This window comes from Quercus lobata, chromosome 8 (genome assembly GCF_001633185.2).
Source record: "Quercus lobata isolate SW786 chromosome 8, ValleyOak3.0 Primary Assembly, whole genome shotgun sequence".
In the NCBI taxonomy this organism is placed as follows: Eukaryota; Viridiplantae; Streptophyta; class Magnoliopsida; order Fagales; family Fagaceae; genus Quercus; species Quercus lobata.
In genome coordinates, this window is record NC_044911.1 from 38,888,647 (window position 1) to 38,960,735 (window position 72,089).

Here is a 72,089-nt window from a genome sequence, read left to right on the forward strand (position 1 = left end):
GAGGAAAAAAGGTTGTGGGCTAGTATAGTGATAGTCAGAAAAATATTTAGGCATGCCCAATAATTTGTTTGTGATATTTTGAAAAGAAATAAGTAGGTATTATTTAAATAATATTAGGTGTGAAGAAATGTACCCCAACAACCATTATAGAGCAAGACATATATTAAATAATAATGATCTTATTTTCGGAATATAGAAATATGTGTAATCAAAACTATATCCTAGCTGTGACTTGTCACTAAAATAAAATGATCCTATCCAATCAGGCAAAAATTAGTGGAACGCAAAATCTGACATCTAGAGAAGATGAGAGCAAAATTAAAATGTTGGTTTGAAACTTTTGATTTCAACTTGCCTAAATCCCAAACTAAAAGAATAAAACCCAAATATTTTGCTTCAGTAATAAAACTGAAGGATCTAAAATCAATGATATTCGAACACCAAAACCATATCCTTAGGGAGTTTAGGGTTCTTAAGTCATTCAAATCCAAGAAACAAAAAACCACATATGAAAAGAAAAAAAAGAAGAAAAACGTGATTCTAATCTTTGAAAATGAAAAAAATAAGAAGCAGTCTCAACTTGGAGTTTGCAGAAGCAGTCTCAACTCTCAAGAGCATCAACATCGTCTTCCCTGGATCGTCTCAGAAATCAGAATTGAAGGAACACAAATTTTTTTTGGTTGCTTTTATATGCTTACATGTTCTGCTGGTAACTCGTAACCATTAAATTTAATTAAACGATCGAGATTAAAGCTAATAGAATTGTGTGGTTTAGATTTTAGTGGGTACTGTATCCCCAAAAAAATAATGGTCATGCTAACTAGTGCCCTTAGAGCACTCGTTAAGAATCCATTTTAGGAAAGTTTTGACATCACTTTTATGGGAAATGAAAAAAACTGTCAAAACATTAATTACTTTTTTTCTTTTCTTATAAAAACTTTCTTTAACTGGATTCTTAACGAGTGCCCTTAGAGTACTTGTTAGCATTTCCCAAAAAATAAAGGGTACCATAGAATGACCCATAGGCAAGACATCCCACAATCACTAGCTGTTGCTTTTTAGCCTTGACATCCCTATAAGCGGGCAGGGAGCTTCAACAAGCTCCAGTGAACTACTCATCAGGAAACCTATTATAGAGAAAACTGAGAGGAAGCTTTCTGGTTGGAAACATTTAATATTTGTTGAAAACTGAGAGAAAATAATTAATGCTTTTTGACTTTTCTTTTTTGGACGCGTAATATACGTGGTCGAGGGCCGCGTTGGTTGTTCTGTCAAACTCAAATATATACAAACGGGCCTTGGTGCTTTAAATAGAAGGGAACGTCGTTGTGCCATGTGAAAAGGAAGCAGCTGGGCCCCCGGGGCCATCTTATTATATCAATTTTGAACAACCTAACAATATTTGTGGGCAAAATTTAATTCGAGGGTTACTGATAAAAAGGATATGATATTTTTTTTTTTTTGTTACTGTATAAATTTAACAAGAAAAAGTCGAGTTTTGTACTTCAACACTTTCTAGTATTTTTAATAGAGATATTTATAACTCAAAATTTCCCTTTCACTTGTAGCTATAATTATAATAATAGGAAAAATTTTAGTTCCAAACAAGTTTGGAGTTATTATAGTAATTTATGAGATTATCTATGATGATGCCGTAAAATCACCAGTGAGTTATACGATCCACGCTCGCTCAAACTAACAACCTGTAAGAATAAAAAAGTGATCTCGCCGAGGGCACCGGTGTAGTATTGGCCAAATACCCTTCAACGATCAAGTTAGAATTGTTCTCAACTCTAGGGTGTTAGAGAGGGTAAATCATGCGTACCTTAATTTGTGAGGGTATTGGGACTTTTATAGTAGTAGGTTGACCTCTTCTCCTTGATGTAGAAGTCTTTTCCTTATAGGAATCCTCTTGAGTAATCCCAAACGTGATGGACAAGACATTTCCTTGTAGAGTGGATTTTCCATTAACGCGCGTATCTTCCGGAATGCTCTTTGCCGGAATGCTCTTTGCGCTAGGTTTCCGATTTTCTTGGAGACTCTACGTGCGTAACAAGAATCTGGAATCACTCTAGGCCCTGGGCTCAACTGTTGCCGGCCCATGGGCTTGGATCCGTCAAGCCCAATGTGGTGAAAGCCCATCATGCTAAATTTTGCCCTTCAATCTATATTTAAAGAGTGATGCTATGAATGGGATAGGACATCCTTATTTTTCTTAAAACGAACTTTCTTATATATTAAAATTTAAAACTGAAAATGTTAATTCTAATTTATTTATTTTTTAACACAAGTAGCAAGAGGCTGTAATCCCAATAACACTTGGTAAATTCTAATTTTGTTTGTTATCTAGGAATTAAATTACTAAAAGAAAAGAAAAGTGTTTTGGAAAAAGCATAAGAAAGAATAATCTAAGCGTTAAAATTATAAAATTAGAAGTTAGAATAGACAGCATTTTTGACAAGAATCAATCAAAATTGATAGTATATAAAAAGAAAGGGGGAGCTCAATGTTAGGAATCCATTGGGTTAAATATTGCTTTTCTTTTATTTCTCTTTCCTTTTTCACGAAATGGTTAATTACTTAACTGCTTTCATTGATAGTAAACTAATCATAGCATGCAATTCTTGAATGCTTTCATCATTGATTATTATTATTCTTATTATTTTTAACATAGTAGTGTTACACAAGTATGTTTGGAGAAATTTCTTTGGTGGTCAAATGACCATTCATGAACACCACACGTGTGATTGTCATTTCACAATTATAAAATTCTTGTGGAGGTGTAGAGGGCAAGGGTCGAGATTCAAGTTTCCAAGAGGAAGCTTCACACGCATATAAATTTAAATTTGATTAAAGTAGAATTTCTATCTTATATAAAAAAGATGATCATTCATGACACATGATTAATGTGTCAAATTATATTTAGGTTTTTATGTTAAATAAATTTAGTGTAAGGCAACAAAAATAGAAATAATGTAACCTAATAATAGATTTATTAAAAAGATACCTAAACTCTTAGCTTCCACCTCCCAAAGCTTTGCTTTTTATCTCACTTTTCTTCTAAAAAAAGCAACAAAACTAATTTTTTTGAAAATAGGTTAAATTAAAATTTTTGTTTCACTTTTAACAAATAAGCTAGCAAAAACTAAGTGAAATTAAATGGATATTATCCACCAGAAACTTTTTTAACTAATTTCATTTATTTTTTATGTTAAAAATATGTAATTCAAGAGGTTAAGTAATTGTTTGGTACATTATTTTAAATATATATTTTTAATTTTTAAACAATATTACATATATTTTTATATAATTTTTCATTTACATATATTTCTAAAAAAAATGAAAAATATTATTTAAACAAACATATCAAACGGTCATTAAATATTAGTGCCCATTATCTCTACACACAACCGTACAGACACTTTGCAGCAAAATCATGGCTTCATATCACAATTCGAGCTCAATAAACATTGCCATTCAAAGAGAGTGACGAGGGGTAGCTCATGGGAACACGACTCAACGAGTCAACGTAATTACGTAACCCGACACAGAAGCCAAAGTTGAAAGTTGACACATTTGACATATGGGTTGTGTTAACGGCCCGCAAGCTCAAATTTTCCTTACTTTTTTTCTGACACAGTTTTTGTCTTTTTATTCAATCTATGTCAATTTTTAGTTTTGTAGTACTATTTTTTTACTTTTACTGATAATTATTTTTTTGTCTTTTCTGCACTTAACCAGCAGCAAGCTGTCTCACTACATCTCGGATCAAAACCTTTATTATCTTCACCACCTCTCTCTCTCTCTCTCTCTGTCTCGGTTTCTCTGCTTTTGTTGTTTTGAATTGAAACCAATTGTCATTTTGGTTTCAGTTTTCATTTCTCTTATAGATGGAGAACCCTCTGCTAAGCGGAGAAAGCAGTAGAGCTAGAGCGGCGGCTGGTCGCAAGAGAGAGCACCATAATCGTTCTGAGGCCATTGCTTACGGCTCGAATTTTGAAAAGGCTGCTGCTCTCGTTGATCTGGTTCGTTTCATTCTCTGTTTCACTTTTTTCACTTTTTTAATGTATCCAATAATTCATCTTCTTTCCCTTTTTAAGAAAGTGTTTATTTTTTGGGGTGTGTTAAGATTAGAGTTTTGGTGAATGTAGCTGTGTTTTAATGGTGAATTTAATAATGGGTTTTGCGTTTGGTAATTATGTAACAATGTAATGAATGATTGTAGTTATAGTTGTTTAGGCTTATTTTATTTGTTTTGGATGTGGAGTTTTGGAGGATTTAGATGTGATTTGGTGATGTTGAGGTGAATTTTCAAATGGGTTTGTGTTTGATAATATATGTAGTGGGATAAAACTTAGATGTAGTCCTGTACATTAGGTTCTCAATTGCATTCAAACACTTGGTTGCATTTGCCAATAAGACATAAATAGCATTATGCTTCTTGTTAATACTGATTTTTGAAGTCTATTTCATAATGGGCTTGTCTTTAGAATTTCAAAATAGGTTTCCATGAAGACAAGTTAATTTGAGCTTTTACCATAAAAGAAAATGAAAAAGAAGAGTCATACGAGAATTCAAATTGATTTTGAAAAAAATTAATATCTTGTAATGTGTGGTGATAGAATCATAGAAGGGGTGGCACATTAATCTGTTTGACATTTACAATACATTGGTAATATATGTTTTTTTGTTTTTTGTTTTGTTTTGTTTTTTTCTCAAATATTGTCCTTCCATTTTATGATTGCAATCTTTTGTGATTTTGTTGAAAGCCTTTAAAGTACATGATGAAATCAGGGATATATTTCTGAAGTTTCTTTTTAATAATTCTGTTAACGTGTGTAACTAACCAAAGAAGAAGTTCATTGATGTGCATCTCTTTTCTAATTTTTATTTTTTTTATCCTCATAAGGTGTCCTTTGTTTTACATTGGATTTTGTGATATTTGGAAGACTTACAAATTGTGTAACCAAGAAAGAAACAAATAGAAATTTTTAGCCTTGTCTACCATATCTCTCTCTGAACAACTATATAACATTATTTGAGATTTTCAGTCACTACTTCTTTATTATTCTTATTCTCAAAATTTTCCAACAAATGATTACTTTTTATTGGTTATTGGCTGAAAATGCTTTCTGCAGGCTGAAGATGGTATTGGTTTACCTGAGCAAATTCTTGATCAATCAAACTTCCAGACTGCTGCAAAATCCTACTTCGTTTTTATTCAATTTGATTTCATTTGGTCCCTCAATTATTTTGCAATGATAATCCTAAATTTCTTAGAGGTTGGGTTTTTTATTTTTTATTTTTTTGGTAAACCATGGTATTTATTTATTCTGAACTTTCTAAACTCTGTGCAGAAACCTTTGTGGTGTACCAACTATTCTACAGATTCTTGCAATGATAGGGATTACTACTTTCTTGGGCAATTGCCCTACTTAACTGGTGAGGAGTCTCTTATTTATGAGGTAAGAGTTAGATATTTAGAAGAATTGTATATGACCTCTAGACTGTTGATGACGTATGCTGCTATTTTATTATTCTTTTGAATACCATTGGAGTTGGTTGAACATGATTGGCATGGAAAAATTTGCAAAAAAAATATAATTTTAATAATAATTATTTAAAATGGAACTGTTTGAAAACTATTTAGGAATCTAGTTTATAGGACAAAGCCACTTCTGTTCAGCATCTGTTTGCTATCTTTGTGCCAAGTGGTTACCTTATATATTTGAAATGATTGGAGTTTCTTGTTGATGTAGGATCTTAAAAATTTTTGCACCAAATTAGGATTATTAATGATATTTTTAATGGTTCTTGAATAGGATTTGATGTTTAAAGGTGTAGGTAAAGTTAAGTAACAAAAATATTGGATCTTGAATGAATTTGAAGGCTTTTTGGTGTCAAAATAGTGAATAGAACATGAAACAAAATAAGGTAAAGCCTAAGCAACCACACCTAAGTTTCCTAAGAAATCACATCCTCAAGGCTTAAAAAAATTAGCTGATGGAATTTTATTAAAGTCAATCGCTTTATCTAAATTTTATTGACTACATAGTACATAGAAGCTATTACCAAACCCAATTGTAGAAAGGAGTACGAACTACTAATAACCTCTTCTCTAGAAGGACCAACAATCCTAATAACAAAGCAAAGTAATTAGGTACTTCAAAATCAAATAGAAAAAGACTCAACATATAATTAGACAAATGGGCCCGTAGTACAGCCCATTCCAGAAAATCTAGAAAAATACTAGATTCCCCTTATTCTAATAAATCTTAATTAAAACTGATCTAGCGACTTTCTAACCTAAATAAACTTAAGGGTATATTCCACAAACCACCATTCACCCTGAGGTCTGTAATAATACAAACTAAGTTTAAAACATTTTAAAACTTACTAATTTCAACCTAAAAAGACAATTTTGTCCCTGAAGACATTTTAATCCCTAACCCCGTTAGCTATTCCGTTAGTCATTTTACATTTTTTTTTCTTCACCTTTCTCAAACGTAACATGTCTGCTGTCTTTCTACCTTTCTCATTCTTCTTCCCTCTGACCTCTCTGCGTTGTTTTTGCGAATCCTAACCTCTCTGCACTCTGCTCTTCTTTTCCCTCAGGCCTCTCTCTCCAACCTGACCCAGTCTCCTCTCTCTGATTCACCCTTTTCATTTATCTCTTTCTTCTCTCTGCAACGGCAGTGGTGCATGGGTTTGGTGGTCTGGGTTGGTTGTGGATCGTGATTATGGTGGTTGTTGGTTGCCGGTGATGGGTTCTGGTTTGTTGTGGGTATTTTGGTGGTGGTGGATTCCGATCTGTGGTGGGTTGGAGTTTTTTTATTTGGGTTTTGTGGTCGGTGGTTGTTTAAGGTGGTGGGGGTGGTGGGTCTGATTTGGGGTGGATTTGAAATGGAGGTGGTTATGGGTTTTGATCTAGGGTGGATTTGCAGTGAGGTGGTTGTGGGTTACTAAGTGGTGATTGGAATTTTTGGATTTGGGTTTTATTGATGTGGGTTTGGTTGGGTTTTGTCGCCAGTGGTGGTCACTGGGTTTAGTGGCCAGAGGTGGTTGTTGGGTTTAGTGGCCGGTGATGGTGGTGGTGGGTTCCAATATGGAATGAATTTGCAACGGGGGTGGTTTTGGGTTTTGATGTGGTGGTGAGTTTTCTATTGTTGGAGCAGATTTGACTGGGTTTTGGTATGGGTAGTAAAAATTGTGTTGTGGCTCTTGTTGTAGTTAATCTGAGTGGTTGTGGCTAATCTGAGGAGTGGTTATGGCTGATCTGAGGAGAGAGAGTGAGGGAAGAGGGATGAGTAACAGAGAGGGACAGAGAAGAGAGAGAAACTAACGGAGGTTAACGTTGTTTAGTGGTGTTTAGGGACAAAATAGTCTTTACGGACCAAATTGGTCAATTTTGGAATGTCTTGGACCTAGTTGGTATTAACCCAAGAGTAAAGGGTGGTTCGTGGAATTCATCCTAAACTTAATACTCTATTACAGTCACTAATAACTAAAGTAGCCTATGAAAGGATCCAAGAGGCTGCACATCAAAACCAGATCATAATTCTAGAATATTTTGATATTTACTCTTGTTTTTTTCTTGAACCATTTGTTGGTTGCATCAGTGTGGTATCAAGGCAAAATTTGCCAAACAGTATAATTCTGGAAAATTATTAGGTGGATGGCATGCATTCAAAGTTATTTAGTTAGTTAGTTAGACTCTTTTTGGAAGTTGATTTTAAGAAACTTGACTTTTGGGCAAAATCAACTCGCCCTTACGGCAAATATATAAGTCTGGCGTGGATTAAAAAAAGATAAAAAGCCACATGGAAGTTGAGTTTACTGAACTCGACTTCTATTAAAAGTTGAGGATATTGAACTTGACTTCAAGCTTAGGTTAAAAAAAAATTCATGGGGGTTAAAAACGGGAATCCAAGTTTCATATAACTAGATCCGCAAACCTCCATTGGAGTTGGTGTCTCTTGACATGGTAGTGTATAATCCCCAATTGTGGTGCACGAGGTAAGAATCGGATGACTATCCGCATGTAATGATTGGAATTCTTCCTCGCCACCACCTTCCAAAGTTGTTTGTTGCACATCTTCACCGTCAACTTCTATACGAGACTCTACACTTATATATAACTCGGCAGTTTTTAACTGGGGCGTAGAGTTTATCTTGTCAAACATAATCTTAACATGCTTGTTTACTTTTATTTCAATAGGCGTGAAGACAATACAGTTACTGAACATTGCATGAGGAGCACGATATATAATTTTTATGTCATGCAACCGACGGTCCAAATCTAGCTCTTTCATAATTTTCTTTTTCAACTTCTTCAAATTGATCTCCCGCAGTTTTTTTAACTGAATAATCTCTAACTTTTTACTAGGCCCATCATATGTCACTTCATAAGTCACATCATTGCAGGGCTCCCCATCATAATATAGATATAAATCAATCGAACTCATTACAAGCTTATAAGTTAAATAAGTTTACTAAAATTTAGTGACGAATATAACACGTTTATTTGATATGAACTACAAAATATTGCCTCAAGGCAAATATAAAGATAACATTGTATAGTCCACCAAAAAATTATAAACAAATTTTTAAACTCAAACAAATTTATACATGGTCGCTAACCTTAAAAAATTAATTTTTGTTACATCTTACAACTAACAAATCATTACACATTATAACACATTGCAAATAAATAACATGTTATCAATTCATTCGCATCATACATAACAACACATTACAAAGAAAAACTTATTACATATTGAATAACAACCCATTGCAAAGCACAAATAACAAATACAAAAAACAATAATAATAATGATAATAAATTACTATTACAAACAATATAAAAGTGGCATGTATATATATATATCTACCGAATGAAAAAGTGAGTATATATATTAGTCAGGTCTAGCCCAAAAAAAAATTAAATGTTTTGAATATTTACCTACAAATTGAAGAAGAAGAAAAGCTTTTTAATTTGTAGAATGATCAATGTGTGTGAAAGGGAGAGTTTGGGCGTGGGAGAGAGCTGGGAGAAGTGAGAGTTGAGTGAGTTAGATGAAAAGTGTATTAGTGTATCAAAGAGTTTATATCTGAGACAGTAGAGGTTGGTGTAAAATTTATTGGAACTCGAGTTTGATAGACTCGAGTTCCATTTAAAATTTTTTTTTTACCGTGCTCACATAACTGAGATAGGTGGGGTAGGTGGTGTAATCACTAGCCTAGAAGTCGAGTATGCTATACTCAATTTTCTATGGTGTACGTGACTTTTGCTCGTTGGTAACCGAAGCTTGAAGTCGAGTTCACTATACTTGACTTTTAATAGAAGTCGAGTTCAGTAAACTTGACTTCCACGTGGCTTTTTTCCTTTTTTTATTCCACGTCAGACTTATGTATTTGCCAGAATGGGAGTTGATTTTGACCAGAAGTCGAGTTTCTTAAAATCTACTTCCAAAAAGAGTCCAATTAACTAAATAACTTTGAACGCATGCCATTCACCTAATAATTTTTCAGAATTATACTGTTTGACAAATTTTATCGTGGTATCAACATAAATTTATTATTCATGGGGTAATATTTATTATATAATTTAAATAAACCATGATGAACTCATGTTTAGGAAATTAATAGGCACATAGTAAGTTGGGGCCACATTTTAGAATACTGCATCCCTCACCTATCCCACCCGAAAGAAAATTCCTTTGAATTTTTTATTCAACCTTTTTGTAACTCTTACAGACAATGGGAATAAATATAAGAAATAAGTTGGATGGCTAGATAACGTACTTTTGATTAGAAAGTGTCTCCCCCCTTTTGATAAGTCCAATTTCTTCTGGCTAGTCAATCTCTTGTGCATTTTATCTATAATGAAATCACATATGTGCCTTAAAGTGAGATCCCAAAGGCAAAAGTATTTCATCAGAATGGATGAGACATGTAATCCAAAATTAATGCCAATTCCTTGATATTCATTACCACTCCAATGGGCACATTTTCAGATTTACTTAAATTGATCCTCAAGCTTGAAACCGCCTTGAAGCAAATGAGGATGCATCTTAAATAGCAAAGTTGGATTGAGTTTACATTGCAGAAGATAAGTGTATCGTTAATGAAAAGGAGATGGGATATCACCATTTATGTCTCATATTATTAATCGTAAAGCCATTCAAACATCCCCTTGACACAGCTTTTGCTAACATCCTTCTCATGCCTCAACCACCACAAACAATAATAGGAAAGGGGATCTCCTTGACATTAGCCACCATTGCTATTGAAAAACCACTAGGGGTTCCATTCACTAGGATAAGAAATTTGAATGTGGAAAAACAAAATGCTATACACTTTCTCTTTTTTCCCCCAAAGCCACATCTTTGTAACAAATAAATCAAAAAATCCCAATTGACGTGGTCATAATTCTTTTTTAGATCAATTTGCACAAAACCCACAGATTGTCAGATTTCAAATGACTATTTAAACATTCATTTGCTATCAGGGTAGTGTCAAGTATTTCCAATGGAGACATACAAGATTCAAATCCTCTCTCCCCTGTTGTAATTGTCGAATTAAAAAAAGAGAGAGGATATTGTAAAGTATTTATCTTCCTTGAATACATGCATTTTGAGTGTTAGACACCATATCTCCCATTACCCCCTTAAATCTGTTTGCCCAAACTTTGACCAGAATTTTATAAATACTACTCTCCAAATTAGTAGGCCTAAAATCCTTCACTTCAAGTGCACCCATTTATTTGTGATTGGAATGAGATTTAGATATTTAATTGACAAGATTTTAAGGATTTTGGTTGTCATAGAAATGGTTATATTTGGATGGCTACCCCCCATTGTTTTGATGTGGTGCCTTTGGAGGGACAGGAATAACTTTGAGGATTCTGAGAGAACTTTGCCGAATCTTAAATAATTTTTCTTTAAAACCTTGTTGGATTGGATGTTAGTAGTGTGTAGTTATTCTCTATGTTTGGTTTGTGATTTGATAGATCTTTGTAATTTGCATGCTTGATTGTATGGTCCCTAGTTTTATACACCTGTATACTTGGGTGACTCTATCAGTTTGATCTCAATAAAATTCATTATTTAAAAGTAAAAAAAAGATTTTGAGGAATTGCTGGATATTTATAAGTGATGCAAATTGTGTTGGATATTTGTAACTGATGCAAATTTAAGTATCTGTCCTACATAGCTACTATTTGGATAAGAAACTTCAATGTTTAATATGATTTTATAGTTTGTTCATGTTCCAAAAAGCATTGCAACTAAAATTTCATTTTTTTGATAAGATTTATTTTTTGATTGGTGAGTTAAATATGTTCAGTAGGTTTTGAATCCATGACATCACCGACCAACCACAACTCTCCAGCCAAACTTCTAAGAGAAGGAAGTTCCATTTGAGTTGATGGTCATTGGACTTGATAAGAAAATTACAAGTGAAATTTTGATCTTTTGAAAAAGATTATGATGAATTGTTGAAAGTTTCTTTGATAATGGCAGTAAGTAAGACCTGTTTAAAAATCTGTCTTAAAGGAACAAAATCCTCAGTTTGTCTTCTTTGATCAGAAGTCTCAGGTTTGACCCATTATGAGAAGGGTATGTAGTTTGGTTAAGCACAGAAAAGAAAAAATAAATAAAGAGCATGGCCATTTGTTGTATCTTTGTTAATGGATGTTGGATTGTGGGTAGGTGATCATTATCAAATTCTGATAACCTGTTAATGATGTTTTCTCGGTGGGCTTTTTTTGGTTATTCGATCATATTACGTCTAGTGTTAGAAGGTGTTGATTGAATACATAGCATGTCAAGGATTTATGCTATTTATAGTCTGGTTTGTAGGGAATTTAACCGAAATCCTAACCTGTGAGAAACAAAAAAAAATAGAGAAAACACACGTCAAAGAAAGCAATCAAACGCACAAGACAATATTTACGTGGTTCGGCAATTTGCTTACGTCCACGGAGTTACAAAGATTTCACTATTATCAGAGAAAAAGAAAATATAAGGTGCGGCTACAATTTTCTCTCACAAAAAACACGGCAACAACCCTATAAAAACGCTAATCACCAAAGTCGGTTCCACAATGGGCTAAGGCTTGGGCCGCCTCCGCTCCATGGACTAAGCCTCAGTAAATCTCCCAATAAAAACCATGTAATATTATTCGGGTCGGGTTGGGTTGTCAAACCGGATCAAACAAAACTAGACTCCACAAAGTCCAACATGGTTAGTCTTAGAAATGATACATGGTGTTGAGGTGGTACATAAATCTTGTACTCGAACTACAGAATGTTTAATTTTGGGCATGTTGCTAGATCCCTAAGGTTTATTTGAGCATCTTAGCTTAGTTTTTTTTGTACCACTAGTTTCCTTGGTTTGATGTATTATAGAGACAATCTTTTGCAAGTTTCATTAGTTTCTGCTTTCTTATGCAGGGCATATCTCTATTCATACTTGTGATACATACCTTCTTTCCAATTTCATATGAAGGGTGCTGTCTTTATTGGAAAAGTCTTCTTAATCGATTAAAGGTACTTCCTGATTCTTTCTCGTGTAGTTATTTTCAGACTTACCAAAAAGTGAAGAAAGTGATTTCCTGGTTTTTAGTTTTTACCAAGAAGCATTTTTTGATAATCAGAACCTTCTGTATATATCTTGTACTAGGTATTTAAATTTGTGACTCAAATAACTGATAAGTTCACCAAAGAAAGTAAATCTTTTGTGAGATTGACCTCTTTAGTTATTTAGCTGATTCTCTCTTAGTTGTATTATTAACCACTTATCTTTTCATGTTGCTTCAATGGATTTTCTCTTTGGTTGTCATTCTGATCTTCTTTCACCTTTAGTTTGTATTGAAATGCTTCTAGATGTTGTTGCATTTTGGTTCATTGAATATGTTCTTATTATTGAGATGACTTAACCTCATCCTTACTTGTATTCTCTATCATCCATGTTCATACTCTTATTTTGGTTGCATTTTTTTAAGTGCACATGTTGCTTCTTGAGTGACCATTTTGCACCTTATGCACTTTTATCATAACTTTGTTTGCATTTCTTTTGTATATTTCCAGTTCCAGTGTACTAGGTGTGCCCTGTTTTAGTAAAATCTTTACTTACTAAAAAGAATCTGATTTCTTCATATGATAGTTACTTGATGATAAATGCATATTAAATGCAGTTTGGAAAAAAAAAGGTTAGCAAGTGGATCTAATAGAAAGAGTTCCTAGCAGGAGTTGGTTTGATCAAGGTTAAAGTGTTGACCATGTAAGACAGCCTGAAATTGCCTTTGATATATAAAAAAAATTATATATTGTTTTTCTATGATTTGGATGGAGGCCCAAAACAATGGTCTATGATTTAAGCTGTGAATAGATCGAAATGCATATTTTGTTGATAATGAAAAGAAGTCTTAAGCAATGAAATATCCTTGATAGAAAGTAAAATGTAGCCTCTTAATTTCTAAATTTTCTTTCCATTAATTTTTGGATTAGTTTTGAGTAGTAGCAGCAACAAAAACATCAACAGCATCCACAATGATTGGACCAGAATATGAAATAGTGTATCTTTGAGATCATATGATCTTGCAGTTTATAATGCAATTCATATGTTGACCCTTTTATATGTAGGCCAGAGAAGAAAAAAGTCTGGTGCTGACGTATATCTGATTTATTTGTTGAAAGTTCAATATTGTGATATTTTGTTCCTTTAGTTTGATTGTGAAATTTCCATTTTTGTTTTTTACAGGTGGCTTTGCTGTTAATTTGGGTTGCTGATATACTGGTTTATGCTCTCTATTTGTCTCCAGTGGGCTTTGATTATCTTCCTTTTAGAATTGCACCATATATCAGAGTTGTGTTTTTCGTGCTGAACTTTAGGTATTGTGTGATAAAACCCTTTTTTTTTTTTAATTACCCATATCTTTGTGTGTGTGCATGCCTAGAATTTAGATGTAAGGAAACATGGTTTCATACACTGATTTTGCAGAGGTTAAGTCTTATGAACTTATACTTCCCAAGGTACATTTAAAACGTTATGCTTTGAAATGAAAAAATTGCAGTAGGGTCCTCTAAAACAAGAAATCAAGATAGTCCTTTTTTCATGGTAAGAAAAGAAAGAGAATGAGGACAATAAGAAAGAAAAGAATGAAGATGAGGTGACAGCACAATGTGACTCTTCTACTTATGATATATAAGAGAAGAGAGAGAAGAGGAGGAAGAGAGAGATGGGAGGAGAAAAGCTCTTTCAAAATGCCATTCAGCATTTAATTATCATTAAGGCTGATTCTGTGTTATACTAATACCGGAACTATTAATAGGCTTTAGAAGCCCTAGAAACAGATAGGAACCTTCTAGAACTTTCCCAAGAAATATTATAGTATGCTAAGACTCTAATTTCCTTGACAAAGACTTCCCAAAATTAATAATCATGTCAATCTTTAATAATATACATCCCTTGTCTAGGGATCATATATCCTGCATTTTACCATAGTGCAATTCTTCCAATATAGTCCAGTTGGCTTAATCAAATGTTGCCAAATCAATTAAATAGCTAACTTAGCTCCTCCTCACCTAGCTGCTAATGGACCTCAAATGTCTTTCGATGTCTCTCTCCCTCTAACATCTCCCTCTTCAAGGTGAATGGTGAATTTGTTGACCATCTCTTCATTCATTGCCCGGTGGCTAAGGATCTGTGGTCTATGGTTTTGGGCTTATTTGGAGTAATTTGTGTTATGCCAAAGTCTGTTGTTGAGCTCCTAGCTTCCTGGCAATATCGGTTTGGTCGTCATCGAAATGGACATATATGGATGGTCATTCCCCATTGTTTGATGTGGCGTCTTTGGAGGGAAAGAAATAGTAGATACTTTAAAGATAAAGAGAGATCCATGCCAGGCCTAATTATTCTTCTTTAGAGCATTATTGGACTGGTTGTTAGCTTTGGGAAACAAATCCTTATCTTATTTTCTTGATTTACTTGATCCATGTAATTTCTGTTCTTGATTTGTTTACCCCTGTATACTTCTTGTGTACTAGGTGTCTGTTTTATTTTATTTTATTATATTAATAAATCTTAATTAATTATCATAAAAAAAACCTCCCTCTTCATTCATTCTCTCTCCTATAGCTGGGATTGAGGAATTTTATGGTGGTGTCTCTTTTCTGGTGGTTTCTTTGATGGTGGGCGAGCATGAGACCATTATTGGGAATGTTATCATTTGACAAGCTTCCAGTTGTTCATGTGTCCGAAGATTTGTATCTCACTCTCTCCACGCCTTGGTGGATGGTACTGATTGCAATATTGATGGGTAGGTTGCTCACCATGAGATAGTGGTCATTAGCTTATCTCTTGTGGGACATTGGTAATGATCATTAGCTTTATCTCTATTCGAGATGCAATGGGTGGTCCCAATGAATATAGATGTTTGTGGGCTGGAAAGGGAGATCTCTTTGCCATTTGAGAAGTGTGGTTTGGGTGGTAGTTTCACTTTGTCTTATGAGGACAATTTGGTGGGAGAGAAATAACAGTACATTTCATGATTTCAAGTTTAATGGAACATCTTTAAAATTCATTTTGTATTATCCTTGTATGGCTGGATGCTGATCATAGGCATATACCATTGTGATTCTCTCTTTTTTATTTTTTTGGCTGTAATTTGTTGAGGAGGATTTAATGTTTTCCCCATTTTGTACTCGTTCTACCATTTCTACTAAGATTTTTATCACTTATTAAGAAAAAAATTCATCGCTAGTCTTCACGTGAATGGAGTTATAATCAAGAAGACCTAAGAGCAGTTAAATGAAAAATGAACTATGGAGTAAGGGTTATTCCTATATGGAGCAAGATTTGGAATTGTATAAAGCTGTTTTATTTGAAGACTGTCTTTGCTTAGGACATATATGCATGTGAGGTGATAATCAATAAAAGACTGCTAGGTGAAACCTGAAGGGCAGACACAACCATCCAAATACACAAGAAATTATTGATCATATCTTTAGAGCTGAGATGATAAAATTTTTGAAATTGTACTTTGAACATAAGACATTATTCTGTTGAACTGAAAAATCTGTGAAATGGAATTTGCTGATTGTTTTAGTTCTGTATCTTTGCTTTAAGGCAGGTTGTTTATTTGGTACTAATGAATAAAGTTTTCAGTTATAATCAATTCAGTGCAAAGCTCTACCCAAAAAAAAAAAAAAAATCTAGTGCAAATAAGTATCTTGTTAGGGTGAAATGAACTGGCAAATTTTCCCTGAATCATTATGGCAATATCATGCCCCATACTTGAACCTTACCAATAGGTCTAAGACTTTTTCAGTTTGAGATATGCACTCAATGCTGACAGTGAAGGGTAAAAAAAAACCTTTAATACAGAGAACTCCCTGATTAAAAGAAGTGGGACCTGTGATACATACTCAGAGGCCATAAATTAAGTCTTGATGGTCTGAAGGCCAGAATATTAATTAAATGCAGCTATAAACCATTGGCGACATCAAATTTTTTGGATCAGAACTTGCATAATCACTGTAGATAGCTATACATGTTACATGTCATGATGTGCATGCATATCTTTATACTTTACTTTAACTGTTTTTTTTTATTTTATTTTATAAGTAAGATAGATATATATATATATATATATATGTATATATTCAAAAATTTCTAAACAACTTATGTTATGTTAAATTAATTTGATGTTTTCTCGTTCTTTTTTTTCGTAGGGAATTACGAGCGACCATCTTCATCTTGGCTGGAATACTTGACACCTACTTAAATGTCTTGGTATCTTTACTATCTTATTGTTGTACATTATCTTTACTGTTGTTGAGTTTACAATTTTTTCTAGTTTATAAACAATTTGTAAAAATAAATAATCATAAATTCAATGGTGTCAAATTTGACTACATCAGTTTTACTGTATGAGTGGTCAATTAATATTGGTAGGACTCTGTTCCTTTTGTAGATTTTATAGATGTCGTTAGTCTTACAATGTAATTTTTTAGTGGAATCTTGTCTATTTCATCTGTACTTGAAGGTCTTCTCTCTCTAATAAAATTTCTTACAAGAAAATTTACTTTTTGCTTGTGACTCTGTGAGGATCGTTCACTTTCATTTGCATCTGTTCCATTTTAATCCATTGTTTAGTTATGAAAATACATACTGCTTAATGCTTTTAGTTTTCATGCTTATTGCTGACTGCTTTTCTTGAATTGCAGGCTTTAGGGCTTTTATTTCTTCTGTTTTCCAGTTGGTTAGCCTATGTCATGTTTGAAGATACCCAACAAGGGAAAATAGTATTTACTTCGTATGGCACCACACTGTATCAGATGTTTATTTTGTTCACCACGTCCAACAATCCAGATGTTTGGATTCCAGCGTACAAGTAAGTAGGAGTGATTTAGATACCTTTTTCCTTTTATATTTTTGTAGTGTTGTTCAATTTCTGGCTTGCTATTACTGAACTGGAACATGCCCAATTGTTGCTGTTCTTTGTATGAAAGTAATGCATCATTTTGAAGCTGTTAATCCCTTCTTTGATATGTCATTTAAGCAAAAAAATGTTGTCCAATCTAATTGTACATGGGTCTTCCACGTGGCACACTCTGTTCGTGATGGCACAACTGGTTGATTTATTACTGCAGGATTTGTTAGGACATATGTGGAACATGTTAAGAACATATGTCATATAGAATTGACTAATCCTTTGACAAAACGCACTTTACTTATAATTTGGTAGATTTAGGATGTGTTTAATACTTCAAGGAACAAAAGTTCAAGTCCAAGTATTGAAGCTATGCAAATCTGTCCAAGAATCAAGTGAAGAAGTGTTGTTCATTAAAGCTTGACAGATGTATCTATCGAGATTTAATATTTGAAGCTCGACAGCTGTATCTATCAAGAATTACGAAATTCAGATTTCCAGATTTGTTTTTCACACATATCCAAGCTATTTGTGTAGTGTTTCTTTTTTCACAACCCTAGACATATATAAGGATTAGGGGGTAATTATACTAAACCCACCTGTGGTTTGGGCGAAAATCACTTTGCCTACCCGTGGTTTGAAAAGTATCACTTAACCTACTTGTGATATGTTCCATTTGTTTTCTGTAACCCATCTCTGTTAAAATCAGGGGTAAATAGGTATTTTTGCTTAAATTTTATGTCTCTCTTCCCCCAAAACAAAAAATAGCACAAAAATGCAAGAGAAACAAGATCAAAAAGTGGTATTGGTCTCTCTCTCAATTCACATAAATCTTGAACATGAAGAACACACCCAGAATTTTTTTTTTCACATTCCCATGTTCTCTCAAATTTTCTTAGCAACCATATAACTATAAAAGAAATCAAACTCTTCAATCTTAGTCTTAAACACCCACTTTGCTCAACTTTCAGTAAGTCTCTCATCTTTATAAGAACCTCAATAACATAAATCACAAAACCCATAATTTCTTCCTCCTTCCTAATCGAAAACAAATCAAAAGTTTCAACCTTTACACAGCAATATAAAGCTCAAACAGCACAAACTACAATACCCAATTTTTTTTTTCTCTTTTATTTTCTTGGAAACCAAACAAAGAGAGAAAATTGAATAATGGGTATGTGTTAAACCTCAAAAAAAAAAAAAAAAAAAAAAAAAAAAAAAGCTTACCAACATACAAGGATGATTTGGAGAAGAATTTAGAGAAGCTAGGTGTTTGATATGGCTATGGTGAGATTGAGATTGTGAACCCATAACCAAATTCTCTAAAACCCAAAACCTCTATCTTTCTTTTCTCTCTATTGTGAACCCATAACCAAATCCCCCAATAACCACTGGCCACCGTGATTTCTGCAAAAAAAAAAATAAAGCAAATCCAAATGCAAAAACCAACAAAACCCACAAATGGTGACACAAAACCACCAAATGGAGAGCCACAACCCATTAATGGCGAGAAAATTTGTAACCACTTATCAAGAGCCAGAACCACCGTGATGAGATGAAACCACCGGGCCGGGACAGGCCGAAAAAGAGATATAAAAACCATGAAGAACACGTTGATCTCACCACAGGTCTCTCTCTCGAAAAGTTTCTAAGTTTTGGGTGTTTTGATTCGCGTTATGTTGTGTTTTGGGGTTAAGAGGTGTTTTTGTAATGGCTGGGCTTGAGGTGTGGGTTACGAAGATTGACAGAAACATACCATAGGTGGGTTAAGTGATACTTTTTAAACCACGGGTAGGCACAGTGATTTTCGCCCTAACCATAGGTGGGTTATGTGTAATTACCCCTAAATATTATTTAAGGGACGTCAAAGGTGATGCAACTTAATAGTGATTATTTACTCAAATTGTGACCGAAGACAATTTGCCCTAGTTCATCTTTATCTGAAAGAAGTTGCTGCGTTTGTGCGCCAAGGGTTTTGTAACCAAGGAGCTCCTGGATCTTTATCGTGTGGATTGATTGAAGAACTTTGTAGCCAACATCTTTCTCAAGTTGGTGTGTTAGTCACGTACTTGGATTCGTACATCAATTGGTTAGTCACGTACTGGGTGCCGTGCATTGAAATGAGAGATTGTCACTACATTACAAGTCCAATTGTGTATTGGGGTAAGGGTTAATTGTAGGTTGGTATAAGGAACTAGGATTCCTTTACTTGTAATTGCTTGTTTTGATAATAGTGGATTTTCGGGAGTGGTGACCTTAAATTCACCCGGTAGGATTTTGTCTCGGTGGTTTTCTCCATTCGTAAACAAATCACCTGTGTTAAATTTAATTTCTGCTATATTTAGTTATTTGGTGATTTGTTTGTTCTACCACGTGTATTGCATGTTAAATTGACTTAATTAATTCATTTGCCTAATTAATTGGTTAATTTACCTAAGGGGTCAATACATTCTTAGCCTATCAGGATCTTTCGCTATCAATAGTTGCCAGAATAGTTGACAGAGTATCAAATCTTTAGTATTGTCATCAATTCGTAAAATAATGACATTCCTAAATAATAAAGGGAAAAAACCTGTAAACTAAGCTGGAAACTGAACCAAACAGGAATCACAGTGTTAGAATAAGAATCATGGCCGCAGTTACAACCCATTCCAACAACTCTGGACCTAGTTTATAACCCTCAAGGAAACATAAGCTAAGATCCTTAGACACAATTACAAACTAGGAAATTCTAAAGATGGCCGTGTGTTGAATGTAAACCAACTTTCTGAATTTTTTTGGTCTTTGAACTTGGATTTTCCTGAATTTGTTGCTGCCTGTGTCATGTATTTTCCTTTTATCTGAATTCATGTGTGTATTTTCTTTAAGAATTTTCATTCGTTGTACTAATTAAATGTTGAGCATTTTCCAATTGAAGAAACTTACGCAGCCTTAGTACTACATGATTGTTTATCTTTTCATTTATTATGTTCTTTATGTGATTATCATTTGAGAATTAAATGATGTGCCTAGGCATCAACATGAATATTATGGTATAGAATCTAAAAAGCAACATAAGAGAAACCCATTAAGCTGCCAAAAGGTTATATTTTAGGATACCACTGGCAGTTTTTCCTTGAAGAATTTAGTCTTGTAAAGTTATCTAATCTTGAACTGGTTCGAATCTTGTAGGTGTTTATGGTTTTTTATTACTAATGTTACTGTAGTGGTTATCTTGAGGTTGTTCCACTAGTACGAAATTGAGTGATTTGGTAGGGAATCGTATTTTTAATATAGAATTCCAAATATTGGAGTGCTGAAACAAAATCAGAATATGACACTTGTTATGTGTAATATATATATTTTATATTTTATTTTTTGATAGGTAAATTGTTATGAGTAATATTGTTTAAGTTGGATTGGTGATTGAGTCATCTTCTATTGTGGAGTTAACCCTATAAATGATACATGTGTATTAGGGTTTATTAATTTTTAACCCGAAGCTTGACATCTTGGTTTTCATGGTATTACCCACAATCAACCATTGCCGACTACATGGTATCAGAGAAACTATGTAAATTGTAATAACTTCTCTCTTTTTTGGGGTCTTAGAATAAAATTTCCATCTTGAAGGTCAAATCTCCTTATGGATTGCATTTACTAATTTTTACATTAAGCTTTATTTGTTCTTGTAATAAAGGGTGTTTTAAAGTCCTACTCCTTGGAAAGCTATTTCCATATTGTTTGTAGGGTTTCTAGCAGGAAGGAAATAGCTGGACTTTTGAGAGTATCTAGCTATCTCAATATAAGCTCCCCGTCCCTGGTATAAACTTAAAATTTGTTTGATTGGCTGTTTGCCTTATGCAGTATCCTTTTTCTGCTTTTTTGGACTTTTTTAATTTAGGATTATACCCTTCTTAGGGGAAATTCCGTATACTTGCCTTGCACTGAAATTGTTTGTCCATTTTATGCCGTTTATAGTTTCATAATTCATTAAATATGACCAGGAGTAGAATGACTAGTACATATTTAAGATGAGAAAAGTCAGCAGTAGGGGTGGTCAGTGTAGGTCAACAACCTGGAGGGTATCAGAATTTGTTTCAAAACCTTGAGGGAAGTCCTGTCTTATTATGGTAAAATGTGCCATTGTTACTCTTCAAAACATCAGAAGGCATTCTGTAATTTGCCCACCCTTTTGCCCTTTTAAAAGCACTTATAGTTCCCTAGCATTTCCTGAAGTTTTATTATTGCTTTTACTTATTCGGTTTCCACATTTATGTAATTTCCTGGGGACTTGTTGGAACCATGTCACATCTCCATGGTATTTCTCTATTTTGAAGTCTTGAAATTTCTGTTGATGACATATAAACCTTGATCTAATGTATCATCAATTTATATTGTCTTGAAGGGCTTCGCGTTGGTTTTGTCTGTTTTTTGTTCTTTACGTCCTATTGGGGGTTTACTTCATCACCAACTTGATTCTTGCTGTTGTATATGACAGCTTTAAAGATCAGGTATGGTTTATTTCATCTTCTTAAGCTGCCTCTAAGCATGGACAATAAGACACAGCTATTGTATCTGTGTTCATCTATTCATTTCAGCTGCTGGTAAATTTTTTACTACTTAATGTTCAAGAAACAGCTATGTTTAGTTTCTTCTTGTTTCCTCAAGAAAGGATACAAATGCATACATTCACATCTCTTATTTGTTGTAGTTTGCAAAACAAGTTTCTGTGATGGACTCTACAAGGAGACAAATCCTGGAGAAAGCTTTTAATCTCATAGATAAAGATGTAAGAATGGTTGTCTCTATAGGCTAAATCTTCTCTAAGCATGCTTCGGCAACAAGCTTTTCCAATTTTCTTGATCTACTTCTTTTGAATGATATGTCTTGCTTATGTCTTTGATTAAAATTTTCATCTTTGTACTTTGTTTTTGACTTTGAGACAATCCTATTTAGATGGTATTCTTTATATCTTTTTGATAAGTAGTACTCTTTAAATCTTAAAAGGAATTTTTGCTTCTAGACTCGAGGGAGATACATTCTTACTTAAATACAAAAGAAAATAATGTTCGTCTTATGTCTTCTTTGAAATAACATCACTGGAATCATAATGTTCAAGGGCTTGGATTATATGTAATTTATATAATGTTAAGGAGTGTTGTGGAAAACAATTAGCTGCTATCAGGAAGCAAACCAACAATTTAATTTGAGCTCATGGATGGTCAGACACATTAACACTAACGCCCTTCTTTGCATGAATTACTGCCTGACTGTAGTGAAGGAGTGAGCAGGCCTTGCACATGTAGAACAAAAGTAATTAATCACAGGTGGAGATTAAGTGTTTCCAATCTATCAGTTTGATTACTAGGGTTTATAAGATCCTTGCTTGAATAGGTTGAAAATGGCCCTGGACAAGAGGGTGTTAGAACCCCAAAATGCCATTGTAAGAGGAAGACAGATTTTGGACTCTCTATTGCTTACCAATGAATATTTAGATAGTCACATAAGGTAAAGCACACCAGGGGTTTTGTCCATGATAGATTTGGAGAAAGCCTATCTATCAAAAAAAAAAAAAAAGATTTGGAGAAAGCCTACAGACATGTGCATTGGAATTTCCTCTTGTATATGCTTCAGCGACGTGAGTTTGATTCTAGGTGGAGGAAGTGGATTTTTCCACGATTTGTTTTTCAATGCTTGTGAATGGAATCTCAATTGGCTTTGTTCAAAGCTCACAGGCTGAGACAAGGAGTGCCTTTATTCCTTTTTTTGTTTATCATTGTGATGGAGGTGCTTAGGACGTTGTTGGAGAGAGCAGGGGGAAGCAACTACTTATTAGGGTTTTCAGTTGGTGACCTTTTTGCTAATCAATTAATGATCTCACATCTTCTGTTTCCGGATGATACTTTGATCTTTTTTAGGGCTCATTCAGAGCAATTGTGGCAATTGAAAGCAATTTTTGTGTAGTTTCAAGTTATATCTAAATTGAAGATAAATTTGGGGAAATTGGAATTGGTTCCAGTTGGAGATGTGTCAGATATTGAAGCTTTGACCAGTATTTTGAGATGCAAGGTAGCTTAAATTCCCATAACATATTTGGGTCTTCCTTAGGTTCCCCTTTCAAAGAAAAATTTGTGGAATAGCGTAATGGAGAGGTGTTTGGCTGGTTGGAAAAGAATGTAACTTTTTAAGGGTGGCTGACTTACTTTGATAAAGGGCACTTTATCCAACCTTCCTACTCTAAATCCTGTACGGATATGGTATATTCTGGATTATGGAGACGAGATGGAGTGGATGAGCTAATGCTAGAATCCTTTCACCGGAGGTTTTTTGATATTAGATCCTATAAGGTGTTATACTTTTCTTCTTTGTCTGATTTACATGATAGTTGTACTTTTCATGCATCTTTTTGATTGACTTTTTGCTGTGTCCGTAGTACACCGTCTATGTATGTGGGTTCATTGTACTCTTTCATTTTATTTTCAATGAAGTATTATTACTTATCAAAAAAGAAAAAGAAAATAATTGTGAGTGGGGAAGTTTGGATGACAGGTCCTTCTTGCCTAATGTGGTATATTTGGATGACAAGTCCCTTTTTTTTTTTTTTTTAATATTTTAAATGCTCTGTTTCTTCTTGTTTTTCTGCCATTCTTTTGTATACATCCCTGTAATAGGATAGTGCTTTTTTAATGAATTTCTATTACTTATATATATATATATATATATATATTTATAAATAAAATTTTTTGAAGAAATTTTATTTGAGCCCCCAATAGCCTTGTGTTATCCTTGGTGCTTATAGAAGTACCTCAATATTTGAGGTTAGGAGTTCAAAGTTCAAAGCACCCTGTGCTTCACTGGTATAACATTTAGATTTAAGGATAAGGTAACTCTTTCTGTCATGTGCAATGACAAATAATGAATGCCCTGGTATAGAGTGAGTTTCAAAATTGAAGGGAGCAAAAGGGCAAGAGGAAGGCCCAAGAGGAGATGGATAGATTCAAGGGGCCGTGCTAAAATACAATTTCCAAGAATGTGATAGAGGATGTGGCTCTAGTTAGAGCTGATGATTACCTCCGTAGTCTTTTTAGGTGAGTTGAGTTGAATGTAAGATCCTAAATGCTTATGAAAGCTAAATGAATGGTACAGAGTGCCCAGTCACTTGATGATGAAACTTTGGGATAGTGTTTCAGAAAACTTAGTTAAAATAGAAGGAAGAAAAAATTGGTGAGATTTCATGCCTTGGAACTGGATATTCTATTGACATTGTTTATCTAACAAGTTTGTGTATTGTATAAAAGACAATTGATAACACCTGTTGAATCCATTGACGTATCAATAGATATTAACATGATGGTGTTCTCTGAATTTATAGTATGTATGAGTTCATATTTATATCGAATGAATTATAACACCACCCCCCCCCCCCCCCCCGTTTTTATTTATTTTTCAAAATACAGCCCTTGTGCTGTCATCCTTGTTTTATGGCATCATGACTTCTTTTTTTATTATAATGATTTTGGTTAGTTTCTTTTACATTTAAATATAGTTGCATTTGTTATTGTTGACATACATATTTATTTATTTTTTGGCCCCTTTTTTGTGCTTTAACAGAATCATGGATTTCTTGATAAAGAGCAATGCATTAAACTGTTTGAGGAACTGAATAACTACAGGTATTAATGGCACCACTATCTTTAACATGCTTTCATAGTTATTTTCTTTTATCGTACATTGTTGAATGTTTTTTGAAATTCTGTTGGTTAATAGGAAGAAATGGAAGGCTCTTGTGTCACTGAACGTGGCCCTAAGCAAAATAGCCTCCTCTCTTAAATAAATAAATAAAAAAGTTTCAGGATACAATGACACCCTAAAAAGCATTGGGCAATGGAATTTTATACAGTCGTCTGGTTTTGACTTTTTGATTATATTTTTCCACTTTGTGTTGTATCTCTTCTGCTCGGAACTTCTTTCTTTCATCTTCTACTAGAGGGATGTGTGAACAGTGCATGCTAGTAGAAAGTAGATAACCCAAAAAGTCTGGCTGTGGGCAGGAAAATATATAGTATGTTAATTCAATGGTTTTTTAAAGTTCTGCAGGTAGGAACAATAAGTTCTTTGGAATCTACTATATTGTCCTTGGTAAGTTGCAAGAGAAAGGACAATAGGGTCATACTGGGGCATAGGAAGAATCTCGCATGATTGTGTAGATTTTCCAGTCTACAGTTTTTCAAATTAAATTGATAGGTTGTGGTTTTTTTATTGAGGGAAATGATCTTGAAAAATATTACTAACTCAAGAAGAGACTTTTCTGATTTTCCATAAATGAACTTGTAGGTGAACACAACTCATGCACACACATGGGATTGAATTTGTGATTCCACTCTCCACCCTTAGGGGAAGGAGATGCCATTTGAGATCTTTTATGAGTTGCTTTTTAGTGTTTTAATGGTGGGGGTGGGGGGTGGAACACAAGTTCATACACTTGTAGTTCAAAGTAACTTATCCAGGAGTGGGAAGTGCTCAGTTGTTGTTATTTTGAGAAACTCTCATCCAAATTCTTGTGCATATTGAGATTGGAGATTCTTGTGCAATTGTGCCTTTCTAACTACTCTTAGTTATCCAATTACAATTTCCTGATTCCTCTGAAAAGACGAAATTGAAATTAATGTCCTTGTCAATTTATATGATTGGTATTATCATTACCTTCATTATGTGTGTATTGCTGATTTTGAAAGTAAAAATGCACAAGGAAAATTGTGGTCAAAGCTTTAATTGTTTTCTTCAATCTTTATTCTACATCTACCTGTTCTCTCATCTAACATAGATCCAAAACCCTTATCAAAACTCTTAAATAAATAATATCTGAACAGCCTCTTGACCTTTTGTTGTCCCATTATGGAACTATTTTTTTAAGCCACTTAAAGTGTAAGGATAGTTTATGTTTGAACCATTTATTGAATCGTTTTTTGAACCTTTTATTCTAATAAATGAAGTTTAACCATAAAAATGGGACAGACAATGATATACCACCCTAGAATTGAGAAAGGATCTAGGAGGCAGCCTGAAGGCAAGACATCCCACAACCACTAGCTGTTGCTTTTTAGCCTTGACATCCCTATGAGCAGAAAGGGAGCTTCAAGAAGCTCCAGTGAACTACTCATCAGGAATCCTATTATAGAGAAAATTGAGAGGAAACTTTCTGGTTGGAAACATTTATATTTGTTGAAGGGTCATAGACTGACTTTGTTAAAAAGTACTTTTTCGAGCTTTCTGACCTATTATCTATCCTTGTTCACTGTTCCTAAATTTGTGGCTGATAGAATAGAGAGGATTTAGAGGGATTTCTTACGGGGGGCGTCAGAGGAAGAATTCAAACACCCATTAGTGGCTTGGAGCAAGATTTACTCTCCTATTGAGTTTAGGGATTCAGAGGATTGGGGTTTTTAATAAAGCGTTACTAGGAAAATGGTTATGGTGCGCAAATGAAGTCAAACATTTGTTGTGTCAGGAAATTGCATCCAAATATGGTTAAAGACAGAGGGGGTTGGTTTACTAGAGTTGATATAGAGACTGATGGTTGTGGGTTGTGGAGGAGTATTAGAGCAGGTGGGGAAGGCTTCTTCACACCTGCGGTTTATGAGGTGGGAGATGGCAATCATATTTGGTTTTGGTTTTGGTACGATCCTTGGGGAGTGGGCACTTCCTCCAAAAGATCTTTAGCCTGATCTGTTTGTGTGCTCTGTTTCTATGGAGGCTTTGATTTGTGATGTGCTGATTTCTTCTCCAAACGGGTAGAGTAGTAGCCTAGAAAGCACGGTCATGGCAATTTGCTTGCCGTGCCCATGTTGTATGCGTACGGGACACGGCGTACACTTGGGACTCAGCTGCATGCGTCCTTCCCTTTTATTTATTTATTTATTATTATTATTATTATTATTATTATTTTTAAATCGGACACGACCTGACACTTCCAAGACATGGCAAAGACACTGCTGGGACACACCTCATGCAAAAAATAAAAAATACTAAGAGTTTGTTCGGAAACAGCTTATTTAGCTAAAAGCTTGAAACTAAAAACTTTTTGTTTAAAATATTGTAAATAAAGCTAAAAGGTAGCTAAAATAGTATAGTGGGACTCATGAATAGTACCAAAAAGTGCAATGTCAAACGCAACGTCAAACGCAACCTAACTAACCCAAATCTTCTTCATTTGGTGATTTCCCCTTTTGCCCTTTAGTTTTGTCTGTGTGTGCATAGCTTAATGATTTCCCCCTTTTTCCCTTTTATTTTGTACGCGTGTGCTTAGGTTAGTCCCACTTCTTTTTAAAATTTTATTTTATGAGTTTTAACTTTTTATTATTCTTTTTTCATTATTTAGGTAGACAATAGATATATGTATATATACATTGGCTAGGCTTTAATATACTTACAATAGATTTTTTAACAATTATTTAAAAACAAATAATATTTTTGTTATAAAACTAATTTTGTAAACTTTTAAATTATATACATATATATAATTAATTATATACGTATCCTTGCCACACCCATATCCTAATTTTTTAAAAATTGCCATGTTGTCGTACTGCGTACCCATATCCGTGCAAGTGCATCCTTGGTAGTAGTTAGAGTTTACAGTTTTATAGAGCTTTTCACTATTGGGAATTGGAGGATGCGTTTTCCTTTTTTCAGCTTCTTTATTCTAAGTTTCCTAGGGGGGAAGAAGATGATAGGTTGATTTGGAGTTTGACTAGTAGTGGTTATTTTTATCTACGTTCCTATTATAACTATATTTTTGGCTGCCTTGCTGCTTCTTTCCCATGGAAGAGCATTTGGAGTGTAAAGGGCCCTAAAAGGGTGTTGTTCTTTTTTATGGGCAGCAGCTCCATATTCGTACAATCGATAACCTTGTTAAGAGGGGACTTCCCCTGGTTAATTGGTGCTGCATGTGTTGACTATCGGTGCTGTGGGGAAATTGTGGAGCATCTTTTGCTTCATTATGAGTTTTCTCATGCGTTGTGGAGTGAAGTTTTCCTAATGTTTGGGATTCAGTGGGTGATGCAAGAAAAGGTAGCATCTTTTCTGCTTAGGTGGCAGAATTGGTCGGGGAAGCATTCCTCAAATGTTTGGAATTTGGTACTAGCATGTTTGATGTGGTTAGTTTGATGGGAGAGTAACAGCCCCACTTTTGAGGTTGCTATGAGCTCTATAGATCATTTGTAGTCCTTGCTAATCCGGATTTTGTTTGATTGGTCTTGGGTTTGGAGTTTTACGCATTGTTCTGCCATTTTTGATTTCCAATATTTTGCTATAATTTCTATTTGATTTGCTTGTAATTGTTTTAAACACCATGTTCATCATCGTGAACACAAAGTGCCTTTTCTTTTTCTCTTTTTTGATAAGTAATGTACGAAATTTTATTAAAAAAACCAAGTACACTGGAAGTGTACTAGAGTGGCACAAATTAAGAGCCTAGATTACAACGACCTATAAGGTCGGAGAGAGAAAAACAAGTATAAAAAGGCAAAACTACACTCCAGTCAAGGAGAGTACGGAAAAAGAGAGATTTAATGTCAAGAATAGACTGTTTACAATCCTTAAAGCATCTAGCATTCCGCTCCCACCATAAGCACCAAAACAAGCAATGTGACTCAGACCTCCTTAAATCTATATTTCGTTGCCTACCAAACTTGCCCTGCCAAGAAGCTAGCAACTCACTAACTTTATATGGCATAACCCAATGAATACCAAACAAACAAAAAAACCATGAACCACAATTCATAAGCTATAGGACAATGAAGGAGAATGCGATCCATTGATTCCCCTCACCTTTTACACATAAAACACCACTCTATCACAGCAATATGCCTCTTCCAAAAATTATCTGTAGTTAAGATCTTACCTAAGGCAGCAGTCCAAGAAAAGTACGCTACTCTAGGAGGAACCTTCGATTTCCACACCATTTTCCAAGGGAAATCAATAACAAAAGAAGGAGATAATGAGTGATAGAAATCTCGAACCTCAAAACCTCTACTTAATGCTGGCTTCCAGTAAAGTCTGTCAACACAAGCACCCTGCACATTTATCGAATAAAGCACATCCCAAAACAAATAGACCAATGCTTCCTCCCAATCCTGTGGAAGACGATGAAACCGAGCGTCCCAATGCAGCTGCCCATTAGAGAACTGCATAACCTCCGACACTAAAGACTCCTTATTCCGACTAATACTATACAATTCTGGAAATGCTACCTTAAGGGTGTGTTTGTTTAGAGGTGAAACAGGGTGGATGAAAAATTTTGGAGGAAAGATAGGAGGGAAAACTTTTTTGGATTGTGTTTGGTTAGGTGGGGAGGAAGGAAAATAAATGGTGGGGCCCAGGTATTTTCTCCCCAAGCCCACCAAAATATTCTCTCCAAAATGGAGAGAAAACTGAGTGAGGATGAATTTTTTCTTGATTGACAAAAATGCCCATGTGCATTTTCAAGTTGCCTTTATTTTTTTTTTTCTTCTTAGTAACGTTGCCTTTGGCTTATATATATATTGGGCAACGTTGCCTCTTTTTTTTTTTTTTTTTTTTTTTTTTTTTTTTTTTTTTTTTTTTTTGATTTTCTAGGGCTTGGGCGTGATAGATGTTTTTTTTTTTTTTTACTGGGCGTGATTTTTTTTTTTTGGGACATGATCTTTTTTTTTTATAATAAATTTGGGTGATTGCTCTTTTTTTGTAGTTATTTGTCGCTTTTTTGTTTTAATTGGGCACAATTCTTTAACAAGGGTATATGGGTAAATTTATTCAAACCCATTTTTTTTATTTTTTCACTTTTTCACTCCCAACCAAACAAATAAGAGATAAAATAAAATATTTTTTATCCTCTCACTTTTCTATCCTCTCACCATTTTCTGTCCTTTCATTTTTCCACTCCTCCAACCAAACAGACTTTAAGAGAACAATCCCTGCACCATTCATCTTCCCAAAACTTTACTTTAGTACCATCACCCACATCAAACTGAAGGAATTTAGAAAAGTCCAGCTAGCCACTTCTAATGGATTTCCACAAACTAACACCATAAGTCCCTGTCACCAGTTTGGTGCACCATCCACCCCCTCCATCCCCATATTTTGCCACAATAACCTTCCTCCAAAGGATATCTCTCTCCGTTCCATATCTCCATAATCATTTGCCTAACAAAGCAGAATTAAATCGTCTCAGCCATCGAATCCCTAAACCTCCATTCTGTATCGGCATACAAACCTTAGCCCGTTCCACCAAAGAAATCTTAGGAGCATCAATACCACTCCGAAGAAAGTCTCTTTGTAGTTTCTCCATATGATTAGCCACCTTTACTGGAATAGGAAAGAGAGAAAGGAAATAAGTAGGTAAGCTGGATAGAGTACTCTTAATAAGAGTTACTTTGCCCCCTTTAGATAAATACATTCTCTTCGATCTAGCTAGATGCCTCTCCATCTTTTCCAAAATAGGGTTCCAAATTGTCTCCTCTTTATGTGTAGCACCCAATGGAAGGCCCAAGTATTTCAAGGAAGAGAAGTCTGCCTACAGCTCAAAATCTCCACTAAATCCTCCATATTAGGCATGATACCAATCGGTACCAATTCTGACTTGAACAAATTAATTTTTTGCCCTGAGACCACTTCAAATCTAGCAAGAATCCCATGCAAAGCAGCTAAATAATGTGAATCAGCATCATAAAAAATAAGTGTATCATCTACAAATAAAAGATGGGACATTGTAAGCAATGTACCAGCTGCATTACCTACTAAGAAACCCGAAAACTGTTCCAAAATAGCAGCTGTATCTAACATACGACTCAAAGCCTCTATGACAATATCAAAAAGGAGTGGAGATAGTGGGTCCCCTTGACAAACACCCCTAGTGCTTCCAAAGATATCAACTGGGGTATCATTTAGCAGAATAGAAAATTTGACAATTGATATACACCACAAAATCCACCTTCTCCATTTTTCTGAGAAGCCACACCGCCTAAGTAAGTACATAAGAAAATTCCAATTCACATAATCATAGGCTTTCTCAATATCCAACTTGCAAATACCCCCAGTGCCCCTGACTTCAACCTACTGTCTATACATTTAAAAGCAATTAAAACATAATCCAAAATCTGCCTACCTTTAACAAAGGCGTTCTGTGAATTTGAAATAAGACTATGCGCCACCCTATGCAAACAATTATCTAAATAAGAACTACTCATCATTTTAATCCTTTTTTCAACACTGGATCTATGATCTAATAAAGAAACTATTAACCTGTGCATTTCAAAATTCAAATGTTGTTGCATTGGTTCTTTCCTCAAGAGATCAACTTTTTGTATAAAATCAAGGTTCTTGTATTTATCATAGGTTTCATTAATTGTGCTGCTAGCTTGTTGATGTGGAAAGCACAAACAAAGATTTATTTTAATTTAGTTTTAATTCTTATTGGAGTCAATTGAATTTTATTTTAGGCCCTAGTATCCAATTAGGTTTGTTAGTATTTTTATTTAGTCTAGGGTATTTTTGTAATAAGTCAATCGAGGTTACCTATGTTAGTTAGATTTTAGTAGTCTATATAACAAGGTATTGGAATCTTTTTGAGGAGGATTATTTTGATGAACAAAATTTCAGTTGAAATCATCCCAATGGTCTAGTGTCGACTCTAGCCAACCCTAAGTGCTGACTCCTAGAAGTTTTCTCATGCTAGGTGCTGATTACTAGAAAGTCTAGGTGCTGACTCATAGTTTCTCTATCTTTATGTTTCTAGTTATTTACTTTTGTTGTTGCATCGTTCTGATTTGTGCCACGTCACTTGTGATGTTGATTTTGTGAATCTTGAAGGATGTCTTATATATATTTTTTGTAGGACTTTGCCAGAAATATCAAGAGAAGAATTTGAGTTGATATTTGATGAGCTGGATGATAGTCATGATTTCAAGGTATGTCCATTTACTTAAGCTCTTGGTTAGACTAAACTAAATTCTAGCGATATTTATTTTTATTTTTTATTAGTGTTCAAAACTTTTCTTTGTCATCTGTTTGAACAATCCATCATTGGTGTAAAAATTTTACATTTAGTCATTTTGCTAAATTTTTAATCATTTTTGTTTTTAGTGTCATGGATATGTTTGCTAGCAAATGTATACAGCACCGACTAATGCACATAAGACTTCGATATTTAGTTTGTAATGTTCATGAATATAAGGAAGAATACACTTTGGTTGTAGAGTGCTTCTTGTATTTCATAACAAGCAGATTTTGTTTCCTTTTTAGGCAAGATAACATCCTTGCCTCCCATATCTAGAAATACATATAAGGCATTTGGTTTGGGTCATCTTTCAAGATTCCTTATTGGAATGCAAATAGCTCAAGGGAATTTGGATCCCCATAAAACCCCACTTCTATTGGAATATGGATTTACTTGAAAAAAATGTGGGTATTCACATTCCCAAGACTAGGATCGTTATCTTTTTTATTTTATTTTTTTATTTTTTTATAAATTTTACAAAAGTGACAATGATACCCCATTTAATACTCTCTTACTATCCAAAGTATAACTTTTTCATCTTACACATTCGCCCTCCTATCTTTTCATTCTTTGTCTGATTTGTTGCTCTACCACTCTCTCTCTTTGCTTGGACACGATTGCTTGACCATTACCACTATGGTGAGTATTGCTCTTCCATGCCTAGGTTTTCTTTAATCCATTGCATTTTTTATGTTTTACATTTGTTATGATATCTCAATTTTGATAACCTTTTTGGGAAGTATGCATGGCCTAGACTTCAATTTTGAGAACTAGCTTCCATAACCCATTGTAGTCTTTCTTGCATTGTCTCCTTCTGGGACTAAGATATATTTTGCTCTAGTTTTTATTTTATTTATTTATTTTAGATCATTTTTATTTTATATAATATAATAGGGATAGACTGTGAGATTTACTTTTTTTGGTTTAATTTTGTATTCTGTTGTTTATACTATTGGTTCCTAGGCAATATTTTGCATCTAAATATTAATGCACCGCATGCTCAAAAACCTAAATGCTGGGGGGGCATATCCCACCCCACCCTCTTTCAGGAACTTTGTTTATTTTTAGTGCTTAGTAACCAGATCAAATTCTTTTATTAAAATTATTAGTTGCCTAGACATCCAAATAAGTAAAAAAAGGGTGATCCTTAAATATGATCTAGCCTTATTATAGAGTTTCATTATTGATTCTTGCCTAGACCCTAGACATCGGGAATCAACACTTTGCTATATGTTATTGATCTCTAGCCTTTACTGATTACTGATTAGTGGTGGGACCTAAATTTTTCTGTTTTGTAATAAGGATTAAAATGTGTAAGGACAAAGTTGGAGACAGAGATGTCACTTTCACTTGTCTGGTACTGGGGATGGAAGCTTGGAAGAAGGATGAAACTTGCCCTTGATTGTTAGAAGAGAATTATGATAAGGAAGAAAGAGAATTTTAATTATTATTATACCCTTGTATTAATTTTTTTGATATATGATGCAGATAAATTGGTGAAATTGCGAAGACCCTTTGTGTTCATCTCATTATTTGGCCTCCCCATAATAAATCCAAAAGGAATATTTAATTTTGAAGAATTATCCTTTTGTTTGAGTAAGGTAATTTGAGTCCTGTGTTAACGGAGATCAGATAGGATCCTGCTGTGATCCTCGATCTCTTCCTGAATTTTGGATCAATTGGATGATGCATAGTGGGGCTAGGTGAAACTTATTCATTCTTTTTTTCCCCTTCTACAAAACATGAAAACTGGTTATCTACTAATATTTCATCCTTTCTGTTTGCTTCATTCACTTTTCTTCCTTCCTAACATAGAGGCTTCAATAAAATAAAATTTTGACACCCTGATATTAAATTTTGATCTTCTAGTTGTGCTAGAAGGGTAAAGAACGTAGTGTGATAACTCAACTTGCTTCATCATTCACACAAGTCTACCATTTGCTTACCACTGCATGACTGTTTTTGCCTTTGCTTGGGATTCAGTGTTCTCACATCATTTATCTTTCAACAACGCCAATTCTAGAATGCAAATCATTACAAGTGGTAAACAGCTTATTTTTGGTCAACAGGATTACAAGTGGTGCAACCTAATAATTTGAAAGAACAATAAAATTTGGTTTTTCTTTTCCTTGTATTTTAAACTGTTTTTTACTAGAGATGGACATTGTAGAAGAAAAATGTTATTATTACTATCATTTATTGTATGTGTATTTCTCTGATTTGTTTGCTGAACTTCATCTTTTGACTTGTAGATCAACCTAAATGAATTTTATTACCTTTGCAATGCCATTGCTCTAAAATTCCCGAAGGAAGAGCGTGTAAGTCTGAAATGCCCTAGATCTAAAACATCAATAAGCTTCTTTTTGAGTGACAGAGCATTATATTGCATCTTTGATACTATGTATTTTGGTTGCAGGAATCTTGCTTTGAATATTTTCCATCAGTCTACAATTCACCCTGCTCTAAAAAGTTGATAGGCTTTGTGCGGAGTCCTATATTTGGATACATTATATCCTTCATTCTCATACTGAATCTGTTTGCTGTTATTGTGGAAACAACGGTATGACCTCTATTGTGATAGAATTGGTGCTTTTCATTTGCCACAATGGCTTGGTCAACATATAGGGTTCATCGCCTTGGATTTATTTGATATTTATGAATTAAAGTTCCGCTTTAATATTCTTGTTTGATGCCTTTAGTGGTATGATCTTATTGCTTATGAATAGACTTGCATTGACTCTTTAAGGATGTAATTTCTAGATGCTATTTGTTGTCAAAGTTCATCATTGTGGTGTAAAAATAATTTATTTTTCCATCACTGCATGTTTCAAATGAAATAGAATTCAAACGGTCATAGTTATTTTTCTGTGGTGTTTGTCATTTGGTTCTTGATTGGCTTTCCCAGCCCCCTTCCCCTATCTCATACCTGAGGGGACCCTTTTAATTATTCCATGCAAATGGAATTGAGAACATGTTCAACAGGCATCAGCTTTCGAGGATCTTTAACTGCCAAAATGAGAAAGAGGAATTTGCAATTTTTGGAGACAGATGCAACTATCAATTTTAATATGAGTGTTAACACGTCTATGTGAATTTATTATTTTTAGTATGTATATTATTCTTTGTTTTAGGGTTTTATACTGGCAGAATAACCGGAGATACTAAAGATACTGAGGATGATGATTGCTATGAGTAGTGTTTACATAGGGCACATTTGTTACACTAAATGGAGTTACAACAGTGATGATAATCTTTATTACTAGAAATAAAAGGTGTTGTAATGAAATAACTAAACATATTCATACATTTGATTGTAAGTTGTAACATTAGGAAATATCTTAGCTATTCAATGTTTCCTAAAAGGAATAATTTTTAAATTTGAGAGAGAGGTTATATTTTTATTATTTTTTTATTTTTGTAATTGTTATGTGTATATGGATAGTTTGTATATTTGTAAATATATTAATTTTAGAAATTATTATGACTTTTCTTTGTAATAAAACCATAACTAAACTATAGAATAAATAAACCATAGGAATAACTATTATATTACAGTGTCTATTACAGTCTACTAAACATACTCATAGTAAGGGGTAAATGTGTAATAATGTAGGTTGACAACAAGAAGTAAATGATGATGATGATAATAATAATAATAATAATAATAATAATAATAATAATAAAATTTGCAAGTTTCTTGGAAAAAATGTATTACATCCTCATAATTCTCCATATTCCTAGGATAGTGGGTGAATCTTTACTTGTTTCTACAAATTAATAAACAAGTTGTAAGCGTCATGACATCAAGTACTGATCATGCAATTTTCGGTTGAAGCGTCCTCTAAATTGTACTCCTTTTTTGGCCTAGATTGCAACGAGTTTGCAGCTTGAGTTGCTCATGAATACAGTGCTGGGTAATTCTTTTTCCCATATTTTGTCAGCTGTGGATGTGTCACTATTGAATAAGTAAATCCTAGACCCCAAAACAATCGAGTCTTAGAAGAGGAATGTGTTATGATCTTAATGTCCCACATGGATTAAGTATAAGCTTAACCATGTGTTTATAAGCTTTTGAGCACCCTCCCCTTGTAAGCCGGTTTTTAAGGATGAGTTCTACTCATGGGTTTGTAACATTTGGTATCAAAGCCAACCACCACTTCGAGTAATCGGACGTAGCTCATTGAGTATGGGATCAAATAAGTTGCGGTTTTGCGGTCGGATCTCGGAGGGGGTGACCTAGAGGCTAGATTAAAATTACTGATAGGTGAGTGGAGCCACCAAAAAGAGAAAAAGCTACCATTCGGTTAGTGTCACTAGAGTGAGCCGTTGTGGATGTTGGCTGCGGAGTGTGGTGATATGTTATGATTCTAATGTTTCACATGGATTAAGTATAAGCTTAACCATGTGTTTATAAGCTCTTGAGCACCCTCCCCTTGTAAGCCGGTTTTCAAGGGTGAGTTCTACCCATGAATTTGTAACAGAATGCTTTTACATGTTAACTAACAAAGACACCTAGTTAAGTTCTAATTGCACATATGATGTCAGAAACATTCTACCAGTCATTTTTGTCAATTGATTCTGGGTCAACATCCTGAATGATGTTAGTGGTCCAGATTTATTTACCTTAAGAACAGCCATTTCCACTACTCTTCACATGTCATCATTTTCAGTTAGGTTTTAGAATTAGAAAATTGATGATATGTCTACCATCCGATACCTGGTCTATTTGATTTCAAACGATAATACCGATGTCCATTCTTTAGGATGATGAAAGGCTCCAGCACACTTAATAAAGTGAGAGATGAGGCCATTAATAGGGATATTTTGGCATTAAAAGGAAAGTAATATTTCCCTCTAACATTCTTAGAAAGGAGTGAGGAAACCTTTCTAATCAATGTTGGGAGAGAGCCCATTAATATGAATCTTTTGGCATTAAATGAAAAGTAATATTTCCCTCATTCTCAGAAAATACTGAGGAAGCCTTTCTAATCAATGCTCCATTAACAGAGATACTCTTTGACCTTCTTGCAAGTCAAAACAAAAAATCTGACAAAACCAAGAATCAAATATTTAAATTCATTTCCTGAACACTTTGATACTCAATGGCACCCCAAACTATTAATAGAGTTGTTTTTGTAGTAGAGTTGTGCTTTTGGTTTCTTGATTACTGGATCTAGAACAATTAATTGGCAAGTGGCTCATGTATCTTTATCCTGACATGTATAAATCATGCTAATGTGGAATGCTTATTTTGTTGCAGCTTGATATAGAAAATGATTCTGCTCAAAAGGTGTGGCAAGAAGTAGAGTTTGTCTTTGGTAAGCGCTTGCTGAGGATCAACTTATCTTCATATGTACATGTGTGAATTATTGCTAAACTAACAATCTATAGTCTAAAGATGTTTATGGTGAGCTTCTGAGTTGATGCAAGTCTAGCATTCGCATATCTGTAGATTCAGAAAATTAAGTCAACATAGATTTTTCAGCTACTATTCATGGTTGGCTGCAAAAATTGTCCATTAAAGGATTTTCATTGTTACAATTAGCTTGTAGTGGATTAATATATTAAAATGGCAGTTAGTGACCTTGGTAGTTATGTCAGTGATGAGAGCTTGAAATGATCCATCATAACCATGTATATATTCAATGGTTGAGATGGTCAATTCTGTTCTAACCATCAGCATTGATGTTTGGAACCAATATTGATGGCCTTCCTGAATGTTGATACCTTTTCAAGCACAAGCCGGAAGCATAAGTGTATTATATTTGAACCAAGGCTATGCTTAGGGTCTTTTAGATCACATGTGAGGGAAAGTGCAACATATGAATGCTAGATGAGAAACACAATGAAGCATGACAAGCCAGAACTTTGGAACAATAAAATTAAAATAAAGGATAGGAACCTAGGAATCAGCTCCTAGGCTTGCTTGGAGTCAGCACCATGTGAGAAAAAAAAAACCACTAGGAGTCTACAACAGACAAAAAACGAAACGAAACTTTCATTCAACGAAATCACATCTCCTTCAAAGGAGTACAATAGTTTCCTTATATAGGATACTAAATCCTAATTCTAATTAGCATAGGAAACCCTACTTATTGAATGATAGAAATACACTAAGCTTTAAATAAAAATACTAATTGACCTAATTGAGTACTGGGGCCTAAATAAAATAAAATTTTTAATTAATGTCCAAAAAGAAATTAAACAAAAACAAAATAAATTGTTGCATATAGTTAAATAAAATATAAAATAGGAAAAATAAACAAATAGATAATTAGTCTATCTATATATAAGAGGAGATTATATGAAAAATCTAACCGATTCTTTCCTTTCCTTGGGTTTATGGTCATCCGCCGGGAGTTTCGGGTTTAATACCGATATTTTAGCAACAAATCTAATAAATCTAAGTGTAAATAAATTGTTGCTTGTGGTCCCCGCATCATCAACAACACACACACACGCACAGGCAAAGGAGCATTCTGAATAATAGCTAAACTTATTGATGGCAGTCTCTATTGCTGCTAGACTGACTTTTGGACTTATTGATGCATGCTTGCTTAACAGGAAATACTTGATAATCTTGGGTAATAGTCTTCGGTAGTGATGGCAAGTGAAAAAGTAACTACTATTTTTTACATGTTCTGACTTGGGCTAGAAGTCTGTTTTGGGCTAGAACTCTGTTTTATGCTTTGAGAGTTTTCAGTGTTGGTACTCCTTTAGAAATGTTGTACTGATTAACTTGCTCCTTATTACCTGTTTGGTCTCATTACTCCAAATTATGTGTGCTATATAGACTAATCTTATTTTCTGTTTCTGAAATTAATAGGTGGCTTTTTCTTCTTCTTTTTCTTATTTTGTCTTTTTATCCCACAGGATGGATATATGTGCTGGAAATGGCTTTAAAAATATATTCATTTGGATTTGAGAATTATTGGAGGGATGGTCAAAACCGCTTTGATTTTATGGTCACTTGGATAATAGGTAATCAGATTGGAAAATAACATCCCTTTGTAGTACTATTTATTTCAATTTCTTTACAAATCAGTCTTATAGGCATCATAACAATATTGCTAAATTTGATACATGGAATTGTCTATAGAAACAACTTTTTCTATTGCTAATTGGCCCTTTTGATTATTGTGTGGAATAAACATCATTTACTTCTTTGGTTTGTGTTATTCTCTGTTCCATTTATATCACTATTGATTGATGATTCTTATGTCTGCAGTTATCGGAGAAACCTTGACTTTTGTGGCCCCTCAAGGACTTACTTTCCTTTCCAATGGCGAATGGTAGGGAATGGTTTTCTTAAAAATATTTTTCTTCTTTACATGAGAGTTCGTCATTTTCCCTCACTGTATTTGTTCTAACGCTTTGCTATTGAGTTTTTACATAATATGAAAATCTTTGAAGAATATAAGTTTCTTAGTCTAGGCATGATGACAGTTTTTTGGATGATCTTTACATGACCTTCCCATTGACTTCGTCAAATTGCTCTCAATGTAGGATACTTCTTAATGATATTTACAAGTTTCTTATAGGAAAATACCAGTGATCATACCACAGACCTATGTTTCTTTTGATGTCCACAGAACATTAAGTTGATAAATTTGATACAGGAATTTTATGGTTTATAATAGCTTTTAAAGCACTTCCTTGTCTACAATTATTTCTCCTTTGTTAATGTTAACAGGATTCGCTACCTTCTCCTCACAAGAATGTTAAGATTGATAAGGCTGCTGATGTACATCAAGCGTTACCGTGCCTACATTGCCACTTTCATAACCCTTATACCAAGTTTGATGCCATACCTTGGAACCATATTTTGTGTCCTATGTATTTATTGCTCTCTTGGTGTACAGGTAAGTTTTTTTCTCCTGCCTGCTTTCAAAGAAAGTAATTGACTAATGTAAAGATGCTCTTCTTCTTCTTCACCAATCTGTGCTTCCCTATTATATTAAATGGAAGTGCATGAAAAATGTCTAACATGTACTTACACAATTTTTCTTCAGCATATGTTTGGAAATACTCAAGTTTCTGTTATGTGTCTTCACAGATTTAAAATTTAATATATAGTGTTGAGGGTCAATTTTATACCTAATTGATTTAGACCTAGTTTCGAAAGTTCCATCAGTAACATTTTGAAGGTTGACAATTCTAATCTATAGGTCCTTATTATTTGATATTTAGACATCTGATAGCTATATCCATGTGTAATATTGAATATTTCCCCATTTATGTTACTGTTAAAACATTCTCCAAAATTTTTTTCTTCTAATATTTAGATCTTTGGTGGGCTTGTCAATGCTGGAAATGCCAGTTTGGACGGTACTGATCTTTCAGATGATGAGTATCCTTTATTCATTAATAAACTCTTTTCTAAGGTTTCATTTTTTCCAGCCATGGCGTAACTATGATATCTTTCTGTTTTATGTTGTTAATAAAAGGCTATTATAGGAAAATTCTATTAGATATTTGTATTCAATTATTTTGTAAATTGTTTATTTCTTCTGCAAAGATTTAGTTGCAACAGTAAGTGTCAATTTCTTCAGTCATTTTTCTTAACAAAATCAGCTATTTACTTTTCAATTTCAATGATTATCCAAATGGGATGGTGACACTTTTCAATTTACTGGTCATGGGAAACTGGCAAGTATGGATGCAGGTATTACTGCTGTTTTATTTGTAATTTTTGTTGAATTATATTATCCTGAATGATCATCTCTCTACATAGTGAATGATACTGTCTGTTTGGCAATTCTTTTATGATTTATGTCCTCATGAATGCTTGCTGGGATTTTCCTTTTTTTTCCCCCCTTTTTTTTTTCTCTCTTTTTATTTTTATTGTGATTTTGAGAATCTAGGCTTTCTTGACTGTACCTCCATGGTGACAAAAGATTGGGGTTCTTTATGAGGGAGCTGTTAATGGGTTGGCTACTCTGTACCTACCTGAGTAAAAATTGGAAATCTGCAAACTACAACCACTAGATCTGAAATGCATCGCAAAGATTGCATGGATCTAGACAATCCATGCATTTTGATCCCACATGGGACCCATGGATTTTATTTAGGCTCCACCTAGTGGATGGTTTGTAGAATCTCCCACATAAGAGAACTGATCTTGTGGGAACCAGTCACAACCCAAACTCCATCGGACAATTGGTTCTTATGAGTCACAGAAATGCAACCATATTCTTGGGCACATTTCTGTTCATGCATGTCCTGCCATGATAGGAAAGTGTTGTGTCTGACATGAATTCCCTCTCCTTCAAAGTGTACAAGTTAATTGGTATGATCCACGTCATTGTGTCTGTCCCAGCATCAAGGCTTGAATCCTTTTTTGGTTCAATAGAGTTACTAGCTTAGCACTAAAGCATTTTTTTTCCACCTTACAGAATATCTGTACATCTAAAATGTCAGTAAACCGCATGTAGTGCATACAACTAATATTTGGACTATAGAAGAGGTTCAGGCATATTTAAGTTGTTATCAGCAGTTCTTCCTTAATCTTGTGCTATTACTTTTATGGTTCAATTAGTTAAAAATTGAACTGTAATCGTGACCTGCACTGAGTCATTCTTTTAATTGTCATTCATCATTTCAGAGCTACAAGGAATTAACAGGAACTGCATGGAGCCTCACTTATTTTGTCAGCTTCTACTTAATAACTGTGTTACTGCTTTTAAATTTGGTAAGTTTTATTTACTATTGCTCCATTTTTTTTCCAACAATGTTGCCTGTATGTTTTTTAAAATTAATAAGTTACACAAGCACTTAGTGTGGTCTGAACCCACTATAGGAGAAGGAGGTGCCATATGAGCTAAAGCTTATTGGCCCTTTCTCCATGTGTTGCAGAAGCAAAATGCCTGCCATTTGATTGTTTTGCAATTTATGAGGCAGAGCAACTTTGTTTCTTGAATAAGATGCTGAAGAAATAGATTTTCAGTAATTGACTAAAACCAAAGTTGAAATATGTCATTACAATTTTGTTTGCTAAAATTTAACATAGAGAGTGACAGTAATTACCTTTATGTATGAAGCATTCATACGTAGTAACTTCACAAGGGTCAGCCCATCACAAAGAACAGTTTTGGTTTGGCTAAGTTAGGGGCCCCGATTCCATCCTAAAATTTTTACATGTGACTCCAAACAGGGTTGTTGAGAATGACTTACTTTTAACATTTTAAAGATTTTCTTATTGGGAATTTGGAATATGAGAAGCCTTTGCTGCTGTGGCATTCTTGTCTTAATTTTAAATTTATTTGTGTAGTAAATGAAGAAGCTCTACTTGGAAAAAAATGCCCCTTTGCTTGATGTGGGTAATTTTGAGTGAAAGAAACAGTTATACATTTTAATGATATTGAGCTCTCAGTTATCAATATGATATCATTATTTTTTTAGGTAGTTGTAGTTTGAAATGGGCTCGAAAGTATGGTACTTTATAAGCATGTTCTAATGTAGAGTTTATTTATTCTACTTATTTTAGGTTGTAATTTTTGTGAATTGTATTGCTTTAGGTTTGCTTTATAATTTCCTGTTGACATTATGTGTTCCTCTTTTCAAAACAATTGTGTATTAATTACCCAAACAAATGAAGATTAACTTTAGAGTTTGTTTTTCATGTAATTTCAGATTGTAGCTTTTGTATTGGAGGCATTCTTTGCTGAAATGGATCTCGAGTCATCGGACAATTTTGAAGAACAGGATAAGGTTGGTAGTTGCCCTGCACTTATCATTTCAATATAAAATCAAAGCTATGCAGCCAGGTCCATCTCCTGAAAATGCGAGCATGATGCAGATATATAATTTCCCTTTCACTTAAGAAAATTACATAGATCCTCCTAGAATTTTAGGGTGATTTTCAAATTAACTCTTGAGTTTCTCAATCCATCAATATCCACCCTTTAGTTTCAAAATTATTGCAATCTAGATCTTCATTGAGGCCTATTAACTAGAGATATTGGAAATTCAAGCAAACTGCCCTTGAGAACTATTTGGAGGCTAAAGGCCTTTCACATGAGTGATAAAATGACAGTACAAACTTACAAAATGATGGCATCTTCATTAAATTGTGTTTATTGATTAGGTTTTACATATAAATAAACTGTTTTCTGAATTTTGTTTTGTGCCAAAATACCATCGGCAACTCTTGTGTTGAATTTTTATTGCTTAGATAAATTCTAAGTACAACTTATATGAATTTCCATTATTTTTAGTTAACAAATTCAAAGACTTACTAAGAGCACATTGTAACACTTTTAAGATTATAGGGTTGACATTAGTGCAATCAAATCTTTTAGGTTTAGTTTGATGCTAATACCAAGCTCTGGGGTTTATTTTGTAATTACTTATAAATATATTTTGAAAATTGTTTGATTATCATGTTATTGGTTGTTTTGCATGTTGCTTAAATCTTCAATGATGTTAATAGGGCCATGTTAGGTTATCTATTCAGGCTTCAGAAATGATTAAGATGGAAGTTCTGCCCACATTGCTCAGCATTGCCATATATATGTTCTGAAAGTTACTTGATATCTATATTTTTGCAAAAAAAAAATTGGCAAAGTAATGGTTTCTTTGCTTTTTATTAGCAATAGATAAATCATTATTGTTATCCTCAGAACTTATCACCTCCATTAGAATTAATTTCCTAAACTAATCATCCGTTGTTGTTAGTAAGAGCCTTTTTTTTTTTTTTTTACCATCATACATTTAAGCTGCACCAACCCCCAGTAGTTGAAATGAAATCTTATTGACCATAATTAGAGTTTTTCTTGCTTTGAACTGGTTGTTGTTTGTGGTAGTCTTTCTTTTTTGTCACCATTGTCTCCAATGTTTTTGATCCCCTCACCAGTTTATACTTATAGTTCTATTAAAATATTTAAATCATATAATTATTTTATTACCTTTTCAATCTAGGCAGTAGAAGGCAGAAAGGATCCTCGACGAACTATTGGGTATGTATGATGAACTAGTTTAAAGTTTTTGAAAGCTCTATTTGCATCCATTTTTGGACGTTAACAGCTGCCTTGTCTTGTTAATTTGGCTTGGTGCAGTACAAAATCACGGAGCCAGAGGGTTGATCTCCTTCTTCATCATATGTTGAGTGCAGAGCTCGATAAAGAGCCCCCCAACCCATAGATTTGCTTCATTCCACTTGTGGTAACTGAACTAGACCTCACAAAATCTTTTTACCAAGATTTGATCACTTTATAAGACTGAAAGCGACATTTTGTTTTCCCATTGGATTTATTATTGTGAATTACACGTTAGAACTTTACAAATTTCTCATTTTAACTCTACTTTCGACAATTTTTTGCTTTCCATTGCAATAGCTAACCTATTACCATTTTATGTCTTTGTGAACTATAGAGAAAAATTCTGAAGTCGTTTTGCCCTTGCTTTGGGGTATTTAGCTTTTACTCTTTAGTGGTTAGCAAAGCAAACGAATTGTTTCAAGTGACTTGTCCCGGAAGGAACCATGTGATTGCTTCAAAGAGTGAGCAGCAGACACACTCTTTGTTTTTCATGCCATTGGTACCAGGTTCTCCTTTTTGGGAGGCAGCTTTTAATTTCTGTTAGCCTACACAGCTTATGTTCTCCAAAAGCCCCCCCTTTTTTTTGGGTACAGAGATTGATTACAAGAAGTTGTGCAACTACAATTTGTTTTTGTTATAGTTTTTTTTGTTATTATTGTTTGTACACGTGAGGAAAGTATATTAAGCAGTGGAAGGGATTATTGTTTCAACTTTTGAGGGTAGACAACGCAAAGCCTATAAAGAATAAAGGGAAAGGATTTTTTTTTTTTTTTCAAAAAAAAAAAAAAAAAAAAATTCATATAATGCCTTGTGCGGATGCCACAGCATTTTTTGTATGCCTATATTATGCTATCCAGCATCTTAATCTTTTTTTTTAATGCAAATTATGAAGTGGGCTGTCTAACTTTTTGGAAAATGGTCCAACTTCTTATATATTCAAAGATTTTGTGCTTTATCCATTATTCACTAACTGAACTATATAATTTTGGTTTTAAAATCAATTAATGGTCTATTATAATTTATATCAACTAAAACTTCATTTTTTTGATAGAATATTTCCTGAAGTCAAAGTTGGGATCTCTTTATGCACCAAGTGCTTGGTGGAGCAGGGGAGAGGGCGTGGATTTGAGCTGCGGGGGCAGCATATTTAGCATTAATGTCAATTATTAGTAAATTAGTGGAATCCCGTCATGTTCACTACACCACAAGGCTTGGAGCATCAATTGTTCTAACATCTACTTTTGAAATGAAATGACTCCATTTGTTGAAAATTTCTATTTTGCATATCCGTATTTTGTAGGACGATTAAAAGAATCTATAGGCACCAACTCCTAGACTTTCATGATCTATCAACAAAACATCTAGGTATAACAAGCTAAAAGAATCTACATTCCGTTGACCTTAGTCTTAAACTGCGAAATCTTGATGCTTCAATAATAGTAATTTAACCAAAAATTTTAAGGGAGTAAATTAGGTCCAGTGCATTTTATGTAATGACTTGATAGGATGCTGACACGGGGCACTTCTTGGACATATGATAACATCCTATCGAGTTTAGCACACAGGGCATTAGACCCAAACCAAACCTTAATTTTAAAATTGTTGCAATTCAGACTCTTAATAGGTCTATTTCTACTAAAAAAAAAAAAAAAAAAAAAAAAAAAAAAACCATGCAACTATCTAGAAATTTACAATCTCTATATGTGAATGGTGGGTAATACTATTTATCACTAAAATCTATTAAAAAAAAATCATAATGGAGTAACACAATTTAATCTTGTCATTGTTCCCGTTTAGTATATATTTGTCAAGTCTCTTAATATAATGATTTTGTTAATGAATTTCCTAAGAGCCAAGGCACTGGATATGATACTGTGGGGCCCAATAATCTATGGGCCAGGCCCATTTGCTCGTGGAGAGTCCGAAGGCCCAAGCCGAGGAGAGCTATGGCCCAAGCCGAGAAGAGCTATGGCCCAAGCCGAGAAGAGCTATGGCCCAAGCCCGATAACATAGAGCACAAGACTGTTTTGGAATACAGCCGAGGACAGTTCAGTCCTCGGCAGATCCAAAATCCCACCGGAATAAAGGGGCAAAACTGGTATAGGACTAAACTTGAAAGGAGACCTAAAATATCTTGGGAAAGTTACCCTTATGACCCTTCCCAGATAAGACTCTGCACCTAGCAGAACCGTATTCTTCAGCCTTATCAATCATCCCCAACAATTCTGGGATTAGACTGATGGGACAAATATCAGTCTTGTAAAGGTTGACCCTACACGTGGACGAATGACAGTTAACGCAGACGAGTATAAAAGAAGAAAGTAAGTAAATCTAAGGGGAGGTCCATCCCACCTCCAAAAAAAAAAGAGAGACTACATGGGTGAGAACTCCTAAACAACACCTGAGATGACGGAAAAAATCCATCGTCGGGTAACCGGGGTAAGGCCTTAATGGTCCTCGGATCAAGTCCGAGGAGACCCATCCCATAGGAAGCGACGCCGTAGGGCTTAAATGTTCAAGCTCAAATTCTTTTTCTACACGAATTCCTCTAAAACCAAGACCGGGCATCGCCCCGTGACCAACGGCTAGCTTTTCAAACCCACTCTCTACAAATCATATTGTGAGGGATCTTTCATATGCGAGCCCAACACCATTATTGGGCCGCAAAGGAATTGTGTCCTTACAGATACATTTGATATTTTTATACATTTATAAAGTAAAAGTGATGAATTTCCTAAGAGCCAAGGCAGTGGATATGATACATTTGATATTTTTATACATTTATAAAGTAAAAGTGCACATATATATCTAAAAAAACCACACACAACCACAATAAATTTGTACGTGTAAACTAATGAATCGATAATACATGTATTTTTATTTTTTTTAAAGTGTGTATTGCAGCTTATAATTTTGAACAATTATTAATCTTTAACCTATGCACTCATTAATGGAACCCATATAAAAAAAAAATAATAATAAAGTCTCAAGTGAAATTTGCTATCTATTTAAGTTAGTAATGACTCATTTATGGGAACAAGTTAAAACAACTTAGAAAGTCAAGTGATTAATTTGAAATCAACATGAAGTATATAATTGAGAGAGAGAGAGAGAGAGAGAGAGAGAGAGAGAGAGAGAGAGAGAGAGAGAGAGAGAGAGAGAGAGAGAGAGAGAGAGAGAGAGAGAGTTACGTGGCTTCATTGAATGGTACTTTTAATTATTAAATCTCCACCTGGAGAGAGCATCTCTTAGTCATCTGTCCTTATAAACCCCTATCCCATCCCATCCTCATCATAGAACAAGACAAACCTCAAAGAGAGAGAGATAGAGATAGAAGGAGAGATGAGGAGCATGAAAGGTGAAGTGGTGCTCAACATCCCTGCTGAGAAGGCGTGGGAAATGTACAGAGACAATGAAGTTATCAGTAAAATAAATTCTGAAATGCTTGCCCGAACTGAATACATCCAAGGAGATGGTAGCCCTGGAAGTTTGAGTATATATATATGTCTTTCTCAAGCTTGATTCTATAAGCTTAATTGAGTTAATTAGATAAAGTGATTTTGTGTATGAATTTGTAAAAATTAGATTTATCAACCTTATTTCGTTTTAAACAAAATAGGATGATATTAATAAATTAAAAATAATAATAAATTTATTTACAAATGTTTAAATATATATATATATACATATATATTTAAATGTCTATATAAGTATATTTTTATATATGTATATATTTAAACATATAATTAATGTTGTAATATAATTAAATCAAGCATTATATTCATGACTTTATTGACGAATGCATTTAAACTTGAGCTTAACTAATTTACTAAATTATAAAATTAAAAAAAAAAAAAAACAAAAAAAAACAAAAAAACCATAAAGATTCTATTTGTCTAGCTAGCCTTCAAGCTACTAAAATAACAACTAAGTTCATACATAACCCTATATAATATGCACTCGCTTTTGCATTCTTGATATCCTCTACATATCCTATTCGTCCCCCAATGAAAGTTGCTTCAGAACTTGCCTCAATTCTATGTTTGATTTAAGGATTATATTTTTAAAAATTTTCTTAGTAAGGAGGAAAAGTAAATTTAAAATATAATATTTTCCTTACTAATAGTTATAAATATAAATAAGAAAAAAGTTTGACTTCAAATATGTCTGGAGTCTAGAGCCTTAAGCTTCAACTCCCAATAAGAAAATTACATGTGTGAGGTCCCAAAAAAAAAAAAAAAAAAAACGAAAATTTCCTAAGCAAGTTCAGGTGAATTATCCAAACCATAACTATTGAAAGCTCCCTAACGCAAGATTATCGTAAATTTCAATTCAAGTTTTAATTTCAGAATCACCTTCCATCCTTAAACTTAAACTTGAGAACCAAAACAACCTCAAAAAAAAAAAAAAAAAAAAAAAAAAAAAAAAAAAAAAAAAAAAAAAAAAAAAAAAAAACCATATATAATTTTGTGCACATACGTAGTTATATAAAAATGGATGTAAATTCTGATGCAAAAGTGGTGGACGCAGCCATCAGCAACTTCGTGAAAGAATCAACTGAGAAGATAGAGAAGGTGGAGACGGGGCAGTCTGTGACATACCGTGTGATCGGAGGTGACTTGAGGAGGATGTACGATCCATATAGGGTCACCTTCTCATTCATTCCTGTGGAGGGAAAAGAGAATGAGATGTGTCTCGCTGAATGGAAGGCTGAGTTTGAGCCACTCACTCCAGAAACGCCTCCACCATTGAAGGCAAAGGATGCTGCTCTAGGATTCCTCAAGTGGTTTGAGAAGTTTGAGCTAACCTGCTAGCTACAAATTAGCTTAGCTAGCTAGATCAATACATGAGCTATATATGGTGAATAAGAAAAATAAGATGGGGAAGCTGTGTGTGTTTCTTTATATATTGAAGTCAAATTAGGATATATTTATGTATGTCAAAATTTATGAATGTGGATCAATCAATGACTACTTGGGATTTCACGTACGGTTGTTAAGTTTGTATTTATGTATACATACATACATACATACATATATATATATATATATATATGAGACAAATGACTATATGAATTTGTAATTCAAGCTTGACAAACCCAAATAACAAATAGATATTCTATGTTTGGTCCCTATATTTTCGCACGATTTCTACTTTGGTCCCTAAATTTTATTTTTACCACTTTTAGTTCCTGTTTAGAAAAACACCTTCTGTTTTAGTCCTTTCCGTAAGTGCTGTTAGGGCACTGACCTACGTGGCAAATGGAATTATTAAAATAATAATAATAAATTTTATTTTGTCATTAAAAAATGCCAAGTCAGCATTTAAATTTAAAAAAATAATTTATTAAATTTAACTAAATAAAAAAATAAAAAAACAGAAATAAAAATAAAAAATCACATTTATCAAGATTGAAGTGTGTCTTGAGCAAGAACAACAAGAACACTAACCCAGATTTAAGTACACAAACCTAGAAATTAAAATTCAAAAATTAAAATTTTCAAAATCATCATTTTCTCAACCCAGCAAAATCATCAAATCCTAAAACTCCAAACTACCAAATCAATCCAAAAATACCTCACAACCAATCCAAACAAAAAAATCTCAAACTCAAAAAAACCCATCAACCACCACGTCTGAAGCAAGCCACGAACTCAGGGACAATCACAGTGACCAAACCCACCAATAAATCACAAACCAAACCACAAATGAAGAACCAAACCACGAAGCAAGCCACAAGCCAAACCCAGATCGGAACCACCAACCACCACCCCTGACCCAAATTGGAACCACAACCCAACAAAAATTAACCCATGAAACCCACGAATTTAGAACATACACCGTGGCCCACTCCCAACAAACACAATCAACAAACCCCCCCCCCCCCAAAAAAAATCCAAGACCAGCAACAAAAGCCAAATGCGAAAGAGGGAGAGAAAGAGAACTACCGCTGTCATGCCGCCGCCTTGGACCTGATCTGGTCGGACTGATGGGTTCACGATGGGCCGATGGTTTTCAGGTGGATGGGGACCATTGAGGTCCGATCGGGCGCTGGTTCCAAGAGTGTGAGATTTAGAGTGAGAAATAGATCGATGAGGTGCGCCACCACGGCGTCGCGCGTGCGCTGTGTCGGCGGCCATATGCTGAACACTAAGGTGTTGGTATTTGAGAGAGAAAGAGAGAGTCATGGATCTGAAAAGAAAGAAGAAAAACAAAGACAAATAATGGATCTGGAAATGTTGTGTTGTGTTGGAAGAAAAACAAAGACAAATAATGGATCTGGAAAGGCGCCACCGTGGAAGTGTTGTGTTGTGCTGGTTTTATTTTAATTTTTTAGGTATGTGTTTTGTGTTTGTTTTCATGTTTAATTCCTTGTTTAGGTTTAATTTGATGTTCTTATTTTTTGGGTTTGTGATTTTTGGATTTTAATTTTGTGTTCTTAGATCTGAGTTTGTGTTCTTATTGTTCTTGCTCAAGACACACTTCAATCTTAATTAATGTGATTTTTTATTTTTATTTCTGTTTTTTATTTTTTTATTTAGTTAAATTTAATAAATTATTTTTTAAAATTTAAATGCTGACTTGGCATTTTTTAATGACAAAATAAAATTTTTTATTATTATTTTAATAATTTCGTTTGCCACGTAGGTCAGTGCCCTAACAGCACTGACGGAAAGGACTAAAACAGTAGGTGTTTTTCTAAACAGGGACTAAAAGTGGTAAAAATAAAATTTAGGAACCAAAGTAGGAATCGTGCGAAAATATAGGGACCAAAATGTGCTTTTCGCCTAATTGAATTCATATCAAATTTTTTTTTTTTTTTTTTGTGTGTGTATCTAAGTGATCATAGTGGAAGAGTGGAGACCTGGGGGTCCTAGAGGTTTATTTTGGATCAAATTTGAAGATATGCATTTTAAATCAAGTATAAAAAATTTCCATTCCAATTAGGCTACTCAATTATTCCCCCGCGGGCCCCGCCCACTTGCACTACTGCCTAAAATCCATGTAGACAACTCTCTAATCCCTTTAAATCCCCATTTTAGTGACGGAGCAAGAATTTTGAATTGGAGAATTTTAAAGGGTTCTACAAGTTTTACTAAAAAAAAAAAAAAAAACCTTAAAAACTTATGTGACAATGAACATTATTGTTGCAATTTTAACAACATAATAAATAGATGTTTAATTAATTTTTGTGAATGGTAACATATCAATTTATAAGATTTATGAATTAAAATTTGTAACATATCTTGCATTACTCAATCAAATTTGTTTGGTCCAAGAGGTAGGGGTCACATGTATTGAAGTTAATTGAGTAGTTATTCTAAGTTTATTTTACCTATAATATGAGAGGAAGAAGCATTAATCCTAAAATATTGAAAAAAATTTCAAGTTTGTTTTACCTATAATTATTCTAATTTTTTGATAATCTTTATTTTTTATTTTTATAATCTATAATTATTATAATTTGGTCTTTATCTCCATCCAAAATTTTATCCTTTATTTTGATTGGATAACGAAACAAGATACATATAAAGTGACAGTATCTATAGTATACTACAGTTTTCCGAAGTAGGCGAGTTGGTTGCAAACATTCCCACTTCAAAAGAAGTTAACCAAACAATTTTGTGAAGGTTATCGACAGCTTTATTAATCTTCACATGTCATAGACAGTCACAAACTTGTTGAATTGTTTGATGGAGATATTTTGGTCAGATCATTTGGCAACACGACACTAGTACCCTACAAAACATAAAAAATGGTATTCTCATATCTCACTACTTCAAGATGCTAACAGACATACTAAAATGCGATTCAAACACTCTCATAACTCAACTTACATTATGTAATGTTTCATGTTCAAAGTTTAAATTCTTCTCCCTGTTGGAATTATCAATTTTACATAATAAAAATATATATAATATATTTTTAAAATTTTATAAGAATTTTTTTATTATATTTCTACAAAAGAATTAACTTTTTTAGAAATTTTGAGGGCATGGCCCAAGACTCCGACCAGTGAGAAGACCTGTTAGGAACTCCCGCCTCGCTCAAAAGACAGAAAAGAAAAGGAAAGTTTAGATTTCTTAGATTCAAATAGTCACAAGGTTGGAATTTTCAAGAAAACAATAATTATTAATATATACAAACACATATGTATCAAATTCAATTTTAATTTAATAAAAGTTATTTTTTTTATAGTATTTAAGGGCTTGTTTGAAATTTATCATTATAAAAAATAAAATACATGAACTCTATCCCTTATCATTATCAAAAAGGAAAAAAAAAAAAAAGGTAATCTACAGATTCTACACGTTACTTTTTGTAAACTTTCTTTTAAAAAAAATAAAAAATAGAAATGATCTCCCAAACATCATTTTTTGTTTTTAGTATTTTGAAAATTGTTTTTAAAAGCGAAGCTAAACACATATAATGTAAAAATTATTATTTGAAAACTGGTTTCAATTTCAATTTTTTGAAAATTGTTTTTATATTATTTTGAAAACAAAAACAAAATCCTCCTACCAAACAGACCCTAATATTGTTTACTCTTGTACCATATGCGCTTCAACTGTTATGATCGTCAACTACATGGTTACCATATTCCAAACTCTAAATTTAATAGTTACCTCCCAAGTTCCCCTCGAGGGGATTAAGTTAGAGCTTGAGAGCAACTTAGTTACCTATTGGTTTTGTTAAGTTGATGGGCTCCTAACTCTATCGTACCTCTGCCTATAAGGGAATGCTTAATTCCTAGTTAGCTGAGACTTAAGGATTTAGTAACTTGTTTTGAAGCTTGGCCTGGGTTGGGTTAAAGCGGGAGAATAGCTTAGTTTCCGTAGGATTTTGTTAAGGAAGAACACTCCGAACTTTTACAGATCCTTAAATTTGAATCGGTCTCCCAAGAATTTCTTAAATTCCTCTGTGGCTGACTTTTGTTTTTATAGGTATGAGTTTTAATCTATATGATCTCCACGCAGTACAAAGAACACATTTTTTGTAGAGCAATTATTAACCTACTTTTAAGTTAAAAGAAAAGAGTTTGTTTATATTTTGTAGGGTGTACCGTAAGAAAGTGCTTTTACTATTTTTTTTAAAGAGAGTTTCAACCTATAATGTTCGCTCCTGATAATAGCTTTTTATTATCGGACCAAGATACTAGTTAGTTTTTAGTGTAGGTGAGGATTAAGCCTCAGATCTCTTACATAACCATCAGAAATTTTACCAATTGAGCTAATTGAAACACACAAAAAATGCTTTTACTCTAAGCATTGATCTCAAGAAAATCTGTAGAATTGGGTCATTGTCCTAACTTGAGCAAAGGAATGTCAAATCTATAGAATTGGGTCATTGTCCTAACTTGAGCAAAGGAATGACCGACTTATGAGCTAATTTTTATCAATCACAAGAAGTAATTTTTTTTTTTTTTTTTTTTTTTTGCTAAATAATTTAGACATTTAGTATTATGTTGTTAAAATAACATCAATCATATTTATTATCACATCAATGTGTGAGTATTTAGCATTTTTCATTAAACTATCAATTTGCCATATTAGAATGACTTCATCATTTTTATATTTATTTTAAATAACCAAAAAAAAAAAACCTTTAAATCTTCCTCCTCATCTCCTCCACCACTTTCTACCATCATCAGAGAACTATCTTCATGCACCTTATTCCATTTCATAAAAAATCTAGACCCCAAATGCATAAACACTCTATTCTCTATAGCAACGAAATCCGGGGATTTCAAGATGAAACCAAATCCACATTTGTGCGATTTGGGAACCAAAAACCAAACCAATTCGAGGAATTCTTCAGTGACCATACAAGTTGATCTTGAAGGTGTGATATGCGAGGGAAGCCAATGCTTGCAAACGATGGGATTGAGGATGATTTCAAGTTGGTTGGAGAGACAGAAAAACATTGATTGTTAAATAGGAAAACAAATACAGAATATATTGTCCGTTGACCTTTTTTTTTTTTTTTAAGAGTCAAGCTAAAGAGTGTCTTAGGACAATAGTTAATAATCTATTTTAAAAAAGTTTTGACACAACTTTTATGAAAAATGAAAAAAAAAAAACTGTTAAAACATTAAATTTTTTTTTTTTTATAATAAAAACTTTATTTAAATAAATTATTAACTATTACTCTAAGTGCATCTATTAGCATTTCCCTTTTTTAGATGTAAACATCTTATTCATACTTTTACGGTACATTTGTGATTCATGCCCAACAATATCGTCACCACCACCAAGCCACAATCATTGAAACCCCACACCATAAGACCATCTTGTTTCTTGTGCATTGCATTTTATTGATTTGATAGTACTAATGTGTTTGGTTACTGAGAAATGGACGGAAAGTGAAGGAAATTTATTGTCTATTTGGGAATGAAAATTTCCTTTTCTTTGTCAAGGCATTAATCTTTATTCTCTTTGCTGATAACTTGGCCTGCATGATGCAACCTGATTTTTAGCCTTTTAGGTGGCTAGCTAATAACGTGACAATCTTCGTATAGACTGACACATCAGTTTGTGAGTCTGTGTAGGGAAGGTCCGTCACACCTATAACGTTTTTCTTCTACTACATATGGTGTGATGTGTGTATGTCCCCCACAAAATAAAGTGACTTAAAGGGACCAATCTTATGGGTTGGATTAAGATTTTATTGCTGTAGTGTCTGAACCCCCCCAGCAAAAGTTAAAAAGGGTTTACGTCAAGCATAAATCCGGCATATCTGGAAAGCTAAAAGCTCCAAACATCCCATGAATCTAGGATCATCATTCACACGAGCATATGAACATGAATGAATGCAACATCAATCACCCTCATGAATGAATGCAACATCAATCACTTAGAGGCGCAAAAATCAACTTAATCCAATGAAAAAGTATTTGAGTCATCCTATTATATTTAGTATTTACAACCAGCAGGAATCCAAAAGATACTACTATATACTGGTGCTCCAATTCCCTCAAAATTGCGATAAGAAAGGCACCTCCAACACGACATTCCCAACATTGATTTCACCCTGCCTGTTCATGTTGAGATCATACAGCCTTTCTCACGCTGTCAGCTTCTGTGTGTGATTTTATGCCGAAAGGTGAAACTGCTCAATATCTGTTGAACCATTCTTGGCGAAATTTGTTATCAGCAGATTCATCATCTTACTTAATGTTGACTTGAAATCATTGGATTTGTTGCGCTTCCCTGCCTTATCCTGGACTACATCTTCTATAACAGTACCTACAGCAGCTGAACCTACAGGAACGCCCTCAGTATATGCTTTACACGCAGCCAAAATATTACGTGCACAATCGCGAAAATGAGCAGCAACGAAGTCCTCAAAATGCTGCAAATAAACTCAAATACATTACGGAGCCAGATATAGAAACTTTTCAGCCCATCAGTTCCTGCTGAAGTATAAATGTATGTGTACATATTTCTAAATGTGCAATAATATATTATAATTAATGGAATTATCAAGCTGATAAATGCATAGATGACCCCTTGGAAATATATCCAGAAAAGAAAGAGGTAAAAGAACTCTAAAATATATACACATAGGGATATATGCTCGAGTTACACTTGGAGCAACGCTTTATAGGTGGGTAACCTTACCAATCAATATATATATATATATATATATATATTGGATTAACATTAAAAAAAATCCTCTCTTGGATTATACCCTTTAATTTGCTAACTAAGATGGTTATTATAATCATACCTTTGGTGGCCTCCGTAGCGTGTACATCATTGTCTTCAAGGATAGAATAAAGACATTCTCATTGTAATCATTTGATCTTCTTTCCCCTTCTGCTCCAGTGTATGTTGATTCATAACCAGGCTCATTAAAGAAAGGCTTATCATTCAGAATCAGAGCTTGTATAGATACCAACACTTGTAGCATGGTTGATTTCTCTGGGATCCAATTCTCACTCTGTTTACCAGTCCAGGTCCCCAAAAGACTGAGGCAGACTTTCCCACAATCATACAAATTTGGGTTCAGTCGAAGGCCACCTGAATAGTAGTACACCATCTGAAACAAGAAACTCCCAATTCTATTATCTACAATACAAAATATTATGGTTATGAAAGTACAGACATTATGACCAAATACATACCGGTGGTGAGTTGGGATAGCTAGTGGGAAAGAGGCAATCAAAGACAAAAAGACCATCATGGTAAGGAGTGCCTGCAGGTCCAATTATAACAGCCCTCAATAGTTCCATCCTTGCTTCATAGACTCTAACAAATATTGTCTCTGCAGAAGAAGAATTGGTGAGAGGCAGGGAAAGATGAGTCATTTCAACAAACTAATAACATGTGATCACCAGAAAAGATGATTTTTTGAATTAATATAAAGCAAATTTTTTGGGGGGAAAGGAGGAGGGAGCTAAAAGAAAGGTAGTTAAGGGTGCAACAACTTGCAAAAAGTAGAAAATCATCCATATTCTAGTCTCATACACTTAACACTACAGTTAGTGCGTGTGAAGTGTGATATTAATTCTACCTTAAAACAGCCATTTTAAATGCTTTACAGATACTGTAGTCCAAATGATACAAGAGACCTGGACCAGTAAAAATGGTCCAAAAGATCATTCTTTCTGATGTGTAAGTACCATAATAGCATGTATAGCACAATTTACAATACAAAAAGGACAGAACTCACCTGGTAAATTCTTCTCTAACATTTTCCACTCATCCTGAATTCTCTTTGCCCAATTCTTGGGTGGCTATAAACAAAGAGACACAAACCAATTCATATGAGAAACACACAAATAATGACTTACATACAACATGTGCGTGTGTTTGTGTTTTAGAGAGGCACACACACACTATAAAGAGGAAACAGTCAAAATGTAAAATTTCATCCTTTTTTTTAAGTAAATAACATAGAACAAATCTGTATGTAACTTAGGTCACCTTCCCATCTGAAAAGCCCATGCGGCTATAGTGATGATCTGAATAATCATCCACGACATCAAATTGCTTAAAAGGTTGAAGTTTTCTCATAACTGCATCCTCATTTTCTTGCACTTTCTCCTCTGAACTTGGGTCAGCAGGGACTGTTGAACTGCATGTAGCTTCTGCCTGCCTTTTGCTTTCAGGAAGATCTGAAATAGTTAAAGTACTGGTTGAAGCTGGTGGGTCTGCACTTGATTTTGGGTCCTTTAACCAAGGAAGTGTTGCTTCTACCCCAGGAGGCAAATCAACATTATCAAATTGGGTTTGCATATTTACATAACTATCATCGTACAAGAAATTATCATTGTCGTCGTAATCAGAAACATAATCATCCTCATCGAAGAAACCAGTATCTTCATCAACAGCACCATTTCCATCCTCATCATCATCATGACATGATAAATCTGAATTGGAACTATTAAGATTGTTTGAATTGGTTGATCCTGATGTAGAATTCTTAAGGGGACCAACACTATCCAGTGATCCTAGCACAGTAGAATTTCCAAGATTGACAGCCAAAGCATCCTAGAGAAAGAAGAGAAATACAAAGCAAGTGGGACAAGTAATATTAACCAAGTGTAAATCTATCAGCAAAGCATACAGTTAATCCTATATACCTTGACTTTGTCTTGCTGTGTCTCATCATAGCATATTTTTGCTTTCCCCTTGCTGCCCATGGCAACCTAAACAACAAGATTGTTTCTTGAGCATGAAGGAAAATTTAAAGGATAGCTTCTACATCAAGCAGGCAGGGAAACTAAGCATGTCCACAGAAATTACAGAAAGAATCTGGCTATCCACTGTAATTATTAACTCAGGAAATGGAAAAATACCATTGACAAAAATGTATTCTGCAAAAAATGAGAATGTATGCATTCAAGTGTGATGATGTGCACATCATGTGTTTGAGAGAGAGAGAGAAAGAGATAAATAAAAAAAATGATAATTGAAAAGGAAAAGGCAAAAAAAAAAAAAAAACAGTTTCAGCAAAAGAGAATATGGTTTTGGAGTAGCTAAGAAATTTGTATGCTTAGAACTCATCCCACATGGGAAAAACACCAAAGAGTGGATTGATTAACACACACTTTAATTTCTTTAAATCCAAAAGGTAAATAAATCAGCCTCACTGTGCAAAACAGCTGGTCAAACTTCAAAGCACCATACATACTCAAGCATGAACATTCACACTGGAACAGGAGTGATAATGTGATATTGAACTATAGTGTAGGCCACTACAAGAATAATCAGCACTTAGTTGGCACATTTTGCACTTTAAAGTTCATATGTGAGCATGCCGTAATCCATACTTTGATACAAGAAACAATTGAGACTCACTCTAGACTTATTATTGGATGCCTTAATTTACCTTACATTTAAACCATTGCAAATAATGCTGTTTATATATCCATATAAACTAAACTTTTAAGATCACAAGTAACACAAAGCCTAAAATGACATTTTGTTGTCTATATGCTCAAGTATACATTTGAAATTAAGCATGCTTAATTGAGTATCCCTTGCTCTAAACTCATTCTTCGATATGGCTCCATGATACAAACCCAAAGCACTTTTTATTTATTTATTTATTTTTCCTGTAAGAAGAAACAAAACACTGTTTGGAGGAAGAGAAAGTCGATGGACAGAAAAGGGTTGGAAGGGGTTGAAAACCCAAGGTAACAAATTGTACAATGATCCGGGGTATCAATTCATACCTCCCTTTTCTTACAAACCAAACAACAAAAGTTTTCCTAACTTCCCCTTAACTTTCTCAGCAACCAAACACAATGACTTTTTTACTAACTTTTCCTCAACTTCCTCAGAAACCAAAATAAAACCTTTTAACAACAAATGCATGTCAATTATTGGAATCACCAAAGCAAATTAACAACAAAAAACTCACAAAACAATTACAGATCATATCCAGACCAAGATCAACAACCCCAGTAACCAAGTACCCCCCACCCCAAAACAAAATTAACAATCTTTACCAATCCAACAAAGAAAACTAACAAAAACCCACCAATCCAATTCCAAATCCCAACAACACAAAACAATCAAATCCCATCGAATTCATCAAAACCCAGAATTTTTTTTCTTCTAAAGTAACCAATTAAATATAAATTACTTCAATCAAAAAAAAAAAGTACCTCGTTTTGTTTGGGTTTCTTGGAGATCAAAGTCTGGGCAGCTTCAGAGGCGCAATCCCCCAAGTCCAGATCCATTATAACCCAATTCCTCTCTAAAATTTCTAGAGAGAGAGAAAAAAAATAAAAAATAAAAAACAAAACAAAACAAAAAGTGTGAGACCAAACTTTGAGAGAAAGAGAGAGAAAACCAGTACTGTAACTCTGAAGTACAAATTAGATTATTTTTTTTTCCCCTCTAAACCCAAAAACAAAATCAAATAATTAAAAAAAAAAAAAAAAAGTATTTGGACGCTATTGATTGGAAAACCTGAAAAGTCTGGAAATGCTGAATCTGTGTGAAACTAGTTTTAAGTGTTAGTCTTAAAAAGAGAGAGAGAGAGAGAGAGAGCTCAGTTGGGTGCCGTACGAGGCAAGGGAAACAGTATACTAGGAATTCTAATACGATGATATGAAACTCGCCACGTGGGAGTATACAACTTGTTAGGTTCAAGCTTTTGGAGCACGTGTATAAATAAGATTGGTGGGCTTTTTAGAGTTAAGGTGGGAGTTGGAGTGGTTGATTATTTCTCAAGGGTACGTGGAAATATTTTGGTTTTACAACAAAGTACCCAAAGTACCCCTTTGCTTTTTAACAAAACTTTTGCTTTTTTGTGTCACGATTTTGATGCACTGTACTGTAACTATAGGGTGTTATAATAAAGAGTGTTTTTGTAGATTATGATGACCGTCTGATATGAATATGCATGCAGGGCCGGCTCCTAGGCAAGTTAGGCCTAGGCCTAACGCCCTACTAAAAAACAAAATTTTTCTTAGAAAAGAAGGTCCCAATTTTTATAATTAAAGGTTCAAATTTTTATAAAATTATATATATTTTCTTAAGGTTGTACATTTTTTTTTATTAATGATATACAAATTTTACTATTAGCTTACAAATTACCATGTTATTAATCACAAAAAATGTGATATAAACATTCATTAGTTAAATTGATGAAATTCACCAATGAGAAACAATATCACATTATATTTTGAACATTTTATAGTACTTTTAATTAGCGTATTTTTCTTTTTCATTTCTATTTAGACTCTCAAAGTACGAGACAACCTTAACTCAATTGAAACTCTAAAATATTTCAAAAAAATGTTACAAATGTGTTAAATCATCAATTATAGATTAATCTCCCCTAATAGTTTGAGACTTTGATTTTTGTAAACTAATATCCTACAAAACCATACACCAAATAATATCTCTCTTTCTTTCTCTCTTAAAATAAAAATATAAAATTAAAAATTAGATTACAACTTTATTTAACTATGCATCGTCTTATATCCAAAATAAAGTATCTTTTCCAATTGCAATATTTTTTTTTCTTTTTATTAATATTTATAATTCAATTATGATATTCAATTCTCTATATGAAATTAACATTAGTCTAGTTGGTATTATTTATGTATTTAATGTATCAAATTAACCTTAATTTGATTAGTATTAAATAATTTTGTTTAATTAATATTTATCTATTAAAGGCCCCACATAAATTTTTCGCCTTAAGTCCCAAATTATATTGGGCCGCCTCTGTATGCATGCATACTGTTGGATGATAAGATAAAGAGGCATGTTGTAATCTGTCCTTTGCTAGTTTGCAACTCTTCTGATTAGTGTTAACTTTTCTAGTTCTCTTTTCAAATATAATAAATGGAATTTTTTGAAAGATTCTCAAAATTTCTCTTCATTTTTTTTTAATAATTATTTTCTAAGGATGCGCATGCAAGTCCTCAAAAGACTTTTTAAATATATATATATATATATATATATATACATGGATTGAGTTGAAGTTACATCTAGTATATGTTTGAATTAAGTTGATTGCGTATGCGCGTTTCACATTTGGCGTTTCCTCTTTTTTTTTTTTTTTTTTTGATGCATGCATTTCAGGAGACATAAATCACTATTCAGTGGGTCCCGTGTACTGTTTACGGGACCCACAAGTATTTTATTCAGAAAAAAAACATTAAAAATAGGTTCCAAGACACTATTCACACATTTAAAAATTATTTTACTATAGTGTTTTCAATTTTCAGCAAAATAAGCTGTATTCAAACAGACCCTTAGTGTAACTCTAAGTAATATTACACCACCCAATAACTTGTTTTAAAATTCATATTTTGAAAATTTCACTGTTGAATTACATGTTCTATATGTTTTTAACAATCATGCTAATTTTTATGTCAATTAGATATTATTTACCATTTGATCTATAAACTCATCTTTTATACATTATTTTAAAATTACAAAAATTTGAATTTAAAAAATTGATTGATGACATGGCTATTAATTTTTTATTACCTTGAAATTTTGCAAGTATGGAGAATATATGAAGATAATGCAATTTAACGATAGATTTATCCAAATTTGCATCTAATTAAAAAATATTGAGTGGTGTAATATTACTTAAAATTGCACCAGGTATAACTTGAATCCAACCATATAATATTAATTAAATACTAATAAATAATTACACAAAAAAACTCCTATTAATGAATAATGATTTCGAGTTGTTTGAAAGTCTAAAGCCCACACTTCCACCAAATGTGCACATTTATATGGTAATTAGATTACAAGTAATATTACTGTTACAAACTATTTTTATAATATTTTTACAAACTACCTAAGAGCATTGATTTATAAAATATTTTTAGTAATTTTTAATGAAAAAAAATTCTAACAGCTTTTATATTTTTCATAAAAATAAGTATTAAAACTTTCATAAAATAGTTAATTAACAAATGAAGGGCACCCGTTAATGGGACTCTAAATTATTTTGCACCAAATACAAATGGTGGACTTATGTGTAAATAGTATAATCCAATCACGAACTACTGCATGGTGCAAGTTGTGACAAGTACAAAGTAAAATGTGCGTTCTTAAAAGAATTGTTAATTATTTTGTCATGCTTCAAATAAAAAAATAAAAAAGAAAAAGAAAATTTTGTTTTCTAGCACTTTTATGGAATATGTTAAGCATTTAAAGGCTCTTAGGGCATACTTGGAAAATAAAAGGGGAAGAAAAAGCTCTTAGGGCTTGTTTGGATTATTTAATTCATCTTATGAGAAAATGTCAACTTTACAAACCAAGTAAGTTCATCCAAACACGTGAAACATGATCATTTTAATTACAAATGAATAAGTTTTATTTCACTTGAAATGAAGAGAGTCAATTTTATAATTAAAATTTAATTTCTTAGATTTGACAATGTATATTGTACTGTGTAATTTAAAAAAAAAAAAAGAAAAAAAAAAAAGAAAGAAAGGTGACAATGGATATACTTTTATATTTTTAACATTTAATTCAAACCATAGAATGAATCCAACCCATGAAATCGCCCCTTTAGCCTTTTAGTATAGATCTCAGTTGTGAAGCTCTTTTCACAATTTTAACATGACGTAGTACACCAGTTTTGTCTCGATCTATATTCGAAGTCCATGGTCTTGATAACGAAGAAAATCCAATCACTACCAAAGTGGTCAATTCCACATATTGAGATTGACACAAAATTGCAAGACTCAAACTCATCTGTAATAGACAGCCTAAAGTAGCATACGCCACTCCCCTACTAGTGTATGCCAATGCGAGGGTCGCGCATGCCACTTAGATAGGAACCCAAAAATCACTCATTTTCATTTCCAATTGGTTATTTGAATTGATTAGCTCCCCAACTAGCCACCAACCCCTTTAGAGGATTGGCAAGTCTATAAATACCCCCATTTCACCCCATTTTAGACAATCGAAAACACCTCTTAAGGACCATACCAAAACTCTATTGGAATCACACTAGACTTGTCATTTCTTTTATTGCCCAAAGTGATATGGCAATCTCTTTGAGTGTTTGATTGAGTTTGCTAGTGTTTAACACTATTACCCTAATTATTTCCTCATGAATTCCAACTATAACTATTGATTCGTAATTTCCTTCCACTTCACCCTTATCTCAAATTTGCAATTTTCCTTTACCCAAATCCTACTTAAACCTTTCCACCCATTTCTGTTTGGATAATTCACACAATATATGTGATAGTCATTTCAACTGAGAGACCGAAAACAAGATCACCTTAAATGTAGACATAAAGAGGTCTGGATCTATACCACAATCTTTATTCTCCTCCATAAAATTGTATTTTTCTTGTCATCTTATGTGTCATTTTAGTTTAGATACTTTCTCTTGTTAACATGTTGGATTGCATGGCGTGTATAATTTGCTTTCTTTGAGTTTCGCATAATTTGTACTTTATGTCTAAAACAATGTACACATATCATGTGGGAAGATGGCCAATTCATAACTTGCGTACGCTATTATATAGAGGTGTACACCAGTTTGAGTAATTTCCTGATCCCCCAAACCAGTTCTTACTTGTTTGTACATTTTTCATGTTTATGGGAATCTGCTCAAAGACCAATGGCGTATGCAACCTTTGGCATAATCTATAATTTAACGAATTTTTCTTTATCAAATATATGTATAGTTATGCTTCGTTCGATTTCGTGTCTCGTAGCATGTGGGCTAAATCTTCAGAAGAGAATATAGATCGTGGAAAGGAATAAGCTTCAATGACTATGTTCCCATTTCATGGGAAATAAAATCGGAGTTAGTGGAGACTTTGGCTTGCCTTTGAGCCCTCCCACTATCAACTACTATCCTCTTACAGGAAAGAATCCATTGTGGACATAGTCAACCTGCTACTAGGGGTGACGCCCTTACTCCATTACTGATTTTATACAGTCATCGAGGGTTAGACGAATTCCTTATCAAGCTAGATAGCTAGAAGCAAACTAAATGTATACCTATTATCTCATAAACAAAGGAGCTCTAGCGGAGGGAATTCCTAACTCTCTATATAGCTTCATTATTATTACAATGCCATCTGCGATTAGCCGTAGAGATATGGAGAGAGGGGATAGCCTTGTACCACATTCCCAAGAATCACATCCACTATTCCAAGATGTATGTGCCCTATAGCCTCCATCATGAAAATTTCTAAAATTGTGGAGAAAGCCAAAGGCTTGATATATGTGGCCATTCTCGGGAGCTTGAGATGTATGAAAAAACACATTAAAACATCTGTTGTGATCGAAAACTTCGTGATTACTAACTTAAGCACTGAAAATTTTGAGACTGGAATCACATCGGTTTCAATATTGAGTTATTTATCCAACCTTCCATTGGTGTAGGTCATGTTGAACCCTAGCAGGACATTAGTCATTGATCTTGTGCATCATAACTTTCCATTTAATTCGATTCTTTTCAAACTCTGAACAGGAGAGACACATATAGAATATTTCGAGAGTATAATAAATGTATATTCCTTTCTCTCACAAAAATAGTGAGTCTCATCATGAATTTAATTAATGAGACACATTGCTATGTAAAAAGAAGGAGTATGTATTTATTGCACTCTCGGAGTATTCTATAATTACTCTTCTTTATAAAAACTTTAGATGCGGTCTTAGTTGAAAAAAAAAAAAAAAAAAAAAAAGGCAAAGTGAAATAGAGAAAGAAAGACTACCTTTTTTTGTTATTGTCATTATCAGATTGTCACTTTTGGATGGGCTAAAATAACCTATATATACTCATTGATGTTAGGACTGCATGGGTTGGATTGGGCATATTAAAGATTTTTTTTTTGGGTTTTGCTAACAAGTGCCCTAATAATCTACTTTAGGAAAGTTTTAATATCACTTTTATGGGAAATGAAAAAAGCTGTCAAAATATTAATTACTTTTTTTTTCATTTCCCATAAAAACTTTCTTTATATGGATTATTAACTAGTGCCCTAAGGGCATTAGTTAGCATTTTCCTTTTTTTTTAACCAATCAACCTTTGTTGGGTTGGAAAATTTCCATATTGCCATCAACTCACCAACCACCAAAAATGGCAAGTTTGTTTAAAATTTGGGCAATTTCGAATTGATGGATTGGGCAAATTAGCTTTAGTTATACATTGTATACTAAACTTTAAAATTTATTTTACCATTTACGGACAAATTTAAGAAGTTGCATTTTCTCTAAATCTTATAAGTTATGAAGAAAATCATAGAAAGTGACCAATTTTCTCATAGATCATACACACGTCTTAAGTTATGAGTACTTTCTAACTTTTTCTCAAAAAAAGAAAAATATAAGATGTATGCTTACGAATATGTTGGCAAAGTATCATTCATTTTCCTCATTAACATGTGCTAATCGTAGAGTTGATTAAAGAAAAAACTTAAATTTGATTTGAAATAAAGACTAAAAATAGATGAATATATATATATATATATATATATATATTGTACGGGCCACGACTATCGGCCTGTACCGAGCCCATGACACGATTCCTAAATGGGCCCTTCCCGCCTTACTTACTAATTGAGTATCAAGTCCATTCCCTAGACGGGCCCGGTCCAAGCTCATGGCTTGACCAAACATCTTCTATTATACCGAGATCAAGAAATAATGCCTTGGGGGAATCCACTCACCGAGCATCAATTGGTGTCTGGTGCAAGTTCCAAGAGAGTCACATTAGTCACGAGTAACGGGTCTCATCTGGTTAGGAATATAGCTCAGATGGACCCACCAACATGGGAAACAACCCTCTCATCATAACGATCCCACTAATGGAAGTCTATAACTAAAGACCGATGAGTAGAGGAAAAGAGGTTGAAAAAATTAGGAGAGAGAAACATGAGAGTAGTGAGGAGAAACACAACTCGGGGGAAAAGAAATCCAATCTGAATTTCATAGAGAGGGGTTAGTTACACTGTGAATTCTTGGGGAGGGTAAGAATACGAAAAAGTAAGACAAACCTAAAGAAAAACTTTTGTTTGTCTCCTATAAAAACCACATCGTCATCTTTGGGGCCTCCCATTGATGGATATTCCTGACCCATAATACAAGTAAATTGTGGAACTTAGCCCAAAACCACACACATATATATAAACTCAACCCGCCACCTAAGTCAACTTGTCGCTTTTAAACCTGCCCAATCCGCTTGAAAATCAAAATCATATACGTGCGGGGAAACGGATTGAATGGTTTGGGTGGATAGAGCAGGTTGATATAGAGGGCCTATTTGACCATTACTCCTCCAGTACTGAATCTACTGATGAAACATATTTGTTTCCAACCATCCACGCATGCAACATTATAACAAGTCGTATCAAATATTAATTTTTTGGATGTGGATATCACTTTCAGTCACTGTTACAAACTAACTTCCACTACAGCTCACAGTGTTAGGGCTTTATAAAATTAGAAGAGAAGGATAAGAAGTAATGAAGCATCAGTGCCTTACTATTTTTGGCCTTAGAATGGTCGGGCGTGACCTTCCTAGTTCCTACGTGGCCATTCGAGGCATTTTTAGCGAAGCAATTTAAAGCTTGGAATCTGAATGTCAATATCCTGAGGGGAGGATGCTCCTATGTACAAGGGTTTGTTTCTTTGTGTTCTCTCTCTCTCTCTCTCTCTCTAGTTATCTACTTCTTTTTCTTAATGAATATACTTTCATTGTAGCATAGAAGAAAAAAATATTAATAATAAAGCGTGGAATCTAACCCACGAAGCAACTTCTATTATCAAGTCGTTCATTGATTGGTTTTTTTCTTTCATTGGCCGGTTCCACTGGATTCTCCATTGCCATCTAGTTAATATAATATGTGAGGCCTTGAAACATGACAAGAGTATAATTTAATTGCTTGTAGACTAATTCCGTTCACACTCACAAAACTCCAACAAGTATACATGCGGAAAAATAGATTTGGAATTTAACTATTTGAGTCTCTCAAATGTATACCATGAGAACCAAAGATAAAAAAGGAAAAAGGAATTAATTAACTTGTGTCTTACTAGAAAAAGTGGTACAAATACGTACAACGACCTAAAAATACTGTATAGCTAATCAAAGTACATAAGTGGATTCAACTCATATGATGGACCACATCACTCTAAGCCATGGACGGAGGTAGACTTAGGCATTGGGGAGCAATGGCCCCCCTAATTTTTTAAATAAAAAATATTAGTATATATATAATATATAGCTACTAATTTTAGCAATTTCGTTCTATAAAATTACACTTTGCCCTCCTTAATAATATCATTGATTTTTTAAAAAGTAATGTTATAATCACAAACTTTTCTACATTTTTACAAATTGTTGAGGTAATAAATTTTTATTGCCCCACCTTCCCTTAAAAGTTATCATGACTTTTGAGTGGAGTTGTGGTGTGCTTTTGTGTTAGAACCTCTTTCCCTCTCCCTTGTGTGTGTGTGTTTGTTTCTCAAAAAAAAAAAAAAAAAAAAAAAAAAAAAAATCTAAACCTATCACTTATATCACTTTTAACTTACTAATAACTACTCACCATATTAACAATTTGTAAAAAAAATAATAATAATAAAATAAAATAAATTGTAACTCTAGCATTTTCCTCTTACTAAAGGCCATAAAAAAATTTATAGGTACAAGCCCAAAAAAAATTAGCCCAATAACAAAAATTACCTACAGTAAAGCTAAAAACAATTAAGTTCAACCAACCAATTTTCTCCAAAATTAGATTTGGAATTTAACTATTTGAGCCTCTTAAATGTATACCATGAGAACCAAAGATAGAAAAAGAAAAAGAAATTAATTAACTTTCCTGTAACCTATAACTGGCATAAGAGCACTATAAGCGCCTTCATGAACCATTAATAGTCATTAATGAGTTAGAAGAAACGCAAGAGACATTGAGGGTTTTTCAAACATTGACATGAAACAAGGTTATATAAAGCCAACTCTAGCTAAAGATAAAGGTACACACTCTTAATCAAAAAATACTATTGAGATTACTTACGATATATATCTCATTTGCCTAACTTAAGCATCGAAGGGTCCTTAACAAGCACCACCCCGGTGTTGTTCATAGTTTGCCTTTTGTCTTATATCAGGAGGTTAAAGTTCATCCATTCAATAGAGATGAGAAATTTGTTGGAAAAATACATGTTTGTATCGCATACAAAACACACACAGCAGAAAATTAATCTATCTACTTTATTCGCAATTGATAACATATACTATGTAAATTTTAGAATATAAGAACAAGAGAGTGTACCTTGGCACGTTGAAATTTAAAACCAAAGATTAGAAGTACTTGGGAACAGTTTTAATCTTCACTCCAATTCCACTTGTGCCCAAGAAGTGTGGTCTCTCAATCAGTTTATATGTGTGTATTCATGGGAGAATAAGAGAGTGTCCTACACTCACATACAAACATTTCATTCTCTTAATAAATTCTGTATGTTTCTCTCCTTATAATTGATTATCTAATTGAACTAGCCTTTTAGGCCATTCCAATTGGGCTTTAGTATGTGACTTGGAGTGGGACCAAAAGGGAACAAATAAGACTAGCTCTAATGAGTTTTGAGTTTTTCTGTCAACTCTTGACAAGATCAAAATTACCATTAATTATATTTAGTATCACTATATAAATATAATTGCATTCTAGGTCTTATTAATAAATTATATTCTAAGACTTTATACATGCAACCCCTTCATAAAATATTTGTAGTAATACAAAGTCATAAATATAGACTACCACTTTGACGATTACTACATCTTAATTCTTGAGTACTCGGTTTAATCATTTAAGTTATTCATCATATATTTATGAAATGCTTCATAAATATATACTTTAGTAACTCCTTACTAAAGTAGTTAGGCCTAACATTCTGAATAATCATACCTATTAAACTTATCTCAAGGGAATATTTTATATCTCTGTTAAGAGATTATGAATTCTGTCTTGAGAATATATTTTCCATCAACACTAAATGTGGCTGCTCAACATACTGAGATTTTGATCGTTACTTTAGATCTCACTCTTGACATATTAAAACAACCTACACTTCATGATCAGGTCCATCATTCTTTCAGGGTTAAGAGTTCATGTAAATAGAAGTTGTGAGATTTATTATTTTGAATAATAAATCTCACAGTGGTCCAGTTTAGTATGTCTTAACTCTTAAAACATATCAACATATTAACTAGAAGTCTCTACTTCCATGATCAAGACAAATCATCTTAGTTGATATGTTATAGTCTTCGCAGATGAAATGCCCAATTTCATCACTGACTACAAACTAAAATTTTGAGTTTACAAATAACTTGTGATTTATATTTTTTGTGACTAAATCACATAAATCACATACTATGCATCTCATGGACTATATGATAATGTCCAAATATTCATGTTATCATTATTTTAGATAATAATAAAACAACTTTATTAATCACAACATTAAGTCATACACAATGTCATACATAGCATCATACAATATGATTTAAGAGCACTAATCCTAACAAAATCGACTGATAATATTTCCTAATATCATCAACTACTAAAGTAATTGAGTGGACATTCCAAATTATAGGGACTAATATGTTAATTTTGAAATATTAATGCATCCAAGTAGTCAATTAACCTACTAATTTTTTGTAGGTTTCAATTAATTTAACTAGTAAAGTCTCTTGTTGTTGTCAAATAAGAGATTCGGGTTCGAATCCTACTTACACTAATAACCAATTTGTATATTGTCCTGGTGATAAATAACAAAGCAAATATCAAAGGTTCAAATTCTATCATATGTATTTAAAAAAAAAAAAAAAATCACCTATTGATTTGTTAATTATGGAATTAATTTTGGGTGGCAAGATAGACTTTGCAAATTTATATTGAATTAGGGTATTACATAAAATTTGTGATTTGAATTAGACCTAGGAATGACAACTAAATGGGTTTGGGATGAAAAATGTCATTCCAAATCCAAACTCTCTGAATATTTTATATTCTAAACCTTATTACATTTTAGGAGTTCCATTACAAACTCATTTTATTTATATTTTTAAAACTTCAGAAGTCATTCTAAACCTATCCATTTATCTTATCATGAATTGGGTCAGTCCAATTACATAAAAAAATGATGTTATAAAATGCTTAAGTTTGATTTTTTGGTTGATTTTTCAAGGAAAAAATAGAGGCAAACTTTTGTTGTGTGGACCCAAGTTTGTTTTTTTTGTTTTTTGTTTTTTTTTTTTTTTTTTTTTTTTTTTTTTTTTTTTTCTCCATACCATTTCAAGGGAGAAGGCATATTACAAAAGTGCAAAACCAACTGGAGAAAACCAGCAATGGTGAATTGGCACACAGGTTGCCAATTTAGCTAAAGACCATAGTTCTTTTACAACCACATGGGGTACCCCAAACACATCACAATGAAAGCCAGATTGAGTTAAAAAACAAAGATCAGCTAGTCTAGTACTATCTAGCTAATCAGAGGCTCTTTTCACCTTGAATGTCTGTAGAAGACTCTTGTTGTCACTAAGAAACAAAACATGTTGAAAACCTTGATCTTTTACTGCCAGTCCAGCTTTAACCACAACCTCCAACAGTGCCCCAGTTGATGTTCTAGCGTTACTACTAACCACTCCAAAAAACGTCTTATTCCCCTGAACTGTTAATGCTTCATAAGCAGTGCCATTTCTATCTGGTCTCTTGCTCCTAGCTCCTGCAAGCTTGATGATTAGTTGCCAGTCCCCTGCTACGGACTACCTCTCTAATTTGTAGCATCTGTCTTCTCTGCCTGCTGGAGTGCTATAGCTTGAGAGGGTGTCCTTGTACCTCTTAACTCGAATTGGACACCAAGATACTTGCTAGGTTGTTGAACCAAGTTGACCTGAAGAGTCTTGGCAAGGCCAATTTGTTCCTCCGAGATGGAGCAATACCACTTCAGGATGAGCATTCCTACCAACTTTGACTCTGATTTTTTTAAGATCCTCAGCTTGGGTTAAGGAAATGGAGACAATGTTTGCACACATAAGGAAAATATATGGAGATAAAGGATCTCCTTGTCTTAAACCTTGGAATGTCTTAAAGGACCTTGATTAAATTTAGAATTAATAATAAAAATATTTTATTAATCTATATATATATATATATATATTAATAGGCAAAACTTAGAGAAAATCCAACTAGATTCTACAATTGAAGTCCAATTTTGCGTCATGTGTCCTAAATTATTTATTTTTAGAGAGAGTTTTATTTCTTAATTTTGGAGTTAAATGTGAGACTACATCATAAATATTCATCCAAGTGAGTTATTGCATACAAAAACCAAAGAGTCTAGAATTAATTAACATAAAAAAAATTTAAAAATGGACAATTTCCATTTTCTACCTAATAATAATATCCTTACAAGACTTTTTAAAGAGTTAAAAAATATATATAAGAATGACTATCAATAAAATTTAAATTATATATGTAAGAATTATACTATACATCTTAATGTATATCTTTTAAGTATATCCATGCATATGCATGGGGGTTACAAGCTAGCTAAATAGATAACCAGATTTTTTCTCAAAAAAGAAAAAAAAAAAAAAAAAAAAAAAAAAAGATAATTGGATTAAGATTTCGTGCA

At 33.5% G+C, this 72,089-nt stretch overlaps 3 protein-coding genes across 9 annotated transcripts; 2 read left to right on the forward strand and 1 right to left on the reverse strand.

Annotated features, from left to right (window-relative positions):
* Window positions 1-3,684: 3,684 nt before the first annotated feature.
* On the forward strand, window positions 3,685-45,752 carry LOC115955683 (two pore calcium channel protein 1-like). Of its 7 annotated transcripts, none has more exons than XM_031073927.1 (24): window positions 3,686-4,025; window positions 5,139-5,282; window positions 5,358-5,465; window positions 12,455-12,550; window positions 13,764-13,894; window positions 16,736-16,796; window positions 17,231-17,397; window positions 21,824-21,929; window positions 22,130-22,207; window positions 25,030-25,091; window positions 32,291-32,363; window positions 34,705-34,770; window positions 34,869-35,012; window positions 37,713-37,770; window positions 39,326-39,433; window positions 39,681-39,744; window positions 40,146-40,314; window positions 40,738-40,802; window positions 41,027-41,117; window positions 42,057-42,143; window positions 43,085-43,162; window positions 44,372-44,409; window positions 44,509-44,614; window positions 45,542-45,752. In XM_031073927.1, the coding sequence occupies exons 1-23, from the start codon at window positions 3,891-3,893 to the stop codon at window positions 44,591-44,593; spliced, it is 2,214 nt and encodes a 737-aa protein (XP_030929787.1). In that variant the 5' UTR covers window positions 3,686-3,890; the 3' UTR covers window positions 44,594-44,614; window positions 45,542-45,752. The 7 variants fall into 7 exon arrangements, with proteins under 7 accessions (XP_030929788.1, XP_030929791.1, XP_030929787.1 ...); XM_031073926.1 differs by lacking the exon at window positions 45,542-45,752 and adding an exon at window positions 44,825-45,200 and having other exon boundaries at window positions 3,687-4,025; XM_031073929.1 differs by lacking the exon at window positions 45,542-45,752 and having other exon boundaries at window positions 3,687-4,025; window positions 21,917-21,929; window positions 44,509-44,815.
* Window positions 45,753-47,832: 2,080 nt separating this feature from the next.
* On the forward strand, window positions 47,833-49,355 carry LOC115955065. Its single transcript, XM_031073103.1, has 2 exons — window positions 47,833-47,995; window positions 49,009-49,355. The coding sequence occupies exons 1-2, from the start codon at window positions 47,833-47,835 to the stop codon at window positions 49,302-49,304; spliced, it is 459 nt and encodes a 152-aa protein (XP_030928963.1). The 3' UTR covers window positions 49,305-49,355.
* Window positions 49,356-55,287: 5,932 nt separating this feature from the next.
* LOC115957434 (putative ubiquitin-conjugating enzyme E2 38) lies at window positions 55,288-60,053 on the reverse strand. The gene is made up of 8 exons (XM_031075673.1): window positions 59,916-60,053; window positions 59,609-59,709; window positions 58,079-58,144; window positions 57,420-57,986; window positions 57,166-57,229; window positions 56,618-56,757; window positions 56,221-56,532; window positions 55,288-55,842 (listed from the first exon to the last, which is right to left on the reverse strand). Exons 2-8 carry the CDS (start codon window positions 59,681-59,683, stop codon window positions 55,582-55,584), a joined length of 1,485 nt encoding a protein of 494 aa, XP_030931533.1. The 5' UTR covers window positions 59,684-59,709; window positions 59,916-60,053; the 3' UTR covers window positions 55,288-55,581.
* Between the last annotated feature and the right edge of the window lie 12,036 nt (window positions 60,054-72,089).

Coding starts and splice junctions, on each gene's coding strand:
- LOC115955683 (XM_031073927.1), top strand. CDS start 3,891: ATGGAGAACCCTCTGCTAAGCGGAGAAAGCAGTAGAGCTAGAGCGGCG. Junction 5,283..5,357: donor TAATCCTAAATTTCTTAGAG/GTTGGGTTTTTT, acceptor AACTCTGTGCAG/AAACCTTTGTGGTGTACCAA. Junction 42,144..43,084: donor TGTTACTGCTTTTAAATTTG/GTAAGTTTTATT, acceptor ATGTAATTTCAG/ATTGTAGCTTTTGTATTGGA.
- LOC115957434 (XM_031075673.1), bottom strand. CDS start 59,683: ATGGATCTGGACTTGGGGGATTGCGCCTCTGAAGCTGCCCAGACTTTG. Junction 57,987..58,078: donor CACAGCAAGACAAAGTCAAG/GTATATAGGATT, acceptor TTCTTTCTCTAG/GATGCTTTGGCTGTCAATCT. Junction 56,758..57,165: donor GTTAGAGAAGAATTTACCAG/GTGAGTTCTGTC, acceptor CTTCTTCTGCAG/AGACAATATTTGTTAGAGTC.
- LOC115955065 (XM_031073103.1), top strand. CDS start 47,833: ATGAGGAGCATGAAAGGTGAAGTGGTGCTCAACATCCCTGCTGAGAAG. Junction 47,996..49,008: donor AAGTTTGAGTATATATATAT/GTCTTTCTCAAG, acceptor CTGATGCAAAAG/TGGTGGACGCAGCCATCAGC.